The sequence below is a fragment of the Ranitomeya imitator genome, chromosome 2, assembly GCF_032444005.1.
Source record: "Ranitomeya imitator isolate aRanImi1 chromosome 2, aRanImi1.pri, whole genome shotgun sequence".
Lineage (NCBI taxonomy): Eukaryota > Metazoa > Chordata > Amphibia > Anura > Dendrobatidae > Ranitomeya > Ranitomeya imitator.
Window position 1 is genome coordinate 184,717,423 of NC_091283.1, and position 72,089 is coordinate 184,789,511.

A 72,089-nucleotide genomic window follows, 5' to 3' on the forward strand; every position below is an offset into this window, starting at 1 on the left:
TAGTATAAGGCAGCACCCCCATAGGCAGACCCTGTAGTATAAGGCAGCACCCCCATAGGCAGACCCTGTAGTATAATGCAGCACCCCATAGGCAGACCCTGTAGTATAAGACAACACCCCTATAGGCAGACATTGTAGTATAAGGCAACACCCCTATAGGCAGACTCTGTAGTATAAGACAGCACCCCATAGGCAAACCCTATAGTATAAAGCAGCACCCCCGTATAAGTGAGACCCTGTAGTATAAGTGAGCACCCCCATAGGCAGACCCTGTAGTATAAGTGAGCACCCCCATAGGCAGACCCTGTAGTATAAGGCAGCACCCCCATAGGCAGACCCTGTAGTTTAATGCAGCACCCCCATGGGCAGACCCTGTAGTATAAGGTAGCACTCCCATAGGCAGACCCCGTATTATAAGGCAGCACCCCATAGGCAGACCCTGTAGTATAAGGCAGCACCCCCATAGGCAGACTCTGTAGTATAAGGCAGCACCTCACAGGCACATCCTGTAGTATAAGGCAGCACCACCATAGGCAGACTCTGTAGTATAAGGCAGCACCCCATAGACAAACCCTGTAGTATAAGGCAGCACCCCATAGGCAGACTCTGTAGTATAAGTCAGCACCCCCATAGGCATATCCTGTAATATAAGGCAACACCCCTATAGGCAGACTCTGACGTATAAGACAGCACCCCATAGCCAAACCCTGTAGTATAAAGCAGCACCCCATAGGCAGATCCTGTAGTATAAGGAAGCACCCATATAGGCAGATCCTGTAGTATAAGGCAGCACTCCTATAGGCAGACTCTGTAGTATAAGGCAGCACCCCATAGGCAAACCCTGTAGTATAAAGCAGCACACCACAGGCAGACTCCGTAGTATAAGACCACACCCCCATAGGCAGACCCTGTAGTATAAGGCAGCACCCCCATAGGCAGACCCTGTAGTATAAGACAGCACCCCAATAGGCAGACCCTGTAGTATAAGACAGCACCGCACAGGCAGACCCTGTAGTATAAGACAGCACCCCATAGGCAAACCCTGTAGTATAAGGCAGCACCCCATAGGCAGACACTGTAGTATAAGACAGCACCCCTATAGGCAGACCCTGTAGTATAAGGCAACACCGCTATAGGCAGACTCTGTAGTATAAGACAGCACCCCATAGGCAAACCCTGTAGTATAATGCAGCACCCCATAGGCAGACTCTGTAGCATAAGGGAGCACCCCATAGGCAGACCCTGTAGTATAAAGCAGCACCCCATCACCCCTAAAGGCAGACCCTGTATTATAAGGAAGCACCCCTAAAGGCAGACCCTGTAGTATAAGGCAGCACCCCTATAGGCAGACTCTGTAGTAAAAGGCAGCACCCCTATAGGTAGACTCTGTAGTATAGGGCAGCACCCCATAGGCAAACCCTATAGTATAAGGCAGCACACCATAGGCAGACTCTGTAGTATAAGACCGCACCCCCATAGGCAGACCCTGTAATCTAAGGCAGCACCCCCATAGGCAGAACCTGTAGTGTAAGGCAGCACCCCAATAGGCAGACCCTGTAGTATAAGGCAGTACTCCCATAGGCAGACTCTGTAGTATAAGACAGCACTCCATAGGCAGACCCTGTAGTATAAGACAGCACCCCATAGGAAGACCCTGTAGTATAAGACAGCACCCCATAGGCAGACCCTGTAGTATAAGGCAGCACCCCTATAGGCAGACCCTGTAGTATAAGGCAACACCCCCATAGGCAGACCCTGTAGTATAAGGCAGCCCCCATAAAAAAATACTCACCTCTCTTCTTCCTGGTTCCTCTACAGCTCTGAGCGCCCGCTGTTAGTGACATCATCGCACTCGTGTCGGCGTCGGTGATGCCAGACACTGACAGGGGGATGATGGAAGAAGGAGCGTAGCGCTCCTACTCCCATCAATGCGATCAGCTGTATCGGCTGACCTTGCGATGATGGGTGGGGGGCCCACTACTGTCACCGCCCACCAGCCTGCTCAGGGGCCCCATAGCGGCCGGGAGGCAGAGCAGGGAGATCGATTCACCCTGCTCTGACGCAGAATGTAACTGCACGTGCCGATACAGTTACAGTAGCATAGCTCTGGGTTGGTCCCCTCAGAGTGCGGGACCCTGGGCAACCGGCCCCCCTGCCCCCCGGTAGCTATGCTACTGTGTTTATTGTTATGCTGTAATGTCTTTTGTCTGTACAAATCCCCTCTATAATATAAAGCGCTGAGGAATATGTTGGCGCTATATAAATAAAATTATTATTATTACTATTATGGTTAAAAATCAAATTCTATAACCTTGCATTTCTCATCATGGCCACTAAGCCTTGCCCCACGTTGCCCCCTCTTTAGTCCTGAAATCTTGCAGCTATCAATATTCTGGGGAGTGAATTCAGCTGTGCTCATTGTATGCTGAGTGGTGACTGTAAGTGCTCCCTGCTCCGCCCCTATGACTGCAAGCAGAGAATAAAATTTGTTTTTTTTAACCAGCGATCAGGCTAAACAGGGTATAAAATGCTATATCTGCAGATTATCGCTGTATCCGCAGGTAAAATGCGTTTTAGACTTGACAGGTTTCCTTTAAAGGAGATGTGTGGTCAGAAAATTACCTTTTTTGTTACATTTAGTTTTTTGTTTTTAAATACCATTTTTTGCATATTAAAATCTTCAACTATATAATTGTCTAAGGGTCACTTCCGTCTTTCTGTCCTTCTGTCACGGATATTCATTGGTCGTGGCCTCTGTCTGTCATGGAATCCAAGTCGCTGATTGGTCGTGGCAAAACGCCCACGACCATTGCCACGACCAATCATCGACGGGCGCAGTCCGGCGGTAACATGGCCGCTCCTTCCTCCCCGCAGTCAGCGCCCGCTCCATACTCCCCTCCAGTCAGCGCTCACACAGGGTTAATGGCAGCGCTAATGGACAGCGTTATGCCGTGGTGTAACACACTCCATTAACGCTGCTATTAACCCTGTGTGACCAACTTTTTTACTATTGATGCTGCCTATGCAGCATCAATAGTAAAAAGATCTAATGTTAAAAATAATAAAAAATATAAAAAATCATCATATACTCGCCTTTCCGGCGCCTTTCCCGCTCCTCGCGACGCTCCGGTAACCGGTCCATGCATTGCGATCTCGCGAGATGATGATGTAGCAGTCTCGCGAGATCACTACGTCATCATCTCGTGAGACCGCAATGCACTCTTGAGACCGGAGCGCGCGTGGAGCGTCGGTAAACGCTTCCTGGATCCAGGGGCCAACGGAAGGTGAGTATATAACTATTTTTTATTTTAACTCATTTTTTTTAAACAGGGCTATGATGCCCACATTGCTATATACTACGTGGGTTGTGCAATATACTACGCGGGCTGGGCAATATACTACGCGGGCTGGGCAATATACTACGCGGGCTGGGCAATATACTACGCGGGCTGGGCAATATACTACGCGGGCTGTGCAATATACTACGCGGGCTGTGCAATATACTACGTGACTGGGCAATATACTATGTGACTGGGCAATATACTACGTGACTGGGATATATACTACGTGGCTGGGCAATATACTATGTGGCTGGGCAATACACTATATGGCTGGGCAATATACTACGTGACTAGGCAATATAGTACATGACTGGGCAATATACTATGTGGCTGCGCAATATACTACGTGGCTGGGCAATATACTACGTGGCTGGGCAATATACTACGTGGCTGGGCAATCTACTACGTGGCTGGGCAATATACTACGTGGCTGGGCAATATACTATGTGGCTGGGCAATATACTATGTGGCTGGGCAATATACTACGTGGCTGGGCAATATACTACGTGGACATGCATATTCTAGAATACCCGATGCGTTAGAATTGGGCCACCATCTAGTTAAAAAATAATCATAATCATCTTGCAATTTGAAATTCATATCTCCTGTCCTTTCAGGAAGCGTTTACAGCAGGCTCCTTATCAGCAGAGGCAGGATTAAAATGGCTGATAACACAGAAGACAATAATCATAATGGGTGGCATTACAACCGACCTGCTCCCCCTCTCTTCACAATGACAGCTGCACACGCTGATTAGATGCTTCAATACAACAGATAAGGTCGGGCTCTGATCATTGCTGCTAATGTACATGTGAATTTCTTCAGGAAGTTAGAGTCTAAAAATCCTCAGTGGCCGGTGTGATAATTGCACGATTTGTCATCATTTAATAAAGATCCTGATAAAAATTAAAATCTAAACACTACAATTAACACAAAAACTATGTAATTTATACTCTTTACTGGGTAATTTTTGTGCATGGAAATGGTAAATATTGGTAACTAGATGGTGGCCCGATTCTAACACATCGGGTATTCTAGAATATGTATGTAGTTTATTTATGAAGTTTTCAGAATAATGCAATTTATACACAGGATTCGTCCGTCCGTGAGCGACTAATTAGTGAAGTGTGGTTCAAATTCCGTGCCAATTCGCGGCCGTACTGCGCCTGTCGCTGATTGTTCGCAGCCGGGCGTGACCAATCAGTGAAGCCAGGGCCGGCTCCAGGTTTTTGAGGGCCCCGGTCGAAAGAGTCTCAGTGGGCCTCCCTCTTTAACATACCACAATTCATGATGCACAGATACAGCAGGGAAATATAGCACAGCCAAGTAGCATATAACACAGCCCACGTAGTATATAACACAGACACGTAGTATATTGCACAGCCACGTACTATATTGCACAGCCATGGACTATATTGCACAGCCATGTAATATATAGCACAGAGACGTAGTATATAACACAGCCCACGCAGTATATAACACAGCCCATACAGTATATAACACAGCCCACGTAGTATATTGCCCAGTCACATAATATATTGCACAGCCACGTAATATATTGCACAGCCATGTAGTATATAACACAGCCCATGCAGTATATAACATAGGCCACTTAGTATAGAGCACAGCGATGTAGTATATTGCCCAGCCATGTAATATATACCACAGCCACGCAGTATATAGCGCAGCCCATGCAGTATATAACACAGCCCACGTAGTATCTAACACAGCCCACGTAGTATATAGCAATGTGGGCACCATATCCCTGTTTAAAAAAAAAGGATTAAAATAAAAAAGTTATATACTCACCTTCCGTCGGCCCCCGGATCCAGCCAAGGCGTTTACCGATGCTCCTCGTGACCCTCCGGTCCCAAGAGTGCATTGCGGTCTCGCGAGATGATGACGTAGCGGTCTCGTGAGACCGCTACGTCATCATCTCGCGAGACCGCAATGCATGGACCGGAGCTCCCGAGGAGCACTGGGAAAGACGCCGGAAGGTGAGGATATAATGATTTTCTATTTTGTTTATTATTTTTAACATTAGATCTTTTTTACTTTTGATGCTGCATAGGCAGCATCAATAGTAAAAAGTTTGTCACACAGGGTTAATAGCGGCGTTAACGGACTGCGTTACACCATGGCATAGCGTGGTGTAACGCAGCCATTAACCCTGTGTGAGTGCTGACTGGAGGGGGCACTGACAGAGAGTAGGAAGGGGCGAATTCGCGGCCGGACTGTGGCCGTTGCTGATTGGTCGCGGCCTCTGACCGCGACCAATCAGCGATGCGGGATTTCCGTGACAGACAGACAAACAGACGGAAGTACCCCATAGACGATTATATAGTAGATTGTTCATGATTTGTACAATAAACATAACATTTTTTACGTATTATAGAGGTTGCTATGTGCTGCCGATCAGTGGGGTCCAAGCTCTGAGACCCCCACCAATTGGTCAAAACTCCACTCTGAATTGTTCAGGTTCCCCATGAGAGGTGTATAGGCTCATTAGTAAGTCTATGGGTCCATACTCTGCTCTTGAGAGATTGGTGAACATAGAGTTTTTATTGAGCCGGTACACTGCTCTATGTGTGCAGATAACACAGGAGCTGTGCACTTCAGAAGCGTTTTGAGCGATCAGTGGAGGGTCTCAGTACCCCATCCCCACCAATAGCAGTCACTAAAACATATAAGATAACTGTATTACATGTTAGATGCCTTTTAAGCTATCTTCACATGGGGTAAGCATACATCCAGTAAATACCAGTTGAAAAACATCTGCTTCGAAATCAGTGGCAGAAATCAACGCAACCTTAGGTTTCTGCTGAAGATTTGCAAGCTGATTATCTCACATACCGCTAACTGTCTCAGATTTAAAGGGAACGTCCACCCAGAGAACACTTCAACAAGGTGATAAAACTATGTGGCAAAGTGGTTATAAACTGTAGACATTTTTCAAGCACATTTTTATGTGAAATACGTAGTATTCTGAGTAAAAATGCACATGAGAAAGCTCTGTGTGAACAGACCCATAAGGTTTGTTCAGATGTAACTTTTATTTAATTTCTGCATAATATAAGCAGAGTATTGGCAGGAAAAAGGCTGTGTATATTACAAGCGGATTTGATACATTTTTTTTTACACATTTTGATGCTTTTTTTATGCATTCTTCCTTGGGGATTTCGAAGTGTCATTGTCTCACTCTTCCTTCACTGAGTTGTTAAGGACAAACAAGCATGAAAAATGCATGTAAACTCTTATCTGTGTTTATTCTAAGACCCTCATAAAAAATGCATTAAAAAAGCTACAAATAGGCTGATAGAAGTAACATGCTGTGTCTTGGGGGAAAATGGAGCGACAAAATATGCAACATGGGTGTGAGAATTTATGCATCATTTGGCTGTTATTGTAAAATGATGCCTTTTTTATGCGGAAAATTCGCGTGGGGGGGGGGGGGGTTAAACGCATCAAACACGGTACGTGAGAACAAGACCTTATATGGTTAAAAAAAAAATTGTTGCTGTTCTGAGGGAGACCGAAGCAGCTGCCCAGGCCCAAAGTCTGTCCTAGTAACACGTCCCCCCAAGAGTCCGAGCACAGCTACCCCCACACGGCAACGACTGGAGACGTCCCCGGCAGGGGAACACAAGGGTCGTTTCCATCCATGGACTGAAGTTTGTGTGGAAAAGGTGAGCGGCGATGCTCTGCGGGGATTTGCTTGTGTAGATTTTGGCAGGTATCACAAAAATATCCCTTGAAGGAAAAAAGTGCGGCAGGAGGGATGAAGGACCCTTGGAGGACCCTTGCACGTACTCTACGCGTCTTCCTACAACGCCACCATGGAGCGAGACATCTTGTATGTCAAGGACCGAGTGAAGCTTTCTTTGCCTAAATGATGTCAGACCAGTGCAGGGAAGGGATGGGGCTGTATCCCTGCTAACATCCGGAGCCGACAAGTCATCCGGCTCCTGTATCCATAGCAACTAGAGGCGGATACCTCTTCCCCATCCCCGTCAGCCCCCCCCTTCTTCATCTCCATCCTTCGCTCCCTGCCTCCCCCTCCCCACCATGTAGAAGATGGCTGGTTCCTTTTTGCTGGAGTGGCCTGGAAGGAAAAATCAGACGGGCACCCCGAATCTACAGCTTCCCGGTGCCCCTCCATCTACAGTCTCTGGCTGGGGTAACATTAAGACCCAGCAAGCAAACAGGTAAGGACGGGAATGGTCCCCCTGATGTTCTGCCGTACCAAAAAGGGGGTCAGGTGGGACAGGCTGCTCCAGTCCGTGTGCCCGTCCGTAGCCTACCCCATCAATCTGACTACATGTTGTAAGATCGACGTGATGTCTCCCATCGCCTGCATTTACAGCTATTGTCCTCATCCCAGCATCGCTTTGTATGCCTGCGTCCCCCTCCCCCCACTGGTGTATCCCCAGCCATGTCTCTCATCTGCTTTATTATACTGTTCTGTAGTCCTGTCTCCGTCTCACCCGTATTTGTCTCTCCGAGGCAGGATTACAGAGGAACAAAATCATAATTGCCTAATAAAAAAATGCCTCTGATTATGTAGATGGCCGTCTGGATACTGCACTGGATAGACTTCACCCTTTCTATGCCAGGAGGCCTGCAACGTGGAGGAGCCTCGCTGGCGAATAAAGAGGTAGAATTGGCCACCGGATGCAGAACGGAGGCCTCCGGTGTGAATTATAGCATGCATATAAACCTCTGTGTGCAGCACCCCTGATGGCGGCATACGTGGCATCATCTGGGCATGCAATATCAGCCTAGAATGCATTACTATGCCACCCACCTAGGCGATTAACCCTTCAGGCCTGGGATTGCCGGCAACGTCTTCATCAACTCTTTGCTCCAAACTTTTGCCAAGACCAAAAGGGCACAGGCCACATAACATATGCCAGACATTATGGCGCAGGGTGCCCTGACTGATGGACCACCCATCCCTATGGCTGATTATTGCCATATATAAAGTGATTTTTCATTTAGCTTCCTCTTTGTTAACCTTAATAAACGCCCACTTAATTGAAACTCTAACATATCTTCATTAATTGTGCATTTTTATTACAAGCTATTATGCCCTGTTATCAGCCGGTAACTTTTTAGGCTGTCCGCTTACGGGGAATCCCTGGTAGAAACCCCAAGGAAAAAGAAACACTCAGAGACCTCTCTAGGTTCATACAGGCCCAATAGGTCTCTTCTCACTTTCTATCTCTTTTTATCATATTTTAGGGGGCAAAGACCAAACAACAGTGATTCCGACTTTTTTTAAATTGTTTTTCCCTCCATTTTGGCGTTCACTTTCTGGCATAAATATTATTTTATTATTTTTGGACAGTGGCAAAACCAAATATATTATTTTTTTTATAATTTTTTGGTTTTAGTTAATGGAGATCTGAAATCTTATGTATACATATATTTACATTTTTTACATGATGTAATATTGTAGTGTATTATAAAGATACCTATTGCCTATGGTATTGGCTTCATAGGTGTACAAATGGCAAACTCGGGCGAGGGGCCATCGGTAGGCACCATGACTGCCATGACACTGCCATGAGCACCCAGTAATCATGTTACAGGGTGGTCCAAGGGTCAACGAAAGGGACACCTTCCTCCATTTCCAACCTCTTAAATGCCACTGTCACAACTGACTGCAGCATCTAAGGGGTTAAACTGCTGTACCTGGAACACCCATACATCATGGAGTAGGCTCATCTCCTGAGCCTGCTCAATACATGCAATGCGCACATCTTCTATACATGTACAGTGAATGTTGAAAATGGAAACCTGGGCAGAGTGGGTCCTCTCGGCGGTTTGAGCCCTGGCACTTCCCGAGTTTGCCAGGTGCCGGCGGCGGTCCTGCCGCCATTTTACTGTACTTATTTCTAGTTCTGACAGATAAACACACATTTATAGTGTAAACTACACTCCTTAATATTGAAATTGCAACACCAAGAAGGAAAAGTGGTGGAATTCTGAAAATCACAGGATGGTAGATATGTTACTGATCTGCAAATGATGAGAAAATGAAAACAAAATTTTCAAAACATCTCAATTCCTTTGGTGTCAAGAATGAGCAGAAATCCAGCACTTACAGCCTTGGCTGCTATCAGTGAAGATATTAATGTCTAAAGAATGTTCTGAATGCACTTGGGCACGAAAATCATCAAGATCCGCTGCTGGCAGCTCCCTGTGCAATTGACGACCCAAGATGTGTTTGTTGGAAAACAAGTCCGGAGACTTTGTAAGTCATGGTAGTCTGGCCATAGAGGCTGCTCACAGTAGCACAAGCAACATGTGGCCTGGCTTTTTAATATGTCACCCCACACCATAATTCCAGGACTAGGACTGGTGTGATGTTCCTTTGTGAAGGCTTCTTCATAGCGTTGCTCACATGATCTCCAGACTGATTCCAGCTATTATTGCATCCTGGACAAAAGGGGGACTCCTCGATGAGGATAGACCTCCATTACAGCATCCATTCCTCCATCACAGCCTCCTGTCTTCAGCTAGAGACCACGTGGGTAATGCCATAAACAGGCCTTTACGAGTAAACGTCACATCAGTGCTACTCTGAGAATAATGGTATGGGGTGATAATATGTACGATCCCTGGACCCCTCCAATCTTTCTTCCCAGTACATTAACAGCTCAGCATTATGTTGATTTGGTCATGGAACCAATGATGCAGCCTTTTCTCTTAAGTGTCCCAGGAACCTTTCATCAACATGGCATCAGGTCTCATGTTGTTTGTGCTACTATGAGTAGCCTGCGTGGCCTAAATGTGTTACCACTTCTGCAGGAGCTCCGGACTGGTCTCCCATGAAGCACATTTGCGACAGCATTGGTCAGCAATTGTAAAGGAAGCTGCCAGCAGTGGATCTTGATGATTCCAAGTGCATTCAGTGCAGAACAACCTTCCATAGACGACCATTAATATTCTCACTGATAGCAGGCAAGGCTGTAAGTGCCGGGATTTCTTCACATGGCTCTCATACTCCAGACTGAATAAATCGAGATATTTTGAAAATAATGATTTCATTTTTTCATCCTGGGATTTCCATAATTCCTCAACTTTTTCTTCTTGAGGTACAATTCTAGTGTTGATGAGTGTATATTAATAGATCCTTTCATGAGATTTATTATGATGTTACTTAAGGTGTAGCAATTATATTCCTATTAAATATATTTTTAATAATCACAATATAATTGAGCTATACCTGCACATAGAGGCGTAAGTTGAAGCTTGTGGTTCCCAAATGTATCGAGTCTTTAAAAGTATTAGTCTCCTAATTTTTTTTTCTAGGAACCATGAATTTGTGCTACTTACAAATAAATTCTGCTGTTACTCACCCTTCATTGCTCCAGTGCTGCTTTTCCAATCTTTGGTGACAGGACTCAGCGGTGACATGACCACTGCAGTCAATCACTGGGATCTGCTGATGGGGAGGGCACTGATTGGTTACAGCAGTCATGTTCTCTGTACCAATGAAGTCACCTCTGAAGTCTGTCAACAAATACTGGAGCAGTGCTGGAGATGCAGTGCTGGAGCTTGTGAGGGTGAGTGACTGCTGAATTTGTTAGTTATTTTTAATGAGTGCAAAGCAAAGGAGCTAAAATAACTGGGAAACGCCTTTAAAGGAAATCTGTCATTAGGTTTTTGCCACCTAATCTGAGAACAGAATAATGTAGAGACAGAGGCCCTGATTCCAATGATGTTTCACTTACCATGCTGCTTGCTGTAGTTTTGATAAAATCACAGTTTTATCAGCAGAAGATTATCACTAGAAGACTAGTAAACCTGCTGCCATGTAGTTCTCCATAGTCATGATCTCTGTATAACCCCGCCCGCACCACTGATTGGCAGATTTCTGCCTATGCACAGTGGTCACAGAAAGATGCCAATCAGTGGTGTGGGAGGTTAATCAGAGCTCAACATTCAGAGAACTGGTAGAGCCAGGGTCGGTTTTAGACAAAGTGGGGCCCCAAATGCTAACATATTGCACCATCAAACAGAAAGATTTACATTGCACATACTGTACATACTGACACATGCATACACGGAACAGGAGCACATATGCACTGACACATGCATGGACGGAGCACATACATTCAGAGACATAGTATAATGAACCCCATACAGCCCTTCAAACAGTATAATTGCCCCCACACAGTATGAAGGACCCCACACAAACCTTCACACTGTACTGTCTAATTGCTCGCATACAGCATAAAGACCCCTACATAGCCCATCATATAGTATAATGGCCCTCCAAATATAATAATGGCCTCCACATAGCCCTTCAAATATAATGGTCCCCACATTACCTTCCATATAGTGTAATGGGCTCCACATTGCTTCAATATAGTATAATGCACTCCCATAGTCATCCATATAGTATAATTGGCCCCATAGTCATCCATATAGTATAATTGGCCCCATAGTCATCCATATAGTATAATTGGCCCCATAGTCCTCCATATAGCATACTGCACTCCTCATAGTCCTTCATATAGTATAATGTACTCACTATAGTTATCTATGTAGTATAATGCATTCCCCACAGTCCTCCATGTTGTATAATACACACCCCATAGACCTCCATATAGTATAATGAACCCCATAATCCTTCATATAGTATAATGAACCCCATAGTCCTTCATATTGTATAATGCACTCCCCGTAGTCCTCCATACAGTATTCTGTTGACCAAAATGTACTCACTGATTTAAAAAAAATAAATACTCACCTTTCTCAGTTCCCCCGCTGTTCTGGTCTCCTCAGCAACTCCACTGTCTGGCACGGCGTGGTGCGATGAAGTGACGTCATTGTGCCAGGTAACGAAGACATCAGACACTGAGTAAGAAAGATGGGGGTGGGAGCGAATGGCTTCCCTTCTCCATCATTGCTTTGTTGAATGTGCGGTGCTGGGCGGGAAGGGGGTGCCCGGCGCCGGCAAAGGGCCCCCCAACTCACGGACCCAATAACGGCCGTGTGGTCTGCCGCTATTAGCAAATGGCCAGTGTTCTCCTCATCCCAACGTCGGCCCTTGGTAGAAATGTTGCAGATAAAACTGTGATTTTATCAAAACTGCAGCAAGCAGCCCAGGGTGTTCAAAAAGTCGAAAAAAATTAACAAAAACGAGGAAATTCATCTACCGAAACGGCGCCACCCTAGCTTTCTGGAATGTAACATCAAGGCTGCAGACGATCGGCAGCCTCTGACTGGCTGCAGTGGCCACCTATTCCTTTCTTCGGAAGAGGAAGCCTGCAGACCAGTATGGCGCACTGCATTGTCAGCTGTACAGGGGAGCAGCTCCTTTCCTGTAGGTGAGAACACCTTTTAACCACCCTAGACAACCCCTTTAATATTGTGCATTATAATATTTAAGTAAATAAAGCAGAAAAATGCATTGTTGAAATTGCAAAAGAAAATGGTCCCATAAGCCAAGAAGGCTCATAGGAGACCTCTTCTTCATAAGGGACTTTATGTTTCTGCGCAGAGGCAGAGACAAAAAAAATATACAAATATTATTAATGGCGCATGCAGGATGTTAGCAAGTCTAATAAATACTGGTCCAAGTTAAAAATATTGTAATATTCCTGGAGTAAGTCTGGAGAGGGTCCCCCTGCCATGTGTGCGCCAAAGTTGCTTTATACAATCTGATGGGTAGTAAAAATCTACTTTGAAGGTGGTGGTGGTCCCCCCATAAATACTGAGCCCATATGCCACTGCAGAAGTTGCGCACATGGTATGTCTGCTGTATTACACATGTAGATAAGCAAATTTGCTTTATTGAATATTCAAAACAGAGACAAAATGGGGAACGTGTGCAAATACAAGCAAAAGTGCAATAGTGCAAAAAAACAAGACGCTCTGATGCTCACGTCCCCTAACGAAGGATCAAGTCTCCGAAACGCGCGTCGGGGTTGACGCACTGACCTGACTCCCACACACGGCGCCACTGGCTCTGGGGTAACACCCATATGAGATACCACTGGTGGATATAGTTAGTCATTATGTTCATACTAATAGATGCTGGTGGATAGGAGTAGCTGGGACTATGTTAATAGAAGATTTTCTGTTTATACTGCTTATCTAAAATGGTGCATAGCACAATAGGGGACCTAATTTTAGGCATAATATATAGATAAGCGTCATATATATTTCTTTGGCGTTTATTATCCGGCTGCATACCACAATATCTTGAAGTGCCTCTCTATTGGTTCACCACCATCTAGATGGTGGGCATTGATCCTCTTCCACTCACCACCCTTAAATAGATTACCCTCTACAACAGATTGATAGCGATATAATAAGCGTGGTGCGTTGTAGTCAGAGCGTCTTGTTTTTTGCACTATTGCACTTTTGCTTGTATTTGCACACGTTCCCCATGAACCCCATTTTTGTCTCTGTTTTGAATATGCAATAAAGCAAATTTTCTTATCTACATCTTGGCTATTTGGTCGCATTTGTGGTTCCCACATCTCCGTTTTTGCTTGAGTCTTGAGCGATTGATCCGGTTGAATGTCCAAGATATTAATAGGCGTGTTTTGATGAATAGTATTACTGAATACTGAATGATATGATGCTGCTATATACCATTTTCTTTGTTCTATATTGAATTATACATGGTAGCTTGAGGACCCTTTGTACAGATTTTTCATTGGGGTCCAGTAGCTTCAATTGCCCTATAAAATATTCACATAAACGAGCCTCCAATACAAATTAATAATGACCAGGAATCAGTGGCCTGGATGTCTAGATTTTACCAAGTCATTTACTTCTCTTTCCTTTGGTTTGGGCTCGTGTGCATGATGGACCACCTTCCTTAATGAGGACATGTTGACTGGTTGAATGTTTTCAGTTTTTGCTTTCATTTTATTCCTGCTGTTCCCATGAATATTCTTTTTTTTTCTTTTTTAAAATCTGCCATACGGTTCCAAAGACATCGACCTTATTATTTAGAGCTAATTTTTAAGGGCTTAATCAAGTGAGAAGTGCTAAAAGGGTAATTGGACAAAGCAGCCTAAAGACACGCCCCAGAGGATCCTGTCAGGCACGCCTTCTTGATAAAGAACATAAAAATTAGCACAAAAAAAAGGCCCATATCTCTGGTGGATTTTTAATAAAGAAAATAACAGAATACTCAAGGCTACAGTGGGAATAATATAAGAGCAAAAACTGGCCATATTTGACCTAGTGACATGTCCTCTTCTACAGAGTGGTCAGTGGCAGGTTTCTATCTCTGAACATTTGGACACCATCTGCTAAATTCTTTCTTCATCACCAATTCTACTTATCTATGACCAATCCTCTCTGAACTGCAATCTCTCTCAAAAATAGAATGAAATTGACATGTAATTTCCTAATGAGTTCAGTTATACATAGTAACATAGTAACATAGTTAGTAAGGCCGAAAAAAGACATTTGTCCATCCAGTTCAGCCTATATTCTATGTTATGGCTCCAACTCTCCCCTCCTCCAACCATCATCAACCAAAAAAAGCCTCAAGTGTTTATTTCCTTCCTCCAGTCCCTTTATATGACCCATTTGCCTCCTTGCTAAAACATAAATTGCCTGGAAAGAAGAGCCTTTACTATTCCCCGCCACCTAATAGTGACCCAACCAGTTCACGGAGCTTTCTCTCCATAGTTCACATTCAAGCCACGTGGGCTGCTGAGACCTGCTCATTTATCAGCTCTGGTCTAGTGTTAATGGATACTGGATTACACAATCAGAAAGTACGGCCGACTTATACAGCTCTGGCAAAAATTAAGGGACCACCACATCAAAGCCCTGTCATGGGCAGCCCAAACTCCAGACCTGAACCCCATTGAAAACCTCTGGAATGTAATCAAGAGGATGATGGATTGTCACAAGCCATCAAACAAAGAAGAACTGATTACAGTTTTGCGCCAGAAGCAGTGTGAAAGACTGGTGGAAAGCATGCCAAGACGCATGAAAGCTGTGATTAAAAATCATGGTTATTCCACAAAATATTGATTTCTGATCTCTTCCTGAGTTAAAACATTAGCATTATTGTTTATAAATGATTATGAACTTGTTTTCTTTGCATTATTTGACGTCTGAAAACCCTGTTGTTGTTTTTTATTTTGACCATTTTTCTTTGTCAGAAAAAAATACAAATATTATTGCTTGGAAATTCGGAGACATGTTGTCAGAAGTTTATAGACTAAAAGAATAATTTACATTTTACTCAAAAATATACCTATAAAGAGAAAAATCAGACAAACTGAACATTTTGCAGTGGTCTCTTAATTTTTGCCAGAGCTATATTATGTATGGGGACCTAAAAGGGTTATTTTCGTATTCACAAATGGATATTTTCAGGTAGTGCTTGTAAAAACAAATACTTTAGCAATTTACTTATTAAAATTTGCAGCTCTTCTTAAGATATTAAAACTCTCTTTTTGTTTACAGTTTGTTGCTTAGGAGACCGACCACTGCTGCTGTCTAGCTTGTAAGCACTGCTGGGATTGGGAGGTAACAGAGCACTCCATTTTCAAAACGGTGCGTTAAAGCTCAATAGAAAAGAGCTTGTAAGCGCTGTGCATGTTCTGTTGTGTATCAGCAGTGGTCGGTCTCCAAGGCATCGAGTTGTAAACAAAAGAAAAGTGTTAAAATCTCAAGAACAACTGAAAATTTTAATAAGCAGTAAACTACAAAAATGGTCGTTTTTACAAGTGTTATCCGACAATACCCATTTCTGAAGATGGGGATTAACCCTTTAAGTTTCAGGAACCTGGAAGATAAAGACGAATTACAATATAAGGGCCACCATAGAAAGAGAATTTATCATGTAGATGAATTAATTGGATATAAGGTTCTGGTTCCATATACAGCTTTTCACCACGGTTGGGGAGATCTGACTTATACTTATTTCATACATAATATTTTCTATTCATAAAAACTGATGGTGACTACTCTTCTTTAACCCCTTAGTGACCGAGCCAAATTTTTGAAATCTGACCAGTGTCACTTTATGTGGTAATAACTCTGCAACGCTTCAACAAATCCCAGTGATTTTGAGATTGTTTTTTCGTGACACATTATACTTTATGATAATGGTAAATTTAGTTCAACATTTTTTGTGTTTATTTATGAAAAATATAAAAAATTGGAGAAAAATGTTAAAAAATTTGCAATTTTCTAAATTTGAATGATTATCCCTTTAATCCAGATAGTCATACAACAGCAAACCATTAATAACTAACATTTCCCACATGTCTGCTTTACATCAGCACCATTTGTAAAATGTTATTTTATTTTGTTAGCATTTTAGGAGGTTTAAAAATGTAGCAGCAATTTTTCATTTTTTCAAAGAAATTTACAAAAAATTTTTTTTAGGGACTTATCCATGTTTGAAGTGACTTTAGGGGTCCCATATATTGGGAAACCCCCAAACGTGATTCCATTTTAAAAACGGCGCCCCTAAACATATTGAAAACTGCTGTCAGGTAGTTTACTAACCCTTCAGGTGCTTTACAGGAATTAATGCAAAGTGGCATGACAGAAATGAAAATGTGTATTTTTACCACCTAAATGTTGCAAACTTCTAAACAGATTACTACAGCCGTCAGACTCTAAGGCCGCTATTTGGTCATGAATTGCCATCGCAAACATCAGGACAACAAAATCATGATCTGAGGGCACCAATTGGGATAAGAAGAAGCCCCCACAGCCTGTTAACCATTTATAATGATGTAGTCACTATTGACAGCAGCATCTAAGGGGTTAAACAGATTTAGAAGGTGCAAATACTGATCGTGGCTGATACAGCAAGTTGTCAGCTATAGTGTACAACCGACAGAGGCTGGATTGTCATCTGTATGGGGAGGCTAGTCTCTTATATCTCAGGTCAGTTAAAAGACGTATTGGCGGTCATTAAGGGGTTAAAGAAAAAAAAATAGGTCAGCCATACTCACTTCCCACACATCACACCGTGTTCGACCTCCATAATCAGACTCTAAGTACATTTTCCTTTAGAAACACCCTGATATGTAAAACTTAATAATTAATCTAAGCAAGATCAAGCAAAGTGGTAAGTGTGAGCTTACTAATTAGCAAAAAGTAGGTGTAAACTTATTACTTATATACTAATATTATTCCTTCTTGGCCCTCTGATATTTACAAAATTTGAATATTCCAGAATATTTTCCAGCATACAACTCCAATATATCATTGGATCTGACGTCATCACTATCTACCTTGGGGTGTCATGCTGGTGATTTGCACAGGGTATAAGCACCGTCCTACTCACTGCGCGAATCACTGTGCTACTCCCAGTGTCAGACCATCTCTCTGAGTTGTCTCGCGCAACACTTCCAGCACCGCTACATCCACCTGTTGCTGGAGAGACTCAACCTGGCTATATGGAGGCACGGCCAGACTCTGCAGGAATTTAAAGCCTCTGTGTTCTACAGAGTTTTGCTTCCTTGACCTATCTTCTGCCACCAGCAGATATATTAGACAGCTCCACCTTCCACACCTTGCCTGAGTTTAGATTCTAGTTGCAGTTTATTTCTCGTACCCTATGTTGGTGCATTATTGTTCTGACTCTCCTGTTATTGAGATGGTTTATTTACTCTTGTGATTTGATCTCTCTGTTCCTGACCCTAGCTTCGTATTTTGAACCTGTGCTTCTCACCCTATCCTTGGACTCTGATCACATCTCTGTTCGCATTTATGCCTCAGCCATGCTGGTCAGCTGCAGCAGGTTCGAAGATTGCTCTGGAGTGGTACCTGGTGACTACCCTAAAGTCCAAGCCTATTCTCACCATCAAAGGTTCTAGTGAAGATGAGGTAGTCACTTAGTTACGCCCCTCCAGGCAGAGGCGGCGTTATGGGCAGGTAGACCAGGCAGCGGCCTAGGACCCCTGCTCCTCCAGGTGCCTCCAGCCAGTGGCATGCCGCCAATACCAGCACACCATGTGGCCCCTATGAGGCCTATAAGAGGGTCCCGGCGTCGTCTCCACCCTATCGCTCAATCAACTTATTGGCATCATAGACGTCGACATAGTTAAAAGCAGTGATGGAGGAGAGAGTGTCAGATGACGCTCCCTCTCCAATCACTTCCCCTCTGCTTGTGACTCAGCGGGTGCGCGATAATGTCACTTCAAGTCTCCCACACTGTGTGTTGTGGGGGAAGTACAGTGCACTATACTGTGTGTTGTGGGGGGACTGCATTATACTGTGAGTGGGGGGATGCACTATACTGTGTGTGGGGGGACTGCATTACACTGTACGGGGGGGCTGCATTATACTGTGTGTGTGGGGAGCTGCACTATACTGTGTGTTGGGGGAGCTGCACTTTGCTGTGTGTTGTGGGGGAACTGCACTAAACTGTGTGTTGTGGGGGAACTGCACTATACTGTGAGTGGGGGCTGCTGCATTATACTGTGTGTGTGGGGGCTGCATTATACTGTGTGGGGGCTGCATTGTACTGTGTATATATGGCTGCATTATACTATGTCTGTGGGGGCTGCACTATTTTGTGTGTATGTGGCTGCATTATACTGTGTGTGTGGCTGCAGTATACTCAGATGTAAGCTGCAGTATACTCTATGAAGGGGGCTGCAGTATACTCTGGGGGGGGGGCTTTTTTACTCTATCAAGGACCATGAGGAGTGCATTATATTATATGGGACCTGCAATATACTGTATCGAGGACTATCTGTCCCCATCATTCCTTCTCAGCCAGTGTAAAGAAACTCAGGAACAAGCGTTGAACGACTTCATTACTGTCGATTATGCTTGTTTAACGGCCTGAACTCCACACCTGTAAATAAAACCGAAATGTTTATGTAAGCATTTGGGGTCCCACTTTAAATTTTTGCTCAGGGCCCCACTTTCTCTAAAACCAACCCTGCCTCCAGGGTAAACCGGCCATTAGTGCAGTGGGTCCACACTCACCTTCGTCACACAGGGACATTTTTTTTTTTACTTAGATGCAAGTTTTAGAGATAAAAATCATTTTTGCAATTGGGTTTCATAAAAAAATGTTGCATGTGTGTCTTCTATAGCCTCTGAGTAGCACTGTGCTCTGGCAGCTCACAGCTGATTTATGACTATCAAAGTTGAATGTGCAAATAAACAAAAAGCCAAAAGATGAAAAATTATTAATGAAACCAAGTTGTAAAAATTATTTTTGTCCCAAATACATGCATTTAAGTAAAAAAAAACAAAAAAAACAAGAGCCCTTTAATGCTTCGGCTTTTTATGGCACATGTGCTATAGATGTTATTTTAAGGCTGGTTTAACACGTCCTGATATTTCCGGTGTCGGAGATATTCGTGTCTGTGTGTCCGTTTGTGTAATACTTGTGGCACACGTGTGGCAACCGTGTGCCACATCAGTGCCACACTGACAGCCGCCAGGGAAGAAGCGCTACAGTAAGCGCTGTTCCCCGGCGGCAGGTGTTGAAGACGGCTCTCATCATTCTCCCCTGCTCTGCCGGCGATCGGCGCGAGCAGAGGAGAATGATGAAAGTTATATTAAAGTCAGAACAATGACAGCAGGTGGGGCCTTTTGGGACTCTTACTCCCATCATCCAACACTTTCTGCCGCTGATAACAGTGACAACAGGAGCGGATGATCGGGGTATTCCTCAGCCGTCGCCTGCGATAAAATGAAATAAATGAATGAAAAATCCAGCGTGGAGTCCCCCCAATTTTTGACAACCAGCCATGCTAAAGCTGGGGGCTGGTATTCTCAGGCTGGTAAGGGGCAATTGATATTGGCCCCCCAGGCTAAAAACAGCAGCCCACAGCTGCCCAGAAAAGGCGCATCTATTAGATGTGCCAATTCTGGCGCTTTGCCCGGCTCTTCCCGCCTCCCCTGTAACAGTGGCAAGTGGCGCCCATATTTGTGGGGTTGATGTCACCTTAGTATTGTCAGGTGACATCAAGCCCACGGCTTAGTAATGGAGAGGTGTCTATAAGACACCCATCCATTACTAATCCAATAGTTATATGTTAAATTTAAACCCAGCCAGAATAAAGTCTTTTAATTGAAAAAAAGACACAGACTCCTTTAATAATCTCAATTAAACCATACTTACGACCTCGCCTAATTCCACCGAAGCCCACGATCTCTGTAATAAAAGCAAAATAAAAAAACAACAATATACCATCCCTGTCCGTCGTTCTGTCCCACGCTGTAATCCATGTCTGGGGAATTAATAGTTTTCAACCTGGATGGTGCCAAGATTCGACCGTCTAGGCTGAAAACCACTGGTGAATGAGCTGCTGCTCCTTATATGTCTTAGTAGGGTCCCATGACAATAAACTGATCAGAAAATGTGCCCCCATTGTGATTTCCAGCAATCAATGGTAATACAGTATGTTAAAACATTACAGTGAGTGTTTAATTTCCCTGCAGCGCCCCCGCAGGGGAGATGAAGCATTACATAGTGTCCATTCAAATCATTGGGCTGTCTGTACAATGCAGAACAGACCAGGTCCTCCGGAGTGAAAGTGACCTTCATAACTGGTCTCAAGTATGGTCAAGAGATGAGAGTCCTGAACAGAGTATTTCCTTTAATAAATAAAAGGTAGCAACACACCCCTTTAAAACTTTCACCATTATTTAAAAGCAAGATTACACTACCATGAACTTTAAGGAGTAAAAACTAAGTTGTTCTGCAATTTTTATCACTTTGGAGCCCTAATAAGGCAGCAAATGAAATAAAATATTTGTATAGTTGTACCATGACCAACCAGGAATCAGGATTTATTAAAACCTGGAAAAGAAAATGCAAAAGAGACATGACTGGAGGACCCTCACTGGACACTAGAGAATACCCACATGGACTCATGGCCGCTAGCCACTAACAGCCTGCATGTTAGCACCAATCCCTGCCTAATGTAGTATCTCCAGCACCGCCAGACACAACATTGCGATGTCGCTGCACATTGTGCTGGTCCCTGAGCTCACTCATATCTTTCTACAGTCCCGTTTTTTCCTGGCCTGTCCTGAATGTCCAGAGACAATCCAAGGGCATGGCCCAGAGCAAAAACGGAGTGGGGTGTCCATAAACACCTATCCTCTGTGTTGCACTGTCTATTGCTGGCTGCAGAATGAGTTAACTGAGAATCCATCAGTCAGCCTCGCCATTATGGTCCGATAGGGAGTTTATAATTCTTTTATCTGTCTTTTCTGAGATCTTCGCAGCTGATTTATGACCACAAGAATGTTGAATTAGTGAAACTAAGACTTTAAAAGCCAAACAGTGCAATTTTTTTTTAATGAAACCCAATTGCAAAAAAGATTTTTACTCCAAAATATATGCATATAAGTAAAATAACTAAATAAAAGTTGTCGCAAAAGTTGGACAACCCCTTTAATCTACTTGATCTATGAGAGAACTAGTCCCCTGTACAGGACAGAACATTATTTATCATGACGGTAAATTAATGCTACGATCATCAATTAAATTCATTTTTAGCACTTATCTAAAGTAATAAAAAGTATTTCTATGTTTTAAAGAGTTTTGGCACCAAAAATATAACAACTATAGTGATGAGGTCAACAAAAAAATGTATCATCATCATCATCACTAATGATGCTACGGAATAAAACACGTACTTCACAGATTAGGCTAGGGTCACATTGCGTTAGTGCAACCCGTTTAGCGCTAGCGCCAGCGGGTTGCGCTAACGCAATGTTTTTAATGTGGCCGCGTCCCGGGGTCGCGGTAACGTCCCCGCTCTCGCAGATCCCCGATCTGCGAGAGCGGGGAACGGACCGCGGGCGCGCCTCGGACGCTGCAAGCAGCGTCCGTGGCGCGCCAGGAAACACCGGCGCGTCGCTAGCGCGTGCCGAACATGGCACGCGCTAGTGCTGCGCGTTCCCATTGCCGTGAATGGGCGCGCTAACGGACGCGTTGCAGGGCGTTAATTTCGCCGTGCAACGCTGTCCGTTAGCGCGTTCCCATTAACGCAATGGGAACCAAGCCTTATTATACAAAGAAAGTGGAACAGTGCAATAACCCGAGCAGTCAGTCAACAAAGAGCTGCATTCAATATTGCACAAAAAATACATCGGAAAGGAAATGTCTCACTGGATAATGGAATAATGTAACTTTACATTTTGGTTAGCCAAAAAGAAATATGCATAAAACGAGGTTTACACGGTGTAATTTTATAGCATTATCTATCTATCTATCTATCTATCTATCTATCTATCCATCCATCCATCCATCCATCCATCCATCCATCCATCCATCCATCCATCCATCCATCCATCCATCCATCCATCCATCCATCCATCCATCCATCTATCTATCTATCTATCTATCCATCTATCTATCCATCTATCTATCTATCTGAGATAGCAGTAGCTGCTGCCTCTTTGAGCCCAATCTGCAGAAAATTGGTGCAGAGCGAGCTGTCAATCAAAGTGCCCATGACTCAATGACTGTGGCTCAGGGGCGGAAATGAGTTCAGTTTCTCCCTGTAGCTGCACATTCAGTACACCAGTCAGGCAGCATTGTAAAGTTATTTACCTGCAGATTAACCCCATACCTGCAGGTAAATACTGTTACAGGTTCCCTTTAAAGCTGGACATCCAGATGAGTGGTTGACTATGTAATATAGACAGCTTCCTTCTCAGGACTAGTGAGATGCTTCTGCAGGAGACGTTCTCTACGTTATCCATATGCCCCAACATTATACAGTATACTGTGGAAGATGCAATGGAATTTTGAAATATTTTGGCCGGTGTGTCACAAACTGGCCGAGTTCCTCAATTCCCTCAAAGGTCAGACTGGACCAGTGGTTCTGACACAGTAATGGTCACCAAAGGTCCAGCAGAAGACAGTACCATTGAAGTCTATAATTTGCAGTTGGGATACATTCTTCCTATCTATAATTGATATACCCTTATGCCTATGATTGACATAAGAGTGGACTTGTATGTGTTATGTATAGAATGATATATAGGTTTATTTGGAATTTTTTAGCATAACTTGTATTATATTCATTGATATACTTCTCACTTTATGCTTAGGAGTCCAGTGGGCGGTTCTAATCACTGATTGACAGCTATTTCCGTACCTGCACCTACACAAGAAAGCTGTCGATCACTGATTAGGACCGCCCACTGGACTCCTTAGCATAAAGTGAGAAGAGATATCCATGAATATATTACTGATTTCAACAAATATTTTCCTATGCATCCATATGTATCATTCTGTTCAGCTCTTCCTGCTCTAGAATCCTTCTTTTCAAGCTCAACAGATTATCTTTAACTTTGGACGACCCGACCCATTTCAGCAGGACTAGACGACCATCATGTGCATGGAGTCCTGACTCTCTACCGACGGCCAATGTCAGGGAGGAGAAGGGTCGGTTAATCAGTTTCTACGTGGGTTTTATCGCAATTCTTTCATCAAGGGCATATTGCTCCCATGCCTCCCGTCTTACCGCGATGCACTCCGGAAGATTGACAGTTCTGATCGGCTTAATGGTTGGCCCGAACTGTGCGTTCTCCGATGTGACTATGTGAGGCAGCGTTGTCTCTACAGCATCAGATGAGCTCTGGGGGACTGAATTAAACTTCAGAGCAGCGCTTACAAACTCAAAAGCTACGAGCTTGTAAGCACTGCGCTCCTTGCCCAGGAGAACTACGCATTGAGCAGTAAACTACAGAATAAAAAAAATCCTCCATTCTAAAGATTTTTAATAAGGGGTAAATTGAAAAGTTTTAGTTTTTACACATACTTTACAATTTTATCCATTTAACAAGATGAGAATACCCATTAAATGAGAAATAAGCCGCTGCGAAAGGGGGACTATCTGCCACTTACACCTAATTTCCCATATGTAACAGATGCACGAGCACTGAGGGATCCGAGCAAGTGGGAACGGCCGAATACGAGTTTGACTGACAGGTCCCTAATGTGTGTGGCCAGCCTTAGGCTACTTTCACACTAGCGTCGTACTCGGCCTGTCGCAGTGCGTCGGGCCGACGTACCGACGCATACTGTGGAAACGCCTCAGAACGGGGGCAGCGGATGCATTTTTCCAACGCATCCGCTGCACCATTCTGAGCTGCGGGGAGGAGGGGGCGGAGTTCCGGCTGTGCATGCGCGGTCGGAAATGGCGGACACAACGCACCAAAAAACGTTACATGCAACGTTTTTTGGTGCCGATGGTCCGCCACAACACGACGCAACCGTCGCACGACGGTTGCGACGTGTGGCCAAGCGTCGCTAATGTTAGTCAATGGAGAAAAAACGCATCCTGCAAGCAATTTTGCAGGATGCGTTTTTTCTCCAAAACGACGCTAGTGTGAAAGTAGCCTTACTGTCACTATATCGGCCCCCAGGACACTGAGCTGACGTGTAATTTAATAAGCAGGAGATCACACAATAGAGAATAAAAGGCCATAGCTGTGACTTCCCATCTTGGCACAATAGTATCTCTCCACTAAGCAGCATTCCAAATGTGTAATTCTCGCCACAGCAAAGATTGCAGGTGAATACCTATTTATTCTGGAAGAAATCACATGCAGCAGGCGTACAGTATACATAAAAGCAAAGCACATGGATTCAGAGGAGACAATAGCACGCTCTTTTAATCCACTTACTGCCAGCAGGAGAAATAATTACATAATGAGGAAGGCAAAGCCACTTAGGCTTTCATTGGCTCGGTAAACCTGGGCTTAGTCACTCCGAGTTTGGCCGCCATCAGATGTGCGTCTTAATAATTTTACGGAACTTTGACCAATTCCACACAGGTGTATTTTACTAATGTATTGGTGGAAAAAATTGTTCTAATTGTCCCCAAATAAATCTCTGTTAGGCCGGCGTCACACTCAGCGTATAAAAATACGGTCCGTAATATACGGCCGTAATACGCAGAAAAGTCCCCAAAATAGTGGTCCGTATCTCCTCCGTAGGCGGGGTGTGTCAGCGTATTTTGCGCATGGCATCCTCCGTATGTAATCCGTATGGCATCCGTACTGCGAGATTTTCTCGCAGGCTTGCAAAACCGACATACGGACATACAATGGATCCATGTTCTCCAAAAATCGTAACAACATATATACTATATATATATATATATATATATATATATATATATGTCAGTAGACACATATATGTATATATATTAATATTTCATCCAGCGCGAGATAGCTTTAAAGCCGGTAATTCAATTGCCGGCTTTTGCTATCTCGTTTATAAACCCGACATGATATGAGACATGGTTTACATACAGTAAACCATGTCATATTCCCATTTTTTTGCATATTCCACACTACTAATGTTAGTAGTGTGTATGTGCAAAATTTGGGCGCTCTATTAAATTAAAGGGTTAAAAGGCGGAAAAAATTGGCGTGGGCTCCGGCGCCATTTTCTCCACCAGAGTAGTAAAGCCAGTGACTGAGGGCAGATATTAATAGCCTGGAGAGGGTCCACGGTTATTGCCCCCCCCCCCTGGCTAAAAACATCTGCCCCCAGCCACCCCAGAAAAGGCACATCTGGAAGATGCGCCTATTCTGGCACTTGGCCACTCTCTTCCCATTCCCGTGTAGCAGTGGGATATGGGGTAATGAAGGGTTAATGTCACCTTGCTATTGTAAGGTGACATTAAGACAGATTAATAATGGAGAGGCGTCAATTATGACACCTATCCATTATTAATCCAATTGTATTAAAGGGTTAAAAAAAACACACACATTATTAAAAAGTATTTTAATGAAATAAACACACAGGTTGTTGTAATATTTTATTGTACTCTCAATCCACCTGAAGACCCTCGCTCTGTAACAAAGGAAAAATAATAAACCAACAATATACGGTACATACCTTCCGATGATCTGTCACGTCCCACGATGTAAATCCATCTGAAGGGGTTAAAATATTTTACAGGCAGGAGCTCTGCTATAATGCAGCTGTGCTCATGCCTGTAAAACCCCGGGGAATGAAGGTAATGTAGGTCAATGACCTATAGTTACCTTCAGTCCCGGTGATGTGCCCTCTGCTGGATGTCCTTCAAGAGTGGGAAAAAATGGGGGGCCAATAACCGTGGACCCTCTCCAGGCTATTAATATCTGCCCTCAGTCACTGGCTTTACTACTCTGACGGAGAAAATTGCGCAGGAGCCCACGCCAATTTTTTCAGCCATTTAACCCTTTAATTTAATAGCTAGAGCGCCCAAATTTTGCACATACACACTACTAACATTAGTAGTGTGGAATATGCAAAAAAAATGGGGATATGAGATGGTTTACTGTATGTAAACCATGTCTCATATCATGTCGGGTTTAGGAAGGAGATAGCAAAAGCCGGCAATTGAATTACCGGCTTTTAAGCTATCTCGCGCTGGATGAAATATTAATATATACATATAAGTGTCTACTGACATATATATATATATAGAGAGAGAGAGAGACAGTATATATGTTGTTACGATTTTTTCAGAACATGGATCCATTGTATGTCCGTATGTCGGTTTTGCAAGCCTGCAAGAAAATCTCGCAGTACGGATGCCATACGGATTACATACGGAGGATGCCATGCGCAAAATACGCTGACACACCCTGCCTACGGAGGAGATACGGACCACTATTTTGGGGACTTTTCTGCGTATTATGACCGTAAATTACGGACCGTATTTTTATACGCTGAGTGTGACGCCGGCCTTAAGGCCCCTTCACATTAAGCGACGCCGCAGCGATACCGACAACGATCCGGATCGCTGCAGCGTCGCTGTTTGGTCGCTGGAGAGCTGTCACACAGACCGCTCTCCAGCGACCAACGATCCCGAGGTCCCCGGTAACCAGGGTAAACATCGGGTAACTAAGCGCAGGGCAGCGCTTAGTAACCCGATGTTTACCCTGGTTACCATGCTAAAAGTAAAAAAAAACAAACACTACATACTTACCTACAGCCGTCTGTCCTCCAGCGCTGTGCTCTGCTTCTCTGCTCTCCTCCTGTACTGTCTGGGAGCCGGAAAGCAGAGCGGTGACGTCACCGCTCTGCTTTCCGGCTCACAGACAGTACAGGAGGAGAGCAGAGCACAGCGCTGGAGGACAGACGGCTGTAGGTAAGTATGTAGTGTTTGTTTTTTTTTACTTTTAGCATGGTAACCAGGGTAAACATCGGGTTACTAAGCGCGGCCCTGCGCTTAGTTACCCGATGTTTACCCTGGTTACCAGTGAAGACATCGCTGGATCGGTGTCACACACGCCGATCCAGCAATGTCCACGGGAGATCCAGCGACGAAATAAAGTTCTGGACTTTATTCAGCGACCAACGATCTCCCAGCAGGGGCCTGATCGTTGGTCGCTGTCACACATAACGATTTCATTAACGATATCGTTGCTACGTCACAAATAGCAACGATATCGTTAACGATATCGTTATGTGTGAAGGTACCTTTACTCGTAACAGGCTTTTCCCTATCACCAGCTGCACAGTACAATCAGGGCCGGACTGGGACTAAAAAAAAGCAGCCCTGCCACACAAACCCCACCACATACTATAACACGCCCCCCACACCAGATCAGTGGGGGTTGCTATACTTTAGAGCCCCTCAACACTCCTCTTAAAGACGTTATTTGAAGAGCCAGGTATGAATGGCACCACAGGGCACATGATCGATCACATGTCCATTCTCGGGATCATGGGGGTCCCAGCGGTCGGACCCCAGCAACTGCAAAGTTCTCAGGAACAGGGGATTACTTGGGATAATCTATTTAAGTGGGTTTTCCAATATATTTTTTTTAAATTTCCCACAGGAATACTAAAAATAATAAACCTCTATTAACCCTCCCAAAGACCAATGTCGCCTACAGGACAGTAGTGGTACTCTGCAGTATATATACTGTATACAGGACAGGAGGAATGGTACTGTGCAGTGTATATATACAGGACAGGAGGAGTGATACTGTGCAGTGTATATATACAGGACAGGAGGAGTGGTACTGTGCAGTGTATATATACAGGACAGGAGGAGTGGTACTGTGCAGTGTATATATACAGGACAGGAGGAGTGATACTGTGCAGTGTATATATACAGGACAGGAGGAGTGGTACTGTGCAGTGTATATATACAGGACAGGAGGAGTGGTACTGTGCAGTGTATATATACAGGACAGAAGGAGTGGTACTGTGCAGTGTATATATACAGGACAGGAGGAGTGGTACTGTGCAGTGTATATATGCAGGACAGGAGGAGTGGTACTGTGCAGTGTATATATACAGGACAGGAGGAGTGGTATTGTGCAGTGTATATATAAAGGACAGGAGGAGTGGTACTGTGCAGTGTATATGTACAGGACAGGAGGAGAGGTACTGTGCAGTGTATGTATACAGGACAGGAGGAGTGGTACTGTGCAGTGTATATATACAGGACAGGAGGAGTGGTACTGTGCAGTATATATACAGGACAGGAAGAGTGGTACTGTGCAGTATATATATACAGGACAGGAGGAGAGGTGCTGTGCAGTGTATATATACAGGACAGAAGGAGTGGTACTGTGCAATATATATATACAGGACAGGAGGAGTGGTACTGTGCAGTGTATGTATACAGGACAGGAGGAGCTGTACTGTGCAATATATATATATATATATATATATATATACAGGACAGGAGGAGTGGTACTATGCAGTGTATATATACTGGACAGAAGGAGTGGTACTGTGCAATATGTATATACAGGACAGGAGGAGTGGTACTGCGCAGTGTATATATACAGGATGAGCGGTGCTGTGCAGTGTATATATACAGGACAGGAGGAGTGGTACTGTGCAGTGTATATATAGAGGACAGGAGGAGAGGTACTGTGCAGTATATACAGTGGGGCAAAAAAGTATTTAGTCAGTCAGCAATAGTGCAAGTTCCACCACTTAAAAAGATGAGAGGCGTCTGTAATTTACATCATAGGTAGACCTCAACTATGGGAGACAAACTGAGAAAAAAAAATCCAGAAAATCACATTGTCTGTTTTTTTAACTTTTTTTTGCATATTATGGTGGAAAATAAGTATTTGGTCAGAAACAAAATTTCATCTCAATACTTTGTAATATATCCTTTGTTGGCAATGACAGAGGTCAAACGTTTTCTGTAAGTCTTCACAAGGTTGCCACACACTGTTGTTGGTATGTTGGCCCATTCCTCCATGCAGATCTCCTCTAGAGCAGTGATGTTTTTGGCTTTTCGCTTGGCAACACGGACTTTCAACTCCCTCCAATGGTTTTCTATAGGGTTGAGATCTGGAGACTGGCTAGGCCACTCCAGGACCTTGAAATGCTTCTTACGAAGCCACTCCTTCGTTGCCCTGGCGGTGTGCTTTGGATCATTGTCATGTTGAAAGACCCAGCCACGTTTCATCTTCAATGCCCTTGCTGATGGAAGGAGGTTTGCACTCAAAATCTCACGATACATGGCCCCATTCATTCTTTCATGTACCCGGATCAGTCGTCCTGGCCCCTTTGCAGAGAAACAGCCCCAAAGAATGATGTTTCCACCACCATGCTTTACAGTAGGTATGGTGTTTGATGGATGCAACTCAGTATTCTTTTTCCTCCAAACACGACAAGTTGTGTTTCTACCAAACAGTTCCAGTTTGGTTTCATCAGACCATAGGACATTCTCCCAAAACTCCTCTGGATCATCCAAATGCTCTCTAGCAAACTTCAGACGGGCCCGGACATGTGGGACACGTCTGGCACTGCAGGATCTGAGTCCATGGTGGCATAGTGTGTTACTTATGGTAGGCCTTGTTACATTGGTCCCAGCTCTCTGCAGTTCATTCACTAGGTCCCCCCGCGTGGTTCTGGGATTTTTGCGCACTGTTCTTGTGATCATTCTGACCCCACGGGGTGGGATTTTGCGTGGAGCCCCAGATCGAGGGAGATTATCAGTGGTCTTGTATGTCTTCCATTTTCTAATTATTGCTCCCACTGTTGATTTCTTCACTCCAAGCTGGTTGGCTATTGCAGATTCAGTCTTCCCAGCCTGGTGCAGGGCTACAATTTTGTTTCTGGTGTCCTTTGACAGCTCTTTGGTCTTCACCATAGTGGAGTTTGGAGTCAGACTGTTTGAGGGTGTGCACAGGTGTCTTTTTATACTGATAACAAGTTTAAACAGGTGCCATTACTACAGGTAATGAGTGGAGGAAAGAGGAGACTCTTAAAGAAGAAGTTACAGGTCTGTGAGAACTAGAAATCTTGATTGTTTGTTTCTGACCAAATACTTATTTTCCACCATAATATGCAAAAAAAAATGTTAAAAAAACAGACAATGTGATTTTCTGGATTTTTTTTCCTCAGTTTGTCTCCCATAGTTGAGGTCTACCTATGATGTAAATTACAGACGCCTCTCATCTTTTTAAGTGGTGGAACTTGCATTATTGCTGACTGACTAAATACTTTTTTGCCCCACTGTATATACATGACAGGAGGAGTGGTACTGTGCAGTGTATATATACAGGACAGGAGGAGTGGTACTGTGCAGTGTATATATACATGACAGGAGGAGTGGTACTGTGCAGTGTATATATACAGGACAGGAGGAGTGGTACTGTGCAGTGTATATATCCAGGACAGAAGGAGTGGTACTGTGCAGTGTATATATACAGGACAGGAGGAGAGGTACTGTACAGTGTAAATATACAGGACAGGAGGAGTGGTACTGTGCAGTGTATATACAGGACAGGAGGAGTGGTACTGTGCAGTGTATATATACAGGACAGGAGGAGTGGTACTGTGCAGTGTATATACAGGACAGGAGGAGTGGTACTGTGCAGTATATATATACAGGACAGGAGTGGTACTGTGCAGTGTATATACAGGACAGGAGGAGTGGTACTGTGCAGTGTATATATACAGGACAGGAGGAATGGTACTGTGCAGTATATATATACATGACAGGAGGAGTGGTACTGTGTAGTGTATGTATACAGGACAGGAGGAGTGGTCTTGTGCAGTGTATATATACAGGACAGGAGGAGTGGTACACAATAGACATTACAACGATATGATAGATTTCTGGGGGTCCGACCACTATTCTTAAGAACAAGGGTTAGAAAGTAATTCCAATGGAAGTAAATAGAATAGTGGTCATTAATGCGCACCCCCACTTCATTCACACAGGAATCTTTGGGATCTTTGTTCTTGAAATCAGTGGGGAGTAAGTGATAAATGCATTTATTAAAAAATAACCTGCAATAGGAGAGGGGGCCCACAATGAGTACTTTGTGTTTGAAGTTTTGATTACTATATACAGTTGTGCTCAAAAGTTTACATACCCCGGCAGAATTTTTGCTTTCTTGGCATTTTTTCAGAGAATATGAATGATTATTATTATTATTTATTGTTATAGCGCCATTTATTCCATGGCGCTTTACATGTGAGGAGGGGTATACATAATAAAAACAAGTACAATAATCTTAAACAATACAAGTCATAACTGGTACAGGAGGAGAGAGGACCCTGCCCGCGAAGGCTCACAATCTACAAGGGATGGGTGAGAATACAGTAGGTGAGGATAGAGCTGGTCATGCAGCGGTTTGGTCGATCAGTGGTTACTGCAGGTTGTAGGCTGGGTGGGAAGAGGTGGGTCTTCAGGCTCTTTTTGAAGGTTTCGATGGTAGGTGAGAGTCTGATGTGTTGTGGTAGAGGGTTCCAGAGTAGGGGTGAAATAAATCTTGTATGCGATTGTGGGAAGAGGAGATAAGAGGGGAGTAGAGAAGGAGGTCTTGTGAGGATCGGAGGTTGCGTGTAGGTAAGTACCGGGAGACGAGGTCACAGATGTATGGAGGAGACAGGTTGTGGATGGCTTTGTACGTCATGGTTAGGGTTTTGTACTGGAGTCTCTGGGCAATGGGGAGCCAGTGAAGGGATTGACAGAGGGGAGAGGCCGGGGAATAGCGGGGGGACAGGTGGATTAGTCGGGCAGCAGAGTTTAGAATAGATTGGAGGGGTGCGAGAGTGTTAGAGGGGAGGCCATAGAGCAGGAGGTTGCAGTAGTCAAGGCGAGAGATGATGAGGGCATCGACTAGGGTTTTTGCAGATTCTTGGTTGAAGAATGAACGGATTCGTGAAATATTTTTGAGTTAAAGTCGGCAGGAAGTGGAAAGGGCTTGGATATATGGTTTGAAGGAGAGATCAGCGTCAAGGATTACCCCGAGGCAGCGAGCTTGTGGGACTGGGGAGAGTGGGCAGCCATTTACTGTAATGGATAGGTTCGTTGGGGGGGGGTCGTGTGAGATGGAGGAAAGATGATGAATTCTGTTTTGTCCATGTTAAGTTTCAGAAATCTAGCGGAGAAGAAGGATGAAATAGTGGACAGACATTGAGAGATTCTGGTTAGTAGGGAGGTGATATCTGGTCCAGAGATGTAGATCTGTGTGTCATCAGCATAGAGATGATACTGAAAGTCATGAGATTCTATGAACTGTCCCAGGCCAAAGGTGTAAATGGAGAAGAGCAGGGACCCAAGGACTGAACCTTATGGGACTCCGACAGATAAGGGGCGAGGTGAGGAGGTGGTATGTGAGTGGGAGACGCTGAATGTCCGGTCTGTTAGGTATGATGAGATCCACGATAGGGCCAAGTCTGTGATGCCAAGGGATGAGAGGGTCTGTAATAATAGGGATTGGTCCACTGTGTCAAAGGCAGCCGACAGGTCGAAGAGGAGGAGGAGGACAGAGTAGTGTTGCTTGCTCTTGGCGGGTAAGAGGTCATTGGTGACCTTAGTTAGGGCAGTTTCAGTGGAATGGTGTGACCGGAAGCCAGATTGTAAGTGGTCAAACAGGGAGCAAGAAGAGAGATGGGAGGACAGTTCAAGCTAAACGTGTTGTTCCAGTAGTTTGGAGGCATAAGGGAGAAGTGATATAGGGCGATAGCTAGTTACAGAGGATGGGTCAAGAGAGGGCTTTTTGAGGATAGGTGTGATGGAGGCATGTTTAAAGCTTGAGGGGAAAACACCAAAACGTTTTCTCCACTCATGGTTAGTGGCTGGGTGAAGCTATTTATTGTCAAACTACTGTGTTTTCTCTTTTTAAATCATAATGACAACCCAAAACATCCAAATGACCCTGATCAAAAGTTCACATACCCCATTTCTTAATACTGTGTATTGCCCCCTCTAACATCAATGACAGCTTGAAGTATTTTGTGGTAGTTGTGGATAAAGTTCTTTATTTTCTCAGATGGTAAAGCTGCCCACTCTTCTTGGCAAAAAGCCTCCACGTCCTGTAAATTCCTGGGCTGTCTAGTATGAACTGTGCGCTTGAGATCTCCCCAGAGTGGCTCAATGATATTGAAGTCAGGAGACTGAGATGGCCACTCCAGAACCTTCACTTTGTTCTGCTGTAGCAAATGACAGGTCGACTTAGCCTTGTGTTTTAGATCGTTGTCATGTTGGAACATTCAAGTACGTCCCTTGCGCAGCTTCCGGGTTGATGAGTGCAAATTTGCTTCCAGTATTTGCTGATAACGTGCTGCATTAATCTTTCCTTCAACTTTGACCAAGTTTCCTGTGCCTTTGTAGCTCACACATCCCCAAAACATCAGCCATCAACCTCCGTGCTTTACAGTAGGAATGGTGTTCCTTTCATCATACACCTTGTTGACCTCTCTTCAAATGTAACCTTTATGGTTGAGGCCAAAAAGTTGACTGCTGACTGTCATTATCAACTCCTTGGATATCTTTTTTGTATCCCTTTCCTGTTTTATACAGTTCAATTACTTTTTCCCGTAGATCCGTTGACAATTTGTTTGCTTTCATTATGACTCACAATCCAGAAACGTCAGTGGCTGGATGAAAGATCCAAGAGTCTGTCTGGATCCCAGAAACTCACTCAGCTTTTATACACACACACTGATTACAAGCAAACAGGTCACAGGTGAGGATGTTACCTTTAGTAGCCATTCAAACCCATTTTTGTCAACTTCTGTGTGTGGTATCAGTCAAAAATCACAAGGGTATGTGAACTTTTGATCACAAAAAATGTTGGTGTTATAATTCATATTCACTGAAAAAAAGGTCAAGAAAGCAAAAACTCTGCCGAGGTATGTAAACTTTTGAGTACAACTGTATGTCTACATACATATACTGTATATATATACAGCGCTGGCAAAAATTAAGAGACCACTGCAATAATTTCAGCTTGTCTGATTTTTCTCTTTATAGGTGTAACGGGGTCTACCCGTTACAAAGGTGGGGGAATTACAAAGGTGGGGGGGCGGACAAAAGGGGAATATCGTGTCCCCTCTGCCCAGGGGTGCAGCCTGTGGGTTGATGCATTAGGGATATGCATCTCACATGGAACCTATTATACATACATATATGTATATGCATACACATATGCATATACATATATATATGCATACACAGTCTAATCCTTAATGGATCGGTTTGGGGATGACCGAAGTTTATAGGGTTGGTACAAGTTCTGTTTGTTGACTTAGTCCGTCGGCGTTACCGTTTTGTTTGCCGGGTCTGTAGTGGATGGTGAAGTCCAGAGGTTGTAGGGCTAAACTCCACCGCAGCCATCTGGCGTTGTCTCCAGAGACCCGATTAAGCCAGACTAGGGGATTATGGTCTGTTAGGAGGGAAAACTGTCATCCATACAAATATGGTTGCAACTTTTTGAGTGCCCATACTACCGCCAGGCACTCCTTCTCGATGGCCGCATAGCTTACTTCACGGGGCAGTAGTTTCCGACTCAGGTAAGCTACCGGGTGTTCTTGGCCGTCCGGCCTGACTTGGCTCAGTACTGCCCCCAATCCAATCATAGAAGCGTCTGTGTGAACAAGAAAACGTTTAGTTGGATCGGGTGCGGCCAATACAGGGGTATTGGTGAGGGCGTCCTTTAGTTGGCGGAAGACTTTCTCACACTATGGGGTCCAGGTTACCTGGCGGGGTTGGTTCTTACGGGTCAGATCAGTGAGGGGCTTGGCTACGCTGCTGTAATTGGGAACAAATTGGGACCCCGCTGTCCGTAGAAACGCCATGACCTGGGTTTTAGTGCGTGGGGTGGACCATTTAGCTATGGCCTCAATCTTGGCTGGTTCTGGTCGCTGTTTCCCACTTCCCACCCAATGCTCTAAATACTGAACCTTTGCTTTGCCCACGTGACACTTGTTTGGGTTCAAGGTGATTCCGGCCTTGTGGATCCTGTTCAATACTGTCTCTAGGTGATTTAGATGCTCTTCCCATGTCACACTGTAGATGGTGATGTCGTCCAGGTAGGCACAAGCATAGTCCTGGAGACCATCCAGAAGCCGGTAAGCCAGCCTCTGGAAGGTCGCCGGGGCATTCTTCATCCCGAATGGCATAACTCGAAACTGGAATAAGCCGAACGGGGTGACAAATGCCGACTTGGGAATAGCGTCAGGACTAAGGGGAATCAGTCAGTAGCCTTTGCATAGATCGATGGTTGTCAAATACTTTGCCCCCGCCAGCCGGTCTAACAAGTCATTCACACGCGGCATGGGATACGCATCCGTCACTGTTTTCTCATTGAGCTTACGATAGTCTACACAAAACCGTGTAGTCCCATCCTTCTTGGGCACTAACACTATGGGGGATGCCCAGGGACTATCTGACTCTTCAATGACCCTTAAACGCAACATCTCTTGTATCTCTTGTCGCATTCCCTCTCTTACAGACTCAGGGACGCGGAAGGGGTTTTGTCGCAGGGGGGTCTGATCCTGGTTCTCAACCTTGTGTTGTGCCAGGCGAGTGTACCCTGGTCTCCCCGAAAACATCCTCTGTCACTACCTCAACAACTCCTCCGCCTGCTGTCTCTCCCGGGGGCCTAGGTCTTCACCCAAGTGTACCTGGTCTCATGTTCCCCTAAGACATCCGGCAAGGGAAGTCTGGCTAAATCCTCTGCTTCAGGTGCACAGATGGCCACTACCTCTTCAGGGCGCTCCCGGTAGGGCTTCAGCATATTCACGTGGAACATGCAGATAACCCTGGGGTCATCACAATCGGCGACATTATAGGTTGTGTCGGCTATTTTCCCCACTACCTGGTAGGGCCCCTGCCATGCAGCTTGGAACTTGTTCTGCCTAGTGGGCTCTAACACCAGGACTTTCTGTCCTATTTCCAAGGTGTGTACTCTGGCCCCCGATCGTACCATACGCGCTGGCGCCGCTGGGTCACCTCTGCATGTTCTCACGTACAGCCTGGGTCAGCTCCTGTAGGCGGTCCGGGAATTCCAGCACATAGGGTACAATAGAACCCCTTCTATGAGGCCCTCCCCTTCCCAGTGTTCTAGCACTAAGTCTAGGGATCCCCTTACCCATCTCCCGTATACCAGCTCGAACGGGGAGAACCCCGTGGATTCTTGGGGCACCTCCCGATAGGCAAACAGGAGGTGTGGCAAGAATTTCTCCCAGTCCCTGTAGGTCCTGGTAAAAGTCCCAATGAGTTGTTTTAACGTCCCGTTAAAGCGTTCACACAACCCATTGGTTTGCGGGTGGTACGGGGCGCTTCTAATGGACTTTACGCCGCACAGCTTCCACAGTTGGTTGGTCACCTGTGCTGTAAACTGGGTGCCCTGGTCCGAGATAATCTCCCGGGGAAATCCAACCCGTGAGAAAACCTGGAGCAGGGCGGCTGCCACCGTCTCTGCCAGTATGTTAGGTAACGCAACCGCCTCTGGATACCGTGTGGCATAATCTACCACTGTCAATATACAGTCATGGCCAAAAGTTTTGAGAATGACACCAAAATTATATTTTCACATGATCTGCTGCCCTCTGGTTTTTATTAGTGTTTGTCTGATGTTTATATCACATACAGAAATATAATTGCAATCATATTATGAGTACCAATAGGTTATATTGACAGTTAGAATGAGTTAATGCAGCAAGTCAATATTTGCAGTGTTGACCCTTCTTCTTCAAGACCTCTGCAATTCTCCCTGGCATGCTCTCAATCAACTTCTGGACCAAATCCTGACTGATAGCAGTCCATTCTTGCATAATCAATGCTTGTATTTTGCCAGAATTTGTTGGTTTTTGTTTGTCCACCTGTCTCTTGATGATTGACCACAAGTTCTCAATGGGATTAAGATCTGGTGAGTTTCCAGGCCATGGACCCAAAATCTCTATGTTTTGTTCCATGAGCCATTTAGTTATCACCTTTGCTTTATGGCAAGGTGCTCCATCATGCTGGAAAAGGCAATGTTGGGCGCCAAACTGCTCTTGGACGGTTGGGAGAAGTTGCTCTTGGAGGACATTCTGGTACCATTCTTTATTCATGGCTGTGTTTTTAGGCAAGACTGTGAGTGAGCCGATTCCCTTGGCTGAGAAGCAACTGGTGGTATCGCTCACCTCTTCTTCTCCAAATAAGCTGTTTTCCAGATGTCCCAAATAATCAAAAAGGGGATTCATCAGAGAAAATGACTTTGCCCCAGTCCTCAGCAGTCCACTCCCTGTACCTTTTGCAGATTATCAGTCGGTCCCTGATGTTTTTTCTGGAGAGAAGTGGCTTCTTTGCTGCTCTCCTTGAAACCAGGCCTTGCTCAAAGAGTCTCCGCCTCACAGTGCGTGCAGAAGCACTCACACCAGCCTGCTGCCATTCCTGAGCAAGCTCGGCACTGCTGGTAGTCCGATCCCGCAGCTGAAACAGTTTTAAGATACGGTCCTTGCGCTTGCTGGTCTTTCTTGGGCGCCCTGGAGTCTTTTTGACAACAATGGAAGCTCTCTCCTTGAAGTTCTTGATGATGCGATAGATTGTTGACTGAGGTGCAATCTTTGTAGCTGTGATACTCTTCCCTGTTAGGCCATTTTTGTGCAGTGCAATGATAGCTGCACGTGTTTCTTTAGAGATAACCATGGTTAACTGAAGAGAAACAATGATACCAAGCACCAGCCTCCTTTTAAAGTGTCCAGTGATGTCATTGTTACTTAATCATGACTGCTTGATAGCCAGCCCTGTCCTTATCAACAAACACCCACACCTGTGTTAATGGATCAATCACTAAAACGATGTTAGCTGCTCCTTTTAAGGCAGGACTGCAATAATGTTGAAATGTGTTTTGGGGTTAAAGTTCATTTTCTGGGCAAATATTGACTTTGCAAGTAGAGTAATTGCTGTTAAGCTGATCACTCTGACATTCAGAAGTATATGCAAATTGCCATTAGAAAAAATGAAGCAGTAGACTTTGGAAAAATTAATATTTGTCTCATTCTCAAAATTTTTGTCCATGACTGTATACCTTTTCCCTGACGGACTGGGATTGGCTAACGACCCTATCAGATCGACTGCTACTCGGCTAAATGGTTCCTCCACAATGGGGAGGGGGCGTAATTTGGCCTTGCATCGATCTCCCCTCTTGCCAATGCGCTGGCAATTGTCACAGGTCTGGCAGTACTGACGAACATCATAGGTTACCCCCAGCCAAAAGAAGTTTTGTGTCAGACGATGCCTGGTACGACTGACGCCAAAGTGCCCGGCCAAGGGTATGTCATGAGAGATTCACAGTAACTCCTGCCTATACTTCTTGGGAACTACCAGCTGTCGTTTTATAGTGGGGCTCGTCCCTGTGTGGTTCTGCTCTGTGATCCGGTAGAGGAGTCCCTGCTTCCATACAAACTGTTCCCCTTCCAGTACCCCTCTCCCCTCCTGTGCCTTCCCGCGATATCCTTCCAATGAAGGATCCTCAAGTAACTCCCTCTTAAATTCATCTGGGGTGGCACAAAAAATATGTCTGGCTATGGGAATACGTGTAGGGCTGGGATGTCTTACCTGGGCCTCCTCTGAGTGTGATTCCGCCTCCGCAGCTCGAGCTTGTCTCCGGGTGGTCACAGGATATGTCTCAGCCAGAGGGGCAACCGAGAAGGCAGACAACATCGGCCCCAAGTCGTTTCCCAGCAAGACGTCTGCAGGCAAATCCTCCATCAAGCCGACCTCAACAAGGCCATCCCCGACTCCCCAGTTCAGGTGAATCCTGGCAGTGGGCAGTTGATGTATAGCTCCCCCTGCTACACGGACTGCCACTGTCTGGTCCATCTTCTCTTGGTCCCAGACGAGATGAGGCTTCACAAGGGTCAAAAGTTGCCTCGGAATCTCTTAGTCCCTGCATACGTTTCCCATTAACCCACATGACCTGTCGATGCTGTTGTCGATAATCTGCCCGGGCTGCCTGCATGGGGTTTACTTCATGCAGCACTTCCTCCATCTCTTCCACCCCTTGGTTAGTCGTAGCCCCCAATGCCGGGTCAGCTTCGCCTTGGTAGCATTGTACAGCAGCCCGGCTGAAGGTAGCTGTTCCTGCCTTTGGCCACTGGGTATGCTGAGTCCGGTTGGGACATTGTCTTTGCAGGTGGCCCAGCTGATGGCAGGTGTGGCATCGCGCCCCAGGGGGACTGTGGTAGGCCGTGTTTCTAGCTGGTCCCCCTACAATCTTTGGTGGTTTGGGGCCCTCCAGGTCCATGGGCGGACCCCTAGTGACCATCTTTGATCCGGACAACTGAGGCCTCCTGGCATCGGCCAGACGAGCAGCTTCCTCAAGAGTTGTTGGCTGCCTGTACCGAAGCCACTCCTGTGTCTTGGGGGTTAGTCCATTAAAGAATCGTTCTAACAAGAAAAGCTGGAGGACGTCCTCCTTAGTGGTTGCTTGGCTTCCTTGTACCCACTGTAGCAGTGACCGCTGTAATTTACAGGCCCATTCAGCGTGGGTATCGGTTACGTGTTTTATAAGTCCGCAGAACTTTTGGCGGTATGCCTCTGGTGTCAGCGCAGACCAGGCCAAGATCACTTCTTTGATCCGCTCATAGTCCATACAGTCCTCATCAGGCACCGTGCGATAGGCGTCCGCTGCCCGGCATGTCAGCTTGCTGGCCAGAATCTGAACCCGTTTCTCCGGCTTCACTTGATGAAGGGCACAATGCCGCTCAAAGTCCTGCAGAAAGCCATCAATGTCTTCCTCTGCCTCCCCCAACTGTCAGAAGGAATTATACTGGATCTTTTTGTGGCTTACTGTTGAAGGTACCTGGTCGAAGGCCAGAGCTCCCCCTGTTCGCTGACTCTCCTCTCTCCGCTCTGCCATCTCCATCTTGGCCAGCTCCACTTTGGTCCCCTCTGCCATCTCCATCTTGGCTAGCTCTAGCCTGGTCCGCTCGGCCATCTTTTCCTTCAGATCAGTACGCACATCAGCCATCACCTCTCGTATGATCTCTACTGCAGGGTTTGGGCCATAGAACGCCAGTCTGTTCTTTACCTCCCTCTGGAATTCAGTCTCCTCCATGTTCACATTGGGGGACGCTGCACTGTCGTATTCCATGACGGCTGCTATCAAATCCGCTTTTGTTTTGTTGCTGGCGATCAACCTTCGGGCTTCCACCAGATCTTTTAATGTAGTTCTCTTTAACTTCTGGTAGTTGTTTTCCATTCATTCCTTTCCTCCTGTAGAAGGGGTATCATATCCCGCTGTCTGCCACCAGTGTAACGGGGTCTACCAAGCTGGGGTACCTCTTTCAGTACCACCCCGTGTTTCAGGAGGTCCACTCTGCTTTGGCTGGAGTCTGAATGAAGGACGCTGGCTGGAATTGCTTGGTTACATGGGCGCATATAAAAGATCACTGCTTCTCCACGTATTTCCAGTCTGACAACACTTTACTCACAGGATACAGAATATATCACACAGATACAGAGGGCAGGCCAATAGAAAAGCGGCAGGCCAGACATACATTACAATAGCCGCAGGTGGCCGGAGCCTGCCGATATTTACTGTGGGAATTACAAAGGGGGGGGGGGGGGGGGGCGGACAAAAGGGGAATATCGTGTCCCCTCTGCCCAGGGGCGCAGCCTGTGGGATGATGCATTAGGGACATGCATCTCACATGGAACCTATTATATATACATATAACTGCACAACATATTCTGGGTGCTGAGTGGTTCCGTAACACGTAACAATAGGTATACTAGCTGTATGCAGAGCTAATTTTTCCACCAAATATGATTGCATCTTCACAAGAGGCTCCCTGATACAGATGTAAGCATTAGGCCACCAGAGTACAGACTGTGATGCACAGATTGAATGTGACTTTCCTAACAAATACTCGACAGCCTCATCTATGCTGTATAGATGGTCATGTCTGAGTGAGGAGACCTGCAATCAGTGGTCTGTACTCAGGCTGAGTTCAGATGTATATCATTATTTAAGCCTTTTCTGTTTGGGTTTTGTTGTTTTTTGACATAATAGTGTAGCTTGCGGTGAAGAAACTGTTGTCTGACATATAGTAAACATGACAGACTTATCTGGAGTTAACAAAGGAAATACTTGATCATGAAAGAACAGCCAAATAGATCATAACTGATCATGACTGATCCTTATGGATACATCACAACATTAAAGGGGTATTACCATCTCCAAGATCCTATCCCAATATGTTCATGGTGTAATATTAATAATAATAATAATATTGGAAAATACCTCGAATTAGAAATGTAGTATAGTTTTTTCTGATTCACTATGAATATTTCCTCATGTGCAAGCATTGTAGTACCTTAGGTATCTATGGTTACGACCACTGATTTGTTGACAGTAAGCTAGTTGCAAGTGGTCATAACCATGGATACCTAAGGTCCTGCAATGCCTTAACATAAGGAAAGAGACATAGCGAATCAGAAGAACTATATATTATACTAGCTGAAGACCCCGGCGTTGCCTGGGCATAGTAAATATCTGTGGTTAGTTATAGCACCTCACTTCTCTTATTTTCCCATCACGCCTCTCATTTTCCCCCACACATCTCTCATTTTCTCCCTTACACCTCTCATTTTCCCCCTCACTCCTCTTATTTCCCCCTCACTCCTCTCATTCCCCCTAACACTTGTCATTTTGACCTCACATCTGTCATTTTCCGATCACTCCACTATTTTCCCTCACTCCTCTCATTTTGCACTCACACCTTTTCATTTTCACCTCACACCCCTCATTTTCACCTCACACCTCTCATTTACCCCTCAGTATATACATGTTTGTCATCTCCCTTATATATAGTATACACCTGTATGTCATCTCCTGTATATAGTATATACCTGTATGTCATCTCCCCTATAAATAGTATATACCTGCTGTATGTCATCTCCTCATGTATATTGCATATACCTATGTGTCATCTCCTCCTGTATATAGTATATACCTGTATGTCATCTCTTCTGTATATACTATATACCTGTATGTCATCTCCTCCTATATATAGTATATACCTGTATGTCATCTCCTGTATATAGTATATACCTGTAAGTCATCTCCCCTGTATATAGTATATACCTGCTGTATGTCATCTCCTCCTCTATATACCTATGTGTCATCTCCTCTTTTATATAGTATATACATGTATGTCATCTCCTCCTGTATATAGTATATGCGTGTGTCATCTCCTCCTGTATATAGTATATACCTGTAAGTCATCTCCTCCTGTATATAGTATATACCTGGGTGTCATCTGCTCCTGTATATAGTATATACCTGTGTGTCATCTCCTCCTGTATATAGTATGTACCTGTGTGTCATCTGCTCCTGTATATAGTATATATCTGTGTGTCATCTCCTCTTGTATATAGTATATACGTGTGTCATCTCCCCTGTATATAGTATATACTTGTGTGTCATCTCCTCCTGTATAGTATATACCTGTGTAATCTCCTCCTGTATATAGTATATATCTGTGTGTCATCTCCTCCTGTATATAGTATGTACCTGTATGTCATCTCCTCCTGTATATAGTATATACCTGTGTGTCATCTCCTCCTGTATATAGTATATACCTGTGTGTCATCTCCCCTGTATATAATATATATGTGTGTGTCATCTCTTGGGGCAGCACGGTGGTGCAGTGGTTAGCACAGCAGCCTTGCAGCGCTGGAGTCCTGGGCTCAAACCCCACCAAGGACAACATCTGCAAAGAGTTTGTATGTTCTCTCCCTGTTTGCGTGGGTTTCCTCTGGGTACTCCGGTTTCCTCCCACATTCCAAAAGACATACTGATAGGGAATTTAGATTGTGAGCCCCAACGGGGACAGCGATGATAATGTGTGCAACCTGTAAAGCGCTGCGGAATATGTTAGCGCTATATAAAAAATAAAGATTATTATTAAGATTATCTCCTCCTGTATATAGTATATACCTGTGTGTCATCTGCTCCTGTATATAGTATATATCTGTGTGTCATCTCCTCTTGTATATAGTATATACCTGTATGTCATCTCCTCCTGTATGTAGTATATACCTGTGTGTCATCTACCCTATATATAGTATATATGTGCGTGTCATCTCCCCTGTATATAGTATATACCTGTGTGTCATCTCTTCCTGTATATAGTATATACCTGTGTGTCATCTCCTCCTGTATTAGACCACGTTCACACGTTATTTGGTCTGTATTTTTACCTCAGTATTTGTAAGCTAAATTGGCAGCCTGATAAATCCCCAGCCAACAGGAAGCCCTTCCCCTGGCAGTATATATTAGCTCACACATACACATAATAGACATGACAATTGGGTATTTGCGATACCTGTGAGTTTCACCCAATTAAACACAAATAACAAAACCCGGCCTCTTCCACCCTGTCCCATTAAATACCCGTCCTTGACCCAATAATAACACAACACACTCTCAATTCTTTGGATAATTTGGCCACAGCAGCCTTTATTAACATGTAACATAACAATTTATGTAATTTAACATTAACCACAGGGAGGGCGGTCCTCGAGGCCCCCAAAGTTATATCTGCCTCAGTTCAAAACCAGAAACTTGGCCTTCCCAGGTCCAGTCATGCCTCTAGCCGTTAGACACCAGCTCAGAGACCCTAATAGACTCGACCGGGCAATCTTTGCCATAATTACTCACGGATCCCATTTCTCTCCCCCGTGAGACTATTAAGTTCCATTCCACATAAACCACCCAAGGGGGAGCCCAGGATCATTGATGATTCCCCCCCCTTCCGAGCCTCCATGTACCAGCACCACCAACCTTGAGGACCTCCTCCCTATGCCTCACTGCTGTGACAAAGCATATTTAAACATAATGAAACATCAAACCCTAAAAAAAAAAAAAATCCTTTGCCAAATCTACCGCTAATACATCAATAAGGGCGGGTGGGTGGGAGCTTGTACTCTGAAGGGGCACCTAAAATGGTTGCCCCACTAAGATGGCAATTCTCTTTTATAACGGCCCCCACAACTCCACCCCTTACCTATTCCACGGACCAATCCTTATCCTGCTATTCAAATCCCCTTAGCCTACACTAACACCCCCCCCTTTATTCCCTGTTCCACTCCCTGTATGTCCTCTCAACCCTGTCATGTCGTCCTCCCTTTGAAGGCCTGTGGCCCAGTACGTCCTCCCTGGTCATGTGACTGACAGCTGCCGTATTTCCTATATGGTACAGTTGTTGCTCTTGTAGTTTGTCTGCTTATTAATCAGATTTTTATTTTTGAAGGATAATACCAGAATTGTGTGTGTTTTAGGGCGAGTTTCATGTGTCAAGTTGTGTGTGTTGAGTTGCGTGTGGCGACATGCATGTAGCGACTTTTGTGAGATGAGTTTTGTGTAGCGACATGCGTGAAGCAACTTTTTGTGTGCCGAGTTGCATGTGACAGGTTAGTGTAGCAAGTTGTGTGCAGCAAGTTTTGCGCATGGTGAGTTTTATGTGTGGTGCGTTTTGAGTATGTGCAAGTTTTGTGTGAGGCAACTTTTTGCATGTGTTGCCACTTTTGTGCATGTGGCAATTTTTCCACGTGTGCAAGTTTTGCGTGTGGCGAGTTTTCCATGAGGTGAGTTTTGCATGTGTGGCGAGTTTTGGGTGAGCCTAGTTTTGCATGTGGCGAGTTTTAAGTGGCGACTTTTGTGTTTTGACTTTTATTTGGCGAGGTTGGTGTATGTGTGGTGAAATGTGTGCTGAGGGTGGTATGTGTTCAAGCACGTGGTAGTGTGTGGTGCATTTTGTGTGTTCATATCCCCGTGTGTGGTGAGTATCCCATGTTGGGGCCCCACCTTAGCAACTGTATGATATATACTCTTTGGCGCCATCGCTCTCACTCTTTAAGTCCCTCTTGTTCACATCTGGCAGCTGTCAATTTGCCTCCAACACTTTTCCTTTCACTTTTTCCCCATTATGTAGATAGGGGCTAAATTGTTTGGTGAATTGGAACGTGCGGGGTTAAAATTTCGCCTCACAACATAGCCTATGAGGCTCTCGGGGTCCACATGTGTGACTGTGCAAAATTTTGTGGCTGCAGCTGCGACGGTGCAGATGCCAATCCCAGAAATACACACATACACACACATATTCAGCTTTATATATTAGATTTTTGAGTAAAATGTAAATTGTTCTTTTAGTCTATAATCTTCTGACAACATGTCTCCGAATTTCCAAGCAATACATTTTGTATTTTTTTTCTGACAAAGAAAAATGGTCAAAATTAAAAACAAAATAGTGTTTTCAGACCACAAATAATGCAAAAGAAAACCAGTTCATAATCATTTAGAAACAACAATACTAATGACTCAGGAAGAGGTCCGAAATCAAAATTTTGTGGAATAACCATGATTTTAATTCACAGCTTTCATGCGTCATTTTCATGCTTTCCACCAGTCTTTCACACTGCTTCTGGAGCAAAAATGTAAGCAGTTCTTTGTTTGATGACTTGTGACTATCCATCAACCTCTTGATTACATGACTGCGTATTCCAAAATGGGACCTCCGAGCTACCAGGCCTCTCTTACCACGTTGATCCTTATACCCCCCTGCCAGGACTAATTAATGCCCCCTTAAATAACACACAACAATTAATTTCTTTTGGATAATTTTGGCCACAGCGGCCATTTTATTAAATAACCAACATAACAACCATTTATACATTTGTATAAAAAACTTGAGGGGAGGGTTCTTGGAGCTAATAAATCTGGCACCTAATAGGCAAAGCCTAAAACCAACATGGAAAAACCCCTTCTTTACCCTCAGCCGTAACCACCAGCTCGAGGGCACCATGTAACCCGTTTACCGGGCAAACCAACTCCAAAGCTCCCGAGATCAAATCCCCGTCCAGAGCCAGTAAACCAGCCAGATCAGCCCCATGAAACCAACTCCAAAACCCCGCCCCCCGCCAACCACGAGCAGCACTGAACACCTCAGGCTCGCGAGTGCCCCACCACCGCCATGGCCCTCTCCACCCCTTCTTGTATTGCCAACATCCACAAATCCAAACCGATATCGTTCAAATGAACGCCATCACTCCTCCAGTAATTTCCCACACCACAGCAACCTAGCCTTTTCCCTATCCGGATACCTACTTAGATAAGGGGCCATCCTTAGAACCTTCACCGGTGTCACCCCCATGACCGCCTCCCACTCCTGGTTTACCCCTCGCTTTCTTAAAACACTTGGCCGCTCCATGTGAGGCCCCTCCGCAGTGGGAACAGACATGCTTGAACTTGCATGTGCTGCCATATTTGCATTGGCCATCATTGAACTGCCAACACGTCCCTGTTTTGTCCTTAACCCCTTGTGACCCCTGTCCTCCACTTCCTTGTCCCGACTGCTGACCGCTACTCCCTCCACCCCCATGAAAGGACTGCCCAAACCTCGTCGGGGCCATTACCTTCAACCACAAACCTATGTCTTTTTGTTCCCACTTTATCTCGGGTCTAATCGCCTTCCTTTGCCGAAACTGCTCGTCGTAGCGTAACCACGCCTGGCCCCCATACGCCCTGTATGCTTCCCCTATCGCATCGACATAGCAGAACAAACCTGTACAGTTCTCCGGAAACTTTTCGCCTATAACTCCAGCCAAAATAAAAAACGCCTGTTGCCAATTCGCAAACGTCTGCGGTATCAATCGCCAACGCCTCTTCTCCTCCTCCTCCTTTTTGCTATCCTCTTTCTTACCCTTATCCAGATTAAACTTCTCCAGAGGCAACAGGGAAAAAATCTCTACATATTCGTCCTTCCATATTTTTTCCTTAACCTCTTTCTTTAAATGAGCCCCCAACGGCCCCTCAAAACACACGTAAACCTCCCCCTTAGCTCTATCATCCAACTTGATTCTATCCCCTTTTTCCTTATCCGTCTGTACCGACACCGACACCCCCGCCGATGACGCCTGTTCCACACCACTCGCCCTATCGGATCCGACTCCCCCTCCCGAACCCGTACCAGAAACCGGCAACCAAGCCCCTAACGGAGACGACCGCACACTATCCCGGCCCTCCCCATCCAATCTCCTCAAAATCTGGGACATACCCGCCAAAAGCTCTCTGACCCCCGGGACCCTCGCGGTGCTGGGCCCCCCACTCCCCGCCAAATTGACCCCACCATACCAACTATCCCCCACCCGAGCATCACTATCCCACCCCGCAACAGATTCATTTTCATACTCCCCAAGCTGCGCGGGTGCTGTGTCCCCGCCAGCCGTGCGATCACCGGACTCCCGCGGGTCGCTCCTGGAACCGGAATCCTCCGCGCCGCTGTGTTGCTCCAGGCCCGCGCCCCTGGCCTCCACGTCACCAGGGGGGACCGGAGCAGGTGAGCTGGAACTTTCCCTGGACCTTCTGGGTGACCTGGACCTGGCCGCCGCCAGCCCGACTCCGGACCTGTCTTCTTGCCGGGCTCTCCCACGAGCCCCGGCAGCTGCCGACATTCTTCCACGCCGTGCTGGGCCAGGCTGCGGGGTTGAGGTGCGCCTGCCCGTCGCTCTGCCTCTTGCCGCGCCGCCTCTGCCAGGCACCCGGGGTGATCCAAACCCCGAGGTACCCGCCGCCACTCCGCTGCTGCTCGCTTGTCCCATCGCTCCCTGCGTCCTGCTCCTCGTCGCCGGTGACGTCGCCGGCGCTGCAGACACCGCCGCTGCTCGCCGGGTACCGCTCCTGCTGGGCGCTGCCATATTGGTGCCGCGAACCGGAAGTCCTCCGGGCACTTCCGGGGCGGCCTGCTCTCCTCCCTGGGCCTGCGCCGCCGCTGCTCCCGGCCGCCGTCCAGCGCCCACAACGCCGGCCGGTGGATTCCTGCCGGAGGACGGGCCGGGGGGAGTAGGTGACCGCCGGCCTGCACGCTCCGCAGGGTCCCGAGAGGGGCTCCGTGGCCGGCGGTTGCCGCGCCCTCCGATCTCCGGCGACAGTCGCTCTGGGGGACGGGTCCTCCTGGATCTGGTCCCCTGGGCTCCCGGGCTGCCCAGCAACGACGCCAGCTGGTCCTCCAGCCAGCCTCCCCGCCGCAATCTCGCCATCTCCCGCAGCTGACCCAGGATCACGTCTACGGAGGCCATCCTGCACTTCTTCTCCAGTCAGATGTCACGTCTTCTCAGGTCAGATGCTCTAACAGTAATGGCCCCTTTCCCGCACTTTCCATGAGCCGCCCCCACCCCCACTAGGCCACCCCTCTACTCCTCCCCATCCCCTGAACCAATCCCTTTTCCCTGCCTTAGTATTTAAAAACTGCTCCCCTGCGTTCCCTTGGCAACGCAGTCATGGGGGGCTTTCCTTAACTCCGTTCCTCCAGCCCCCCCTCTTTCCAGAGGTTCAGGTCTGGAGATTGGGCTGCCCATGACAGGGTTTTGATGTGGTTTTTGCCAGCGCTATATATATATATATATATATATATATATATACGATTAATGCAATTACACGTTTTGTAATGCACATTGTGTGTGATTATGTCCAACTAGATGGTGGCCCGATTCTAACGCATCGGGTATTCTAGAATCTGTATGTAGTTTATTTACAACGTTTTCAGTATAATGCAATTTACACCCAGGATTCGCCTGGCCGGCTGCGAGCGATTAGCAAAGCGTGGTTCAAGTTGCCACGTAGTATATTGCTCAGCCACGTAGTTTATTGCACAGCCACGTAGTATGTAGCACAGCCCACGTAGTATATTGCTCAGCGACGTAGTATACTGCTCAGCCTCGTAGTATATTGCTCAGCCACGTAGTATATAGCACAGCCTCGTAGTACATTGCCCAGCCACGTAGTATATAGCACAGACACGTAGTATATAGCACAGACACGTAGTATATTGCCCAGCCATGTAATATATTGCACAGCCACGTAATATATAGCGCAGCCACGTAGTATATAGCACAGCCACGTAGTATATAACACTGCCCATGCAGTATATAACACAGGTCACGTAATATATAGCACACAGACGTAGTATATAACACTACCCATGCAGTATATAACACAGGCCACGTAGTATGTAGCACAGCGATGTAGTATATTGCCCAGCCACGTAATATATACCACGTAGTATATAGCACAGCCACATAATATATTGCACAGCCACGTAGTATATAGAACAGAGACGTAGTATATAACATAACCCATACAGTATATAACACAGGCCACGTAGTATATAGTACAGCAATGTAGTATATAGCACAGACACGTAGTATATAGCACAGACACGTAGTATATAGTACAGACACGTAGTATATTGCCCAGCCACGTAATATATTGCACAGCCACGTAGTATATAGCCCAGCCACATAGTATATTGCACAGCCACGTAGTATATAGCACAGAGACGTAGTATATTGCCCTGCCACGTAATATATCCAAAGACATACTGATAGGAATTCTAGATTGTGAGCCCAATCGGGGACAGTGATGATAATGTGTGCAAACTGTAAAGCGCTGCGGAATATGTTAGCGCTATATAAAAATAAAGATTATTATTATTATTATTATTATATATTGCGCAGCCACGTAGTATATAGCACAGCCACGTAGTATATAGCACAGAGACATAGTATAAAACACTGCCCATGCAGTATGGAGCACAGCGATGTAGTATATTGCCCAGCCACGTAATATATTGCACAGCCGACTAGTATATAGCACAGCCACGTTGTATATAACACTGCCCATGCAGTATATAACACAAGCCACGTAGTATAGAGCACAGCAATGTAGTATATTGTCCAGCCACGTAATATATTGCCCAGCCACGTAATATATTGCCCAGCCACGTAGTATATAGCACAGCCCACATAGTATACAGCACAGAGATGTAGTATATAGCACAGCCCACGCAGTATCTAACACAGCCCATGTAGTATATAGCAATGTGGGCACCATATCCCTGTTAAAAAAAAGAATTAAAATAAAAAATAGTTATATACTCACCCTCCGTCGGCCCCCCTGGATCCAGCCCAGGCGTTTACCGATGCTTCTCGCGACACTCCGGTCCCAAGAGTGCATTGCAGTCTTGCGAGATGATGACATAGCGGTCTCGCGAGATTGCTACGTCATCATCTCGCGAGACCGCAATGCATGGACCGGTCACCGGAGCGTCGCGAGGAGCGTGAAAGGCGCCGGAAGGTGAGTATATGATGATTTTTTATTTTTTAAATTATTTTTAACATTAGACCTTTTTACTATTGATGCTGCATAGGCAGCATCAATAGTAAAAAGTTGGTCACACAGGATTAATAGCAGAGTTAACGGAGTGCGTTACACCGCGGCATAACGCGGTCCGTTAACACTGCCATTAATCCTTTGTGAGCGCTGACTGGAGGGGATTATGAAGCGGGCACTGACTGCGGGGAGTAAGGAGCGGCCATTTTGCCGCCGGACTGTGCCCGTCGCTGATTGGTCGTGGCCGTTTTGCTACGACCCATCAGCGACTTGGGATTTCCGTGACAGACAGAAAGACGGAAGTGACCCTTAGACAATTATATAGTAGATTTTCCTTTTTTTCTCTGTTGTTTTGTGTTGTTCCAATACACACAAAGGAAATAAACATGTGTATAACACAACATATGTAATTGCAATAATCTTCTGGGAGAAATACGGTACTTCATATTCTGGAACAATTTCAGGGGTGTCAATACTTTCGGCCATGACTGTATTACGTGTGTAAATACGGTTTACTCTAAGATTGATTTCACAAGTCCATTCTTCACGGATGTGGACTTTGCAGACTGGCCATGGGTCTCCTGACCCAAACGCAACAGTTTCATAATAGGCATACCGTATATGAAGCTCTTGAGTTTAGGTCAGGAGATACACGGCTGGTCTTAAAATTACGCTCCATACATGGACCATTAATCTTGGATGTATGAAAGTGGCCTGAATGACATTTTTTGTAGACAAGATCCAATTATATAGAAATGATATACGGTATTTGTATTTGTAGATTGACAACAGTATTGTAAATTTACAATTCTACACAAAAAATGTATCCAAGAGTAAAAACTAAATAGCTGAGGAATGTGAATTGCACTCGACCTCTTTTACAGCCTTACTATTCCAAAAATAATATCACCATAAGACTAGTAGAGAAGAAAAGGTCAAGTGATTATTTTCTACCCCAGCGTTGTCAGCTCCACAATAAAGAATGTGATAATTCTCAAAAACTAAGTGCAGGAGAAAATGAGCCATAACGGAGAGCAAGGCATGGAGTGATTCAGAGGCGTACAGGGTAGAAGAAAGAGGCCATCCGATTTGGTGCCGCTACGCCTACTTGTATGTGCTATTTCATGGCTACTTTTCTTGTGCCAGACTTTACTATAAGCCACCTTGACCAGGACTCATAAAATGTGCTTCTTCTTCGCTGTTCTTTCTGCAATTACAATTACTCCATTACTGAATTCTGTCACATATATAAGCTTAAAAGTTTTTCACCATATATAATTATATATCTTTTTTTTTTTTTAAAGCTGAACAATCCATTAAAAAGCTCCCTCCATCTATCCTGACTTGCCTAATTTAGCAAATACGGTACTTCTATACCCCCATGAAACAGCAGTGCTTCCCCATTATTTTGTTGTTAGAACACTGTCTGGTCGATTTATTCACACATTTACGGAAAAATGAAAGGAAAGACAGCACAACGCGGATTTCTAAGCACTATTATTTTTGGAGGAATGCATGTATTGGCTATATCTAAGGCTAAGTTCCAACGATGAGCTTTTGGTGAGTTTGTGATGTTGCAGATTTTCTGCAGCATTTCTGCCACAAAGTAAGTAAGCTATGTTACTTGCAAAGTTTCTACAATACGCAGAGTAAAAAAATCATCATGTGAATGTAGCTTTAGGGTGCAGTCAGATAGCCGTATTACTCGTGCGTGGATCACACCCCAGTGCAAGGACTGGCCGGCGGCTCTCCTGGCCTGAATGTGACAGCATATATTTCTATGCAGCTGTCACGCTCGAGTAAGGAGAGCCACCAGCCAGTCCATGCATTGCAATGTGATCCTCGCTGTCTGACTGAGCCCTAACAGGAGAGCACACCTGTCCTTTTTAAGATACCTGCACACCTGGCGGATATGTTGAAGATCGCAAAAAAAGTATTGTGACATCCCAGCACAGCACAACCTCAGATTTCACAATTGTGAACTGAACTGACTTGAATTGGACTAATACTAATAAAACAGTCAGGTGAAGTCAATGTCACCTATACATTAGCATAATGGAGTCTATTCAATGGCGCTATGACAGCTCTGTCAGATCCTTTTTCAACCAGATCCCATTAAAGACTGATTGATTTCATTAACGTATAATGAGCCATCAGGCTTCCATCAGCTCAGGGTTTTTCTTCTGTAATATGAATAATGTTGAAAACTACTTTTTTCTTAATGATCCAGGGAATGTCCGTAGAATGGAGATTGGTGCAAAAACAGCCTAAAATTCACATGATCACAATAGTTATGCACCCAGAGAAATGCACCACCATTCATACTTTGACACACAATTTGGGGATCCCTGCAAACAAAATAAACCCGGCACAACCCTTTGCATTCCTGCATGTCGGTGTCCGCAGTCCTGTCCTGTATTTGGGAACATTGCATGTTGAAATTTGTCTATAAATGTCCCACCCATCAAATAAAATGCAATTCAACTTTCATGACGAGCAGCCTGGCAAGATGCAGACATCTGTAACAGTGCTGTGAGCTTAGCGCTGTAGAGAAGGTGAAAGGATTTAAAGAAAAGCAGATTATCAGGAGCTCAAAATAAAGTGGTGAGATTATCCGGCGGAGCTGCTCCTTTTATTCACTCAGCCAGTCAGCCAGATAGAAATCCGTCAAACGTTTAATTCACATGAATTGTTTCAATGAAGTCACAAAATAGTAGCAGTTCAGATTCCTATAGGGGTTATCTGGCTTTAGCATGCAACTCTGCAGTCTCTCTATGTGACAGCAGACTTGTTAATCCTCACAGAACGCACACTGCGCGCTGTGAGTATCCTTCGGTGTTGGCGCAGAAGCAGGCGGTCATTGTGATTTGCATATTTTCAGCCACATTCCGACTAGACATGTCCGTATTCGCTCAATTCACTTGCATTGTGTAAGGCCGCAAATGTCTAGATGGGACGTGACCTCAGGTGTACAAATTGCATTCTTGACAGTGCGCACTATGAGGATTCACTGCAATCTTCTGATCTTTGGGAGTAATGGACATTCTCAATTCAATACCCAGCATGGTGGCACTCTGCTATGCTGACTGTCAATCATGCCTAGTAAGAAGTCATTAGAAGGTCTAGTCTGGGAGAAGAAATGCCCCAATGGACTAGTCAGCCTCATTTTTGCATAGGTGACACTGCAGATTATGAGTACAATCTTCTAATAATGGAGCATTAGTATGGCACATAAAACACGCTATTAAAATAAATAAATCTGCTCCCATACCAAAATCATTAAAACTTTGTAAGTTTGATTTCTGCAGCCTCTATGTATCACAGTACATAGCAGACAGCAGAATCAATCAGCAAGCTTGTTCTGACAGCAGGATAATATAAATCCTATTATTGTTCCCTGAACTATATTCAAACCTGATTTATTACCAGTTGATAGTTCGCCTTTGATGTAGTCATAAATCAAAATAACAGATGGTTTAGGAGAGGAGATAAAAAAAGATTATAAACCAGAGCATTAGAAAACGCTCACTGACTGATTAACTGGTAACTCATTTTGCAGTCTGTATTGTGATCCATAGACTGTAAAAAGCAAAAAGTCCAACAATTAAAATAAAATCCTACTGCAAAAAAATATACTTACACTTAAGTAAAAAAAAACAAACACTAAAATTTCCATATCCAGAGATCATTCTGTCAGCTGATTTTTGCTGCCCGAACCACAGGGAGCATTAATCAGATTATGCTGCTTTATTGCTGTTATCGGAGGCTGGGCCCCAGCAACTTCTCCCTACCTCAATCCCCATGATTGACCGTTCTCTCCATATGTTTGTGTATAGGGAGAGACTTGTCAGTCTGGGGGAGTGGAGGGGAGGCAAGCAGCCGGGGACCGGCCTTGGATGAGTGTTTTGAGATGACTCCCCCAATATGCAATATAATTGTACATTGAGGTCAATTACTCAGATTTACTAATGTATTTATACCAGTTTTTTGTTTATAAACACATATAAAAATAAGGAGCTTAGGCTCCAACTTTTACTTATAAAGTCCGAACACTAACTTCTCAAACACAAATCTGAAAAAAAAAAGTGGGTGCAGCTATTTCTTAAACGGGGTTGTCCAGGCTTGGGGTTCACTTTAAGGGTACGCGGTGTCCAGATTAACCGCTGCTGGCGACGGGGGCAGGCAGGCGCGAGAATGCTATTTGCAAACATGCAGTCACGTGGCGATTAGATGTGCACAGCCTTGCTCAATACAAGTGAATTAAGTGAGGCCGGAAATGTCCAGTCGGAAGGTGGCCAGAAGAGGGGCCGGTGTCACCACCCGGCGCACACAGGCAATATATAAGTATACATAGGCCATTATACTGTATGGAGCATTATATGGGGCCATTATATAGTATATGGAGCAAAATATATGGGGCTATTATGTACTGTATGGTGCAATATATGGGGCCCATTATACTGTATGGAACAATATATGGGCCCTATATTCTGTATGGAGCAAAATGTAGGGCCCATAATACTGTATGGAGTAATATATTTGGCCCATAACAGTGTATGGAGCAATATATGGGGCCCATTGTACTGTATAAAGCAATATAAGGGGCCCATTATACTGTATGGACTACGGTGCTCATTATTCTGTTTGGAGCAATAAATGGAGCCCATTATACTGTATGGAGCAATTTATGGGGCCCATAATACTGTATAGAGAAATATATTGATCCATAATACTGTATGGAGCAATATATGGGGTTTATTATACTTCATGGAGGACTATGTGGGCTCATTATACTGTATGGTTCACTATATGGGCTCATTATACTGTATGGAGCACAATGTGGTAAAATGTACAATAAGTATCACTCATATAATGAAAGAAGAAAGTGAAATCTTTGACATTGTACTATACCTATAATTCTTATCTGTGCATCATGAATTGTGGTATGTGTTAGAGGGGACACTGACACTCTTTTGCCTGGGCCAGAAGTATGAAAATTGATCCCAGAGCTAGCACTGGAGAGTCCTGACAGTGCACACTGTCCACGCTGTGAGGATTCACAAGCCTGCAGCCACAAAGAGTAACTGTAGACTTGAGCCCTAAACCTGGACAACCCCTGTAAGTTTTTCTTTTTATAACATTTAGAGAAAACAATGGTAGGACCAAATTTGACCGCAGTGCGCACCACACTCAATCACCCCCATTAAGGCAGCACTAAAGAAAAATTAAACATGCATACACCCTAATGATAAATCAGACAGATATCGCTTTAGGGAGGAGAATTGGCCGCTGCTCCCACAGTGTATAGCCCTGGTGCTCCTCACTAGGCAGATACTTGGTGTTTAATACTGCAGATGTAACTTACACAACACATTTTGGACTCATACTTCATTTTTTATAACCAATGTATTTAACCAATGTTTTTTCTTTGTTTTTCAATGTTGTCATATATTAATAATAACCATTCTTTTCTCCTCTCTTGCCCCCATTCCTAATCTTGTTCCTCCATCATTGTGTCATTAAATTACCATACGTTGTACAGTCATATCCACGTTTCGGTCTTCCCATACAATCCCTTTCGCACCTTCTTCCCACCATTTCTTTTCCCCACCCTGCCACCTAAATACCCATCAAGCCTGGCCCCCCAAAAAGTCCCACTTATTGGAAATGGAGCATCACAGAAGGAGAAGGAGGTGCTGACCAAAGGCTAGTTGGAGCCGGCCTCCAACATGGCTAATGGCAGTGAGTCTGAGGAGCTGTCTGGCTCTCTTACCCAGTCAACAGCAATCTCTACCCATCTCAAACTAGTGTTACTGGGTTTCATTATATGTGCCAGTCTGGCGGGCAACCTACTGGTTTCACTGCTAGTACTAAAAGACCGTTCCTTGCACAAGGCTCCTTACTACTTCTTGTTGGATCTCTGTCTTGCCGATGCTGTCAGATCATCTGCCTGTTTTCCATTTGTCCTACTTTCCATCCGCAACGGTTCAGCCTGGGCCTACAGCCTATTAAGCTGCAAGGTTGTGGCGTTCATGGCCGTCCTTTTTTGCTTTCACGCCTCATTCATGCTTTTCTGCATCAGTGTTACACGCTACATGGCCATTGCCCATCACCGATTCTATTCCAAGAGAATGACGCTTTGGACGTGCATTGCAGTTATCTGCATGGTCTGGACACTCTCAGTCGCTATGGCCTTTCCACCAGTCTTTGACGTGGGCACTTACAAATTCATCCGTGAAGAGGACCAGTGCATATTCGAGCATCGATACTTCAAAGCCAACGATACCCTTGGATTTATGCTCATGCTGGCAGTGCTCATCGTTGCCACTCATATTGTCTATGCCAAACTACTTCTCTTTGAGTACCGTCATCGTAAAATGAAGCCTGTGCAGATGGTGCCAGCCATCAGCCAAAACTGGACATTCCACGGGCCAGGAGCTACAGGGCAGGCTGCTGCAAACTGGATTGCTGGATTTGGAAGGGGGCCAATGCCACCAACTTTACTGGGTATACGTCAAAACACCCACACTGCCAACAGGCGTCTATTGGGGATGGATGAGTTTAAAAGTGAGAAAAGGTTGGGTCGGATGTTTTATGGAATAACCCTGAGCTTTTTGGTGCTTTGGTCACCCTATATTGTGGCCTGTTACTGGAGGGTGTTTGTCAAAACCTGTAGCATCCCTCATCGCTACTTGTCCACCGCAGTGTGGATGACTTTCACTCAGGCTGGGGTAAACCCTATAATGTGTTTCCTACTCAATAAAGACCTGAAAAGCTGTCTGCAGCTCCACATCCCCTGCTGGAGGACGAAAGCCTTGTTACCCAGGGAGCCTTACTGTGTGATGTGAAAAAAAAGGGAAACCATTGCACTCCCAACCTCACATAAACCTCAGTGATCGGGAGATCGATCGGGGTGGATTTAAGAGGCCAACGCGGCATGCCGATGATGAAGGAATCGTTCTGATGGACCATGCTAAGAGGGAGAAGACAAAAACATCAAATTGAAAGACCATAGCTTTCTTTTTTAAAAACAAAGAAATGTCCCTTTTATAGAGATGTCATTGACGAAAGGACTTGGCGGGTGGGTGTGGGTGGGGACGACGGGGTGCGTGAGAATTTCTGGGATGTCTCTTTTTTATTCAAGCTAAGTGCATAAAGGGAGAGGGGCGAAGGATGGGTAAGGGGTTGTAATGGAGGGTATGCAATGTGTGTTTGGTGGGAGGGAAAGGGGAGGCTGACGGGAATTTATGTATTTGTTTATGGACATATTTATTGACATGGTTATAACGCCATCACTTGTATTAATGTCTTTTGATTGATACAAAAACACAAGGGAATTTGTTTTTCTTTCTACTCATTAATCGCACTCATGGAAACATCCAGGTGTACAACTTTATCCAAAAAAGTAACGGGTTTAGAAAAAAAAATGATATGGTGAACATAATTAAAAAGGAGAGTCTTTGTCAGCGCCTCTCCCTTCCGTATCGGTAGGCGAGGCACTACTGATGTGGCGTCGGTCAGCTGCTTATTAGATCCCGTGGAAGAGGAGGCCATATCTCAAGAACAGAGAGGAGCAGGAACAAAAGAAAAACATCGCCGAATATATGAGAAAAGCGGCATTTACACCATGACATATTATAAAAAGTGACGACTCCTCTTTTCACAAGTTTTGCAACTGCTATATTTACCGCTACAGTATGGTTTCCACATTGCAGGGGCTACTGGCTTGTTACTCCTTTTCCTTCCATGTGTTAGTCGACAGATGACCACAAGTATCATAGACATAGATCAATGATGCAACATATTCACACACGTGCACGATACAGTTTACAAGCCGTCCCATCGTACAGGTATTGGACATCGGTATCATCAGTGTCTAAAGTAAGCTTGTGAAAATCCAGCCTGTGCTCGAATGTTTGTGCTATACACACCAATGGGTCCTATCCTGTATCACGCAAGCGGTCGCCATACTACAATTCCCTGCATGTTCTTTCACAGAATGCTGGGAGTTGTGGTTGTGGAACACGTTGGGGACCCTGCTATGCTGCCAGTCATACACTACTATACATTTTCCATATAGCAATTCTACCACAAAGGATAGATTCCAGTGGAAGTAACTAGCCTGTGCTTCGCATTCACATCTGTACATAATGTACTACGAGAAAGGATGGAAAATACTTGTCTGCTAGTACTCAAACTGGAGAAATGATGTGTTTTTAGGATCAAATTGGATATTTTAAGTGTCTGACCCCCACCAATTACAATGTTATGACATATCTAATTTATATGCCTTATACATTATGTATAGTGAAAAACCCAGACTAACCATCATTTTCGTTTTTATTTTACAAATCAATAGTACACATGAAAATAAGCAACTTTGTAACATATCTTATCAGAGAAATCATCTTCTTTCTCTTCCAGGACTGATCTTTTGTGCTCAATATTTTCAATTTACTGGTAAAATCTGTCTTCAGTGAACATAGATTTTTCCATTACTGAGATGGCTGTTGGTGCTCATAAAATTCTATGCAGAGGGGAAAGGCCGGACCTGGAGGCCCACACAGACATTCTGCTGCAACCTCTCCTGGAATGACACTAACATTTTCATTTTTTTTACCATAGATTTACAGTGTAACTGTTGTTTCAGGAGAACTTGCAGTGGAAAGTCTGTGTCTGCCTCCAGCTCCTCCTTCCTTCTTCCCCCTCTCCTCTTCATAGAATCTTATGTGCACCAACTGTCATCTCCTGTATGCGAAAATCAGTCTTCTCCGAATACAGCTTTTGCCCTAGAATAGAGAGTGAAAAATGAATCCAGAAGGAGAAATGAAGCAGATTTTCTTGATAAAATAAATCACAAAGTTGCTTATTTTCATATATACTATTGATTTATAAAATAAAAAAATACAAAAATGGTAACTTTTTAGAGTCAAATATTCTAAGTAATCAAAAAAAGTCATTTGTTGCATTTGCAGTCAATCTATTTCGCCTCTTTAAAGCCAATTCTGAAGACTTCACAAGAACCTGTCAGGTGGATGAAACTAGTGCCATAGCTGTATAGGTCCTAATACAACAATAAAAATGATACCTATCTTGTAGCAATCCGATGTGCCAGCGCTGAGAATTCAACCTTTGAATCTGCATGCAAAATAGCCTGGAAGTGCATTGGGGGCGTGTCAGTGCACTCTTTACATCAACACACCCCCATTGCACTGACAGTCAAATTTGCCTGTGACTTCAAAGCTCAATTTCTCAGCGCAGGCACATCGGATTACTAAAAGATAGCTATCATTTTTATTGTTGTATTAGGACCTATGTACCCATACCACTAGCTTCAACAGTAGAATCCTCCTTAAACGTTCCCTTTCACAATCTACATCAAAAGAAAATCTGAGTTGCCCGGTTTCTTCACTGGGTATCATATTTTAGAGCAACCTACAGAGGCACCTAAAAAAATATCCCAAAATAGTTACCAAACTTTTTATGACAACATGTTTCTAATTTTTGCAAGATCACAGAATTCTTTGTGGCTGCTGAGAAAGAAGCAACATTGATTTGTTAAGTGATCAAACAGCTCACAGGTTAATTTTACATAAATCTTTTGGCTTTAAAAAAATGTGAGACCGGACAATACACGCTTACTGAAGCCTCAGTACGGAATTGCACAGTCATCTGCTGCCCTGGCGCCGGAGGACACAGACAGAAGAGGCCCCTGTGCAAGAACAGTTTATGGGCCCTTTGCTGTCCAACAGGTCATCATAATGTACTATTGCACATGTTTTGGAGGAGGAAATGGGCCCCTTACCTCTTGGGCCCCTGTGCTGCTGCAGAGGTTGCACCAATGATATATCCAACCCTGGTCTGCTGATCCTCATGGGCTCTGTTATTGTGGCCGGCTGGGGGATTATCCAGTGGGCCAGTCCAGCTGTGACGCTCAAGGATACCAAACAGGTAAAACAAAAAATATCCTGTACACATACATGGCCGGCTTCAGGTGTATGTAACAAAGTCACAGTGTATTTTGTGTTCCCACTTTCTTTGCTTGACTAGAGTTGATATGCATGTGTGCCCAGATCATCGCACCCCCATACCTTCAGACCCCGAAGATCGCGGAATCTTCCCTGTTTTACCTGGTGCAGGCCTTGACCTGAAATATAGAGAACTGAATAACAACAGGGACAACATTTTAAAATAATTTGCATACCAGGCCCCCATACACAGGAGACAAAAGTTAGTCGGTCGAACTCACTGAAATCAGTGGCATCTACCGAGAGTCTAATGTGTATGGGTGTCTCCCATCGCTACCCTGGCGAATGACATCTGGGGAGCGAAGGAGCCGACATTTTGGATTTCAACATTTTTTTTCCTTTAATGAATGTTTTCTTATCTAGTATTTTCATTACTTTTTACTTATTTTCCATTATTCAGGTTCACTCTGATTACTGATAGTGTAAATTTTGATTATTATGAATCCTATGCTATTAATGGTCAGTTTCTTTCCATGAGGGTGGGGGGGACAAGTAGCTGCCAAAATCTTTAATAGCCATGAGTGACCTAAAAATGGATAGGTCGGATCCAATTCCCTTAACAACAGACATGTGGACACAATAGACTGATGGTTTTGACAAAATTGTCAGGATCCGCTGATATACGTGTAAGACCCTCATACCCACATTAGACTAAAGGTACCGTCACACATAACGATATCGTTAATGATATCGTTGCTTTTTGTGACGTAGCAACGATATCGTTAACGAAATCGTTATGCGTGACAGCGACCAACGATCAGGCCCCTGCTGGGAGATCGTTGGTCGCTGGGGAATGATCAGGACTTTATTTCGTCGCTGGATCACCCGCTGACATCGCTGAATCGGCGTGTGTGACGCCGATCCAGCGATGTGTTCACTGGTAACCAGGGTAAATATCGGGTTACTAAGCGCAGGGCCGCGTTTAGTAACCCGATGTTTACCCTGGTTACCATTGTAAAAGTAAAAAAAAAAAACACTACATACTTACATTCATGTCACGTCCTTCAGCGTCAGCTTCCCTGCGTCCCCCAGTGTCAGCACCGGCCGGCCATAAAGCAGAGCACAGCGGTGACGTCACCGCTCTGCTTTCCGGCCAGCGCTTACACAGTGCAGGGAAGCTGACGCTGGGGGACGCGACAGGAATGTAAGTATGTAGTGTTTTTATTTTTACTTTTACAATGGTAACCAGGGTACACATCGGGTTTCTAAGCGCGGCCCTGCGCTTAGTATCCCGATGTTTACCCTGGTTACCCGGGGACTTCAGCATCATTGGTCGCTGGAGAGCTGTCTGTGTGACAGCTCTCCAGCGACCACACAACGACTTACCAACGATCATGGCCAGGTCGTATCGCTGGTCGTGATCGTTGGTAAATCGTAAAGTGTAACGGTGCCTTAACAACGGCCAAATCCGCTGATATCTGACAATAGTCTAATGTGTATGGGGGCTTCCCGAGTTTTCCCCAACAGATAATATCGGGGGGCAATAAGAATTCGGCGCGTCCGATTTTGGATTGGCGATACTTTTGTACTTAGTGAGTTAAGCCGCCTATAGAGGAGTAAGCCTGGCATGAGGATGACATTTGTCCGATATCGGAATGTGCAGCCCTTATTCTTTTAATAAATTGTTATGAAGGTATTACTTGCCTGTCTGTTGCACTCAGCAGCGCTTTTATCATCCGTGTTTTATTTCAATTTTTTTAAACATTTTTCCCAACACATGTCAGTTCCGGGACCAGTCCGTCACCGGGTGCAAGCTGCAGCTGATTCCTTCCATCTCTGGATTTGAAACAGGGTTGTGCCTGGTATTTGCACATCCTCCCAAAGTGATCATACTGCAATGTGCCCTTTCTGTCAGACCTCACCATCTCCACTTCATTAAGGATTTCGGCACTGTTGGAATTGATTGGATGGGGAGATCCGATGCTGCTTTTAATTATTGGAGACCTCAATAACATATGTGATGATTTCTGGGATAGAAACAAAAATATACAGAACAGGTCAGAAAGCCATACTATGGCGTTTGGAACATATATTCGAGAGATTGGTATGACTGATTTGTGGAGAGTGCGACACGTTGGGGGGAGGGGATATTCTTGCTACTCACTGGCTCATGATACTTTATCCAGAATAGATATGGCACTCGGAAACAATATGTTTGATACTATGGTGGAAGAAGTGAGGTACTTGCCACGGGCATTCTCTGATCATAATCCTATAGCGGTAGAGCTACGGCCAATGGGGACACAAACATAGGGGAGAGTGGAAAATTCACCCTAACTGGTTGCATAGTGTTAGTTTGGAGGGCATACAGCGGGAGGTGGAGGAGTTCTTTGAGATTAACGAGGGCAGTTCGGACATACCCACTATATGGGAGACTATGAAGGCATATATGAGAGGTTTGCTGTTCAGGGACATCACTAGATGTAAGCGGCGATCAAAGCAGGCGGAGAATGCCGCGAGGGAAAGGCTGAGAATTGTTGAAGATCAGTTGGCCACACTGGGTACCCCTGAGGCTGGAAAGCGGTTAAGAAAAGCCCAGAATAATATGGATAAAATTCTTTTGGAGAGGGCAGGGAGGAAGAGAGAGTTCCAACGACTAGCCTTTTACCAGGAGGGGGGAGGTAGTGGGGCATATACTCTCATTGGTGGCTTCTGCACAGAGGGGTACATCATTCGTCCATTCACTGGAACTTGACAATGGTATGAAAGTGTCGGAGACCTCTGAGATCTTAAGGGTCTTTATGGACTTTTACGCAAATCTGTACTCCAATGGTGTGGTCCCATCGGGGGGCGACAACGCGGCATTTTTAGAAGGTATTGTCTTACCTAGGTTGAGTGAGGAGGATAGGGAAAGTTTGGAGGGCCCTATCATGGATGAAGAACTAAGTTGCACTTTAAGGGCTATGGCAAGTGGTAAGGCGCCAGAAGCAGATGAACTACCAGCTGAAATTTATAAAGAGATGGAGGGAGTGTTGTTACCCAGATTACGAGTAGTCTTGGAGGAGGCTAAGAATAGGGGGATTCTCCCAGCCTCCACGAGGGAGGCCATAATAGTTGTAATCCCGAAGGAAGATAAAGATCTACGACTGCCTGAATCGTATCGCCCGATTTCTTTGCTTACCACGGACGTTAAACTTCTAGCTGGGGTGTTAGCGACCCAATTGATGGGTGTTATTTCTAAGTTAATTCATTCAGATCAGTCTGGCTTTATGCCTGACAAGTCCACGGCAGTTAATCGTAGAAGGCTTTTTTTGAATCTACAACTGGGAGCTGATAATGATGGGCAAAGAGTTGTTGCTTCCTTAGATGCCCATAAGGCATTTAATATTGTGGAATGGGGGTACCTGTGGCAGGTATTACAATGCTTTGGCTTCAGCCCACAATTTGTGTCCTGGGTTCAGTTACTGTGCGTGCAACCATCAGCTAGAGTGAGAGTGAATGGGAAGCTTTCACCCATGATAAGGCTACATAGAGGAACGAGACAGAGGTGTCCGTTCTCCCCTCTTTTGTTTGCTTTGGCCGTGGAGCCATTGGCCGCCAAGATTCGGCAGTCCGCTGAAGACTCTGGGTTTAAATATGGATCGATAGAGGAAAAGATAGCGTTATACGCGGATGACATACTGCTGTTCTTGAGTGACCCACATGATTCATTGATTAATGCAATTCGGCTCATCGAGGGATTTGGTGCTTTGTTGGGGCTAAAGATAAATTGGAATAAATCAACTTTGGTCATGGTTGATGATGCAGGGGGTGAGCTGCGAGATTCCACGGAAGAGGGTAGACTTAAAGTAGCAGATCAATTCAAATATTTGGGGATACTAATCTCTTTGCCGATCACAAATTATTTGTATACAAATCGGTTATTACACCGGTGTTGGGAATACTTAAGGCAAAGGTAGGGGCTTGGTCTAAATTGCATTTATCTGTTGTAGGCCAAGTTAATCTCTCATCTGATTAACTCTTTCTTTAGAAGTCTGGAATGGGGGAAGCAACACCCACGAATCAGGTTGGAGACGCTTCAGCGCCCTAAGGATGCGGGAGGTTTGGCTCTACCTAACCCTGAAATATATTTCTTAGCGGCCCAGGGATGGGAGTTTGAGTCGTCTGCCAATGTGGTACAACTCTTGATAGAAAGGGTGACAAAAAGAAGTCCGGCGGTACAGCGTTTAGAAGATGGCTCCCTAGGGATACTTGGGACCCAACATTATTTCTGATATATAAAATATGGGGGAGAGTTAAACAAATTTCCGGGGTTACTGGTCTTACCAGGTTCTCTCCACTGTGGTTTAATAATTATCTACCGGAGCTTTTAGCTATGGGATACATACCAGAATGGCAAGCCAGGGGAATTTGGTATGCCTGTCAGATTTTAGAGCGGAGGGAGTTGAAACCCTTTTCCCAGTTACAGTCGGAGTATGGTCTTAGGATATCTGGGGGGTTCCAATATGCACAAGTTCGACATGTGTTTGTGGCTCAGAATAAGGGGGATTGTTTCCAAATTCAAAGCGACTTAGTATTGGACTACATCTGTGGAGTGGGGACAACGAGGGGTGTTATCTCATCTCTATACAAGGATTTACTTCTCACTCACTTATTGGGATATCCGGTTGGCGCGAAGGCTAAATGGGAAAGAGAGCTGGGTCGCTTAGAGGATGAAACGTGGGAGTCTGTACTAGAATGGATACCGAAATTATCACTAAATGAGCCATATAGACTCTCCGGATGTCCTATACAAAGCGGGGTTGAGATCCGACTCGGAATGCCCTAGATGTAGGAATGATAGTGCTGGAATGTTTCATATGTTGTGGACGTGTCCGAGATTGACTGCTTTTTGGTTAGTGGTTTTAAGTCGGATAGAAGGGGCATACAGATGTGTAATTCCAAAAGAGCCTTTGGTGTGCGTGTTAGGGTACGTGGAAGAGATAGTTGTGGATAACAAGCTGGGAATAGCAATCGCTAGACTACTATACATGGCTCGGAAGGTCATAGCCAGAAATTGGATGAAAGAGGAGCCTCCCTCGAGGGGAGAATATATTAAATATGTGAAGCAGGTCATTACCCTGGAAAAGGGATTGTATCAGAAAAGAGGGAAGATGGTCCTGTATGATAAATTGTGAACGCCTTGGCTGGAACTAGGTTAGGGGAAGGTTAAGGGAAGCAAGGCCTGAGGAGGGTTCGCCTATATAATAATGGTTTATATGTCCATAATGGAAGTCACTACAGAAGGACAATGTATATAATGTTACAAGACATGTTAAGAGAAGAGCGTGAGCTGTCTAAAGGGGAAGGAGGGGGGGAGGGGTGGGTAAGGGAGTTTAATGGTGGGGTAAATGAAAATATATCTTAATGTCAAATGTTTTATTGGAATTTTATACTTAATAAAAAATATTTGAGTTAAAAATAGGATTTTGTCAGTATGGAGGGCGCTGCTTTTTTATTCTTAGTATAAGTTAATTGCTAGAGGAGTCAGACAGCGGCCACCTATGGAGAACACAGGAGCTGATCGCTCTCATGTATGGGCGAGTCGGGGGCAATAGCTGTCGGCAGAACTATTGTTTGGCAATCTATCGTGTATGGGGGGCTCTAGTTTATACAGTTAGCAATAGAGGTTATTCAATGTCAGATAGCGCTGCTATTTATCAACCAGGTGTATGTACCTAATCCACATGCAGCGATCACCCACTGACTCAAAGGTTCTTCTTGTGACCCTGACCTTATAGTCATATAGATAAGGCGTTATCAAGTAATCACATGTCATTATTGATCCACATCAGTTAAAGCCTCCATTGTTTTAAGGCACAGTGAACAATGTATACTAACCTGTCAATGAACCACTAAAAGGGGGATGTTGCAGGAACTGATATATTGATGACCTATCCCTTGGATAGGTAGCCAGTATGAAATCGGAGGGAGTCTGATACCCATCACCCCCACTAATCCATTGACATCTCCTCTGGTAGTGGCCAAATCTAATATCAATAGTAGCGATCACTACACAATGTGTTCCTCTACATACATAGCTTAGGCTACGTTCACATTTGGGTTGTTGGGCGTTGCGTTGGTGACACAACGCACAACGCATGCAAAATGCATGCAAAAACGCATTGTTTTGTGACGCATGCGTCCATTTTTGGCTTGATTTTGGACGCAAAAAAATGCAACATGCAGCGTCCTCTGCGCCCTGACGCTTGAGCCAAAAATGACGCATGCGTCACAAAACGTAAGACAACGCATGTCCATGCGCCCCCATGTTAAATATAGGGGCGCATAACGCATGCGCCGCTATGCATCGCCGAACTTGCACCCGACGCAACGCAAATATGAACATAGCCTTACATCCGGCCACTGAAGGACCAAATGTCAGCTGATTGTTGGGGAAGCTGAAGGTCAGACCATGACCAATCTCATATTGATCCTACAGGAAGGTCACTGAAGAAGTATAACACCTTTACCATGAAGAAAACATGGAAAAAGAAGGAAGTTTAATGCCTGTGAGAGATGAAATGTAATACTTGGTCACATTGAATCCAACATAGTCAGGACCACTCTATCAAATGGCTCTATGCTATAACTTGTGGATGGGAGTCCTTACAAGCCCCACTATGATGACCTTAGACGATAATAGGACATAGAGAAAGAGTATGTCCAGATACGAACATCCTGTTAATCTGATGTTTGTTTGTCGCTCTTGGAGCAATGTTAGCTCTAGTGTAGACTCCTATTCACCCGATGGAGGACAAAGGGGTGTCCTTTAGGCCTCCTTGGCGTCAGTGTACATTGCTATACCGCACTATTCCTTACAGAGGCATTCAGTAAAAATTGCATATATTTTTTATAATAGGAGCCTATAAGGGAAAGATACCACTGTATGCCTACTCTGTGATTCAATGTAGGTATATGTTGGGAGACCCTACTGAAGTAGACCAATGTAGAACAATGTAGAACAAAGTAGAACAATGCACCGGACAATAACCTTAAAGTCCCAACATGTGCAACGGTAGCATGGCTCAACAATACTGTTTTGGCATATGTCGGTCTAGTATAGTCTAGAAAACATGTATGTTGTATGCGCTAATAGAATTTTTTACAATGTGTGCAATGAGTGATGGTTTTAAAACACAACTTGATTTTCGGGGAACTTGACAGAAATGCACCAATTCTGACACCACCTGTAAAGAAAAATTATAAAAAAATAAAAGGAACACTAAAATAGCACATCCTAGATATCACAGAGTTGCGTATTTCAGTTGCAATTCTTTACTTATTACACAATGGAATGCCTTGAGAACAATAAAACATAATAATGATAATTGTAAATCAAAATTAATATCCCATGGAGGTCTGGAGTTGGAATGATACTCAAAATCAAAGTGGAGAATCAAATTACAGGCTGATCGAACTTCAGTGGAAATGCCTCAAGACAAGGAAATGATGCTCAGTAGTGTGTGTGGCCTCCACGTGCCTGTAAGATCTCCCTACACGGCCTGGGATTGCTCCTCATGAGACGGCGAATGTTCTCCTGAGGGATCTCCTCCCAGGCCTGGATTAAAGCATTATTCAATTCCTGAACAGTCTGTGGTGCAACGTGATGTTGGTGGATGAAAAGAGACATGATGTCCCAGATGTGCTCGATTGGATTCAGGTCTTGGGAACAGGCGGACCAGTCCATAGCATCAATGCCTTCATCATGCAGGAACTGCTGACACTCCAGCTACATGAGGCCTAGCATTGTTATCAGTAGCATTTAGCCGATACAGCTGATCGAATTAATAGGAGAAGGAGCGCTTCGCTCCTTCTCCCATCATCCCCCTGTCAGTGTCGGCATCTGACGTCGTCGACACTGACAGCGAGCGCGATGACGTCACTGCCCGGCGCCCGCTGTCAGGAGATCAGCGGGAGCAGCGCAGGAACCTGGAAGAAGAGAGGTGAGTTTTTTTTATGGGTGCTGCCGCCTTATTACAGGGTCTGCCTATGGGGGCTGCCCTATTACAGGGTCTGACTATGGGGGCTGCCTTATTACAGGGTCTAACTATGGGGGCTGCCTTGTTACAGGGTCTGACTAAGGGGGCTGCCTTGTTACAGGGTCTGACTATGGGGGTGCTGCCTTATTACAGGGTCTGCCGCCTTATTACAGGGTCTGCCTATTGGGGGGGGCCGCCTAATTACAGGTCTGCCTATGGGGGTGCTGCCTTATTACAGGGTCTGCTGGCTTATTACAGGGTCTGCCTATGGGAGTACTGCCTTATTACAGGGTCTGCCTGTTGGGGGGCTGCCTTATTACAGGGTCTGCCTACGGGGGTACTGCCTTATTACAAGGTCTGCCTATTGGGGGGCTGCCTTATTACAGGGTCTGCCTATGGGGGCCCTGCCTTATTACAGGGTCTGCCTATATGGGGGTGCTGCCTTATTACAGGGTCTTCCGCCTTGTTACAGGGTCTGCCTATTGGGGGGGGCTGCCTAATTACAGGTCTGCCTATGAGGGTGCTGCCTTATTACAGGGTCTGCTGACTTATTACAGGGTCTGCCTATTGGAGTATTGCCTTATTACAGGGTCTGCCTGTTGGGGGGCTGCCTTATTACAGGGTCTGCCTACGGGGGTACTGCCTTATTACAAGGTCTGCCTATTGGGGGGCTGCCTTATTACAGGGTCTGCCTATGGGGGTACTGCCTTATTACAGGGTCTGCCTATATGGAGGTGCTGCCTTATCACAGGGTCTGACTATGGGGGCTGCCTTATTACAGAGTCTGACTATGGGGGTGCTGCCTTATTGCAGGATCTGCCTATGGGGGTACTGCCTTATTACAGAGTCTGACTATGGGGCCTGCCTTATTACAGGGTCTGACTATGTGGGCTGCCTTATTACAGGGTCTGACTATGGGGGCCTTATGCTATAGAGTCTGCCTATGGGGAGTGCATTATACTATATTGTGGACTATTTGGTGCATTATGCTACTGTATATGGAGGCTATCCAGGGGGCCATCATACAGTATGGAGATTACAGTGTGGGGGTCATTATACATTGTTGGAGCCATCAAACAGTTTGGAGGCTACTAAGGAGTCAGTATACTGTATGGGTGGTACTGTACAGTGAGAGGGCATTATACTGTGTATAAGAGAGCATCATGCTGTGTATAGGGGAGCTGTACAGGGGGGAGACTCGTTGACATTATTAAATGTAAAGTGGGCACTAATTGTTATAAGGGAACTCAGGTTACTGTGACTATTAAAGGGGCACACAGGGCAATATTACTTTCTAGGGGGCAAAATATGGGCGCTGTTTTCTAGGGCACTTGCACCTGGCATTACTATATTAGGCTACGTTCACATTTGCGTTGTGTGCCGCTGCGTCGGCGACGCAACGCACAACGCAAATAAAAACGCACCAAAACGCATGCAAAAACGCTGCGTTTTGCGACGCATGCGTCCTTTTTTGCCAAAATTTGGACGCAAGAAAAATGCAACTTGTTGCGTTTTCTGCGCCCGACGCTTTCGGCTAAAAAAACCGCATGCGTCGCACAACGCAGCACAACGCATGTCCATGCGTCCCCCATGTTAAATATAGGGGCGCATGATGGGCTGCGTTGCCCGACGCAAACACGCAAAACGCTAATGTGAACGTAGCCTTATAGAGGGTTGCTTTAGAATTTAGAGGGCACAGAGATCCACACAGCAGGTGCAGTAATAGGGTCACATAAGGCAGCAGCGGCTCAGTATTGGGGTATCAGGTGCAGTAATAGGGTCACATACGGCAGCAGTGGCTCAGTATTGGGGTATCAGGTGCAGTAATAGGGTCACATACGGCAGCAGCGGCTCAGTATTGGGATATCAGGTGCAGTAATAGGGACACATACAGCAGCAGCGGCTAAGTATTTGGGTATGAGGGGAAGTAATAGGGTCACATATGGCAGCAGCTCAGTATTGGGGTATCAGGAGCAGTAATAGGGGCACATACGGCAGCAGCGGCTCAGTATTGGGGTATCAGGTGCACTAATAGGGACACATACAGCAGCAGCGGCTCAGTATTGGGGTATAAGGTGCAGTAATAGGGTCACATAAGGCAGCAGCGGCTCAGTATTGGGGTATCAGGGGCAGTAATAGGGTCACATACGGCAGCAGTGGCTCAGTATTGGGGTATCAGGGGTCAGTAATAGGGACACATACGGCAGCAGTGGCTAAGTATATGGGTATCTGGTACAGTAATAGGGACACATATGGCAGCAGTGGCTCAGTATTGGGGTATCAGGGGTCAGTAATAGGGACACATACGGCAGCAGTGGCTAAGTATATGGGTATCTGGTACAGTAATAGGGACACATATGGCAGCAGTGGCTCAGTATTGGGCTATCAGGTGCAGTAATAGGGACACATACGGCAGCAGCGGCTCAGTATTTGGGTATCAGGTACAGAAATAGGGACACTTACGGCAGCAGCGGCTCAGTATCGGGGTATCAGGTGCAGTAATAGGGACACATACGGCAGCAGCGGCTCGGTATCGGGGTATCAGGTGCAGTAATAGGGACACATACGGCAGCAGCGGCTCAGTATTGGGGTATCAGGTGTAGTAATAGGGACACATACGGCAGCAGTGGCTTAGTATCAGGTTATCAGGGGCAGTAATAGGGACACATACGGCAGCAGCGGCTCAGTATTGGGGTATCAGGGGCAGTAATAAGGACACATACGGCAGCAGCGGCTCAGTATTGGGGTATCAGGGGCAGTAATAGGGACACATACGGCAGCAGCGGCTCAGCATTGGGGTATCAGGGGCAGTAATAGGGTCACATACGGCAGCAGCGGCTCAGTATTGGGGTATCAGGGGCAGTAATAGGGACACATACGGCAGCAGCGGCTTAGTATTGGGGTATCAGGGGCAGTAATAGGGACACATACGGCAGCAGCGGCTCAGCATTGGGGTATCAGGGGCAGTAATAGGGTCACATATGGCAGCAGCGGCTCAGTATTGGGGTATCAGGGGCAGTAATAGGGACACATACGGCAGCAGCAGCACAGTATTGGGGTATCAGGTGCAGTAATAGGGACACATACGGCAGCAGCGGCTCAGTATTGGGGTATCAGGTACAATAATAGGGACACATACGGCAGCAGCGGCTCAGTATTGGGGTATCAGGGGCAGTAATAGGGACACATACGGCATCAGCGGCTCAGTATTGGGGTATCAGGAGCAGTAATAGGGGCACATACGGCAGCAGCGGCTCAGTATTGGGGTATCAGGTGCAGTAATAGGGACACATACGGCAGCAGCGGCTCAGTATTGGGGTATCAGGTGCAGTTATAGGGACACATACGGCAGCAGCGGCTCAGTATTTGGAGTATCAGGTGCAGTA

General features: G+C 45.1%; 1 protein-coding gene across 1 annotated transcript; it reads left to right on the forward strand.

Annotated features, from left to right (window-relative positions):
• Nucleotides 1-7,179: 7,179 nt before the first annotated feature.
• GPR173 (G protein-coupled receptor 173) lies at nt 7,180-58,049 on the forward strand. The gene is made up of 2 exons (XM_069748249.1): nt 7,180-7,546; nt 56,257-58,049. The coding sequence occupies exon 2, from the start codon at nt 56,444-56,446 to the stop codon at nt 57,560-57,562; it is 1,119 nt and encodes a 372-aa protein (XP_069604350.1). The 5' UTR covers nt 7,180-7,546; nt 56,257-56,443; the 3' UTR covers nt 57,563-58,049.
• The last annotated feature ends 14,040 nt before the right edge of the window (nt 58,050-72,089 follow it).

Excerpts from the sequence above, each read along its gene's own strand:
- GPR173 (XM_069748249.1), top strand. The coding sequence starts at position 56,444 with ATGGCTAATGGCAGTGAGTCTGAGGAGCTGTCTGGCTCTCTTACCCAG.